This window comes from Carex rostrata, chromosome 32 (genome assembly GCF_964058835.1).
Source record: "Carex rostrata chromosome 32, lpCarRost1.2, whole genome shotgun sequence".
Lineage (NCBI taxonomy): Eukaryota > Viridiplantae > Streptophyta > Magnoliopsida > Poales > Cyperaceae > Carex > Carex rostrata.
Window position 1 is genome coordinate 777,491 of NC_135949.1, and position 72,089 is coordinate 849,579.

The 72,089-nt window shown below is 33.0% G+C and overlaps 4 protein-coding genes and 1 pseudogene across 7 annotated transcripts in view; 2 read left to right on the forward strand and 3 right to left on the reverse strand.

Moving 5' to 3' along the window:
* Nucleotides 1-903: 903 nt before the first annotated feature.
* LOC144547709 (uncharacterized) lies at nt 904-3,337 on the forward strand. Its single transcript, XM_078296410.1, has 2 exons — nt 904-1,038; nt 1,819-3,337. The coding sequence occupies exon 2, from the start codon at nt 1,858-1,860 to the stop codon at nt 3,160-3,162; it is 1,305 nt and encodes a 434-aa protein (XP_078152536.1). The 5' UTR covers nt 904-1,038; nt 1,819-1,857; the 3' UTR covers nt 3,163-3,337.
* Nucleotides 3,338-13,180: 9,843 nt separating this feature from the next.
* Nucleotides 13,181-16,690, reverse strand: LOC144548213 (peroxisomal membrane protein PMP22-like). The gene is made up of 7 exons (XM_078296919.1): nt 16,519-16,690; nt 16,283-16,381; nt 14,739-14,837; nt 14,496-14,571; nt 14,126-14,196; nt 13,651-13,736; nt 13,181-13,407 (listed from the first exon to the last, which is right to left on the reverse strand). The coding sequence occupies exons 1-7, from the start codon at nt 16,588-16,590 to the stop codon at nt 13,356-13,358; spliced, it is 555 nt and encodes a 184-aa protein (XP_078153045.1). The 5' UTR covers nt 16,591-16,690; the 3' UTR covers nt 13,181-13,355.
* A 13,099-nt stretch (nt 16,691-29,789) lies between these two features.
* On the reverse strand, nt 29,790-40,088 carry LUH (LEUNIG-like protein). The gene is made up of 17 exons (XM_078296929.1): nt 39,672-40,088; nt 39,442-39,539; nt 38,521-38,630; nt 37,768-38,051; nt 36,653-36,728; nt 36,440-36,554; nt 36,147-36,196; nt 35,063-35,359; nt 34,063-34,182; nt 33,183-33,389; nt 32,981-33,110; nt 32,775-32,881; nt 32,411-32,560; nt 31,648-31,803; nt 31,435-31,551; nt 30,990-31,187; nt 29,790-30,121 (listed from the first exon to the last, which is right to left on the reverse strand). The coding sequence occupies exons 1-17, from the start codon at nt 39,701-39,703 to the stop codon at nt 29,975-29,977; spliced, it is 2,394 nt and encodes a 797-aa protein (XP_078153055.1). The 5' UTR covers nt 39,704-40,088; the 3' UTR covers nt 29,790-29,974.
* A 19,147-nt stretch (nt 40,089-59,235) lies between these two features.
* On the reverse strand, nt 59,236-61,687 carry LOC144547911 (uncharacterized). 3 transcript variants are annotated; one of them, XM_078296593.1, is made up of 5 exons: nt 61,615-61,687; nt 60,836-60,884; nt 60,653-60,750; nt 59,875-60,191; nt 59,236-59,607 (listed from the first exon to the last, which is right to left on the reverse strand). In XM_078296593.1, the coding sequence occupies exons 2-5, from the start codon at nt 60,839-60,841 to the stop codon at nt 59,285-59,287; spliced, it is 744 nt and encodes a 247-aa protein (XP_078152719.1). In that variant the 5' UTR covers nt 60,842-60,884; nt 61,615-61,687; the 3' UTR covers nt 59,236-59,284. The 3 variants fall into 3 exon arrangements, with proteins under 3 accessions (XP_078152719.1, XP_078152720.1, XP_078152718.1); XM_078296594.1 differs by having other exon boundaries at nt 61,621-61,675; XM_078296592.1 differs by lacking the exon at nt 61,615-61,687 and having other exon boundaries at nt 60,653-60,753; nt 60,836-60,881.
* Nucleotides 61,688-70,697: 9,010 nt separating this feature from the next.
* Nucleotides 70,698-72,089, forward strand: part of LOC144548058 (heat shock cognate 70 kDa protein-like) — a 2,030-nt pseudogene continuing 638 nt past the window's right edge. Inside the window, exons 1-2 of the transcript XR_013509216.1 lie at nt 70,698-70,911; nt 71,022-72,089. The exon at nt 71,022-72,089 is cut by the window's right edge and continues 638 nt beyond it. The product of XR_013509216.1 is annotated as a heat shock cognate 70 kDa protein-like (transcript). The remainder of the gene's footprint in view (nt 70,912-71,021) is intronic.

A 72,089-nucleotide genomic window follows, 5' to 3' on the forward strand; every position in this document is an offset into this window, starting at 1 on the left:
CACAACATATATGTTCTCAATTTTTAGGTAATTTTAGTGATTAATGAAATGAAAAAGCGATTAGAAGTTTTACTCTTTGTTGTTGCTAAATTATTTTATTTTCTTAAATTGTCAAGTACGTAACTTAACAAAATAGAGTTAAAAACGCTATAGCGTGCTATTTAGAATACTGATATTAAGTATGTATAAATTTTGATACTGATCAGACGGTTCTTTCTTATGTATTGGCCTTAATGTGGTTTGACGCCCATCGATTTAGAAAAAAAAAAAAAATTCTAATGATAGATGTTCTTTGTCCTTCTCTTGTTCAAATTAAGTACCATGATTTCAATCCCATTTAAAATGAAGTTCTGTGATTTTTAATATATATAGGACAAATATGTCATTTGTTTATTATATATATTTTGTGCAATTTAGTACATATTTCTTCTGATTTGTTTTGGAACATCTAGTTACTGCTTTCTATATATATTTGTCGCAATTTACTGCGTTAAAAATCGAGTAAAAGCATAGCTTCCTCCATATATATCTGTAGTGTGGAGCATTTCCAAGCGTGTTATTTTGTTTGTTGATCTTGAGCAATGCAGGAGCAGTAGGGAATTAGGGATCATCACTGCCTATGAACTTAACAAGCCCTGGAGGGCAAAAAGGACTATTCTATTCGAATCCGGACCAATTCGGTCTGAGCCTCTGAGGTGCATGGAGCGCACATGATCCCTTTAATCTGAAATTTTGGTGGGGCTTTTGTTGCTTTTAATGCGCATTTATGGATACAAGTTGTGAGAACCAGCAAATCTTTTTCTTTTTCTTTACATTTGCATGTTCTCCTCTACTTATAGTATCCAGACCAATTTCTTATTATCTCGGCCCAGAAGAAAGTAGTAAAAGCACAGCCCACAATTCCTTCACATCTCCCCTTCCTTTCTAAACCGACAAAGTCTATTCCTCCATTTCTCCCTTCTTCCAGCACTCAGCACAGAATCGCCGCAGGAGAAGAATTAGGATTCTCTTCGTTCATTCTCTTTTCTTCTTATTCTAGTTTGGATCTCTCTCTCTCTCTCTCTCTCTCTCTCTCTCTCTTAATTTTGAGGCTAGGGTTTGCTAATTAGGTCATATTCTGTGCTTTTTTGTGTGTTTGTCAATAATTTGTTCTTTTCTGTGGTAAATTGTTCAATTTGGATGCTTTAGACTTGAGATATACCGCAAGGTAGCTAGGTTGTGTTGTGCACAGCTTTAGAATTAACCTCCACATATTTTGTTGCCAAAGAATTCATATGAAGCTATCTTATAGTACACGAATCTTACCGTACATTTAATTAGTGGCTGTATAAAGCTGCTGTTCCTAACTGCTTGTTAAATTCATATTTCGGGTATGTTTGGTTGGGTTGGAATAGGCTATTTTTGAGGTAGGCTATTCGGAATAGCCTATTCCATGTTTGGTTGGGGGTGAATAGCTAGAATAGGAAATCCAACTCGTTTATCTTATTAGAATAGCCATTTCTTGTGGTATGTTTGGTTGCAAAACAAGAATAGTTAGAATAACTCTTTTGATGTTTGTTTCTTATAATAGCCAAATCCCATTTTTTGTAAGAATAGACTAGGCTAATAAGACAAACAAGTTGGATTCCAAATTCTATTTATTCGAACTCACCCAAATGTAGAATAGGCTATTCCAAATAGCCTAACCTCAAGAATAGCCTATTCTCAACCCAACCAAACATACACATACAAAAAGTGGAATTTGGCTATTCTAATAAGACAAACACCAAAAGAGTGGCTGGATAATTTTGATAACCGAATTGCAATATTTTAATGCAGGGAGAAAGAGACTATCACATAAGAAGTAATAAAAATCAAATGGATTTAGCACGTTATGTGATTTCTAAAGATTGTGCTCCTAATGTTGTGACCTACAACACTCTTATAGATGGGTTTTGTAAAAAAGGTGAAATGGAGAAGGCAATGGATGTTCTTGTGGACATGGAGCATTTGAAAAGGCTTAAGCCTGATGTCGCAATCTACAACACTCTTATAGATGGGTTTTGTAAAAAAGGTGAAATGGAGAAGGCAATGGATGTTCTTGTGGACATGGAGCATTTGAAAAGGCTTAAGCCTAATGTCACAATCTACAACACTCTTATAGATGGGTTTTGTAAAAAAGGTGAAATGGAGAAGGCAATGGATGTTCTTGTGGACATGGAGCATTTGAAAAGGCTTAAGCCGGATGTCACAATCTACAACACTCTTATAGATGGGTTTTGTAAAAAAGGTGAAATGGAGAAGGCAATGGATGTTCTTGTGGACATGGAGCATTTGAAAAGGCTTAAGCCGGATGTCACAATCTACAACACTCTTATAGATGGGTTTTGTAAAAAAGGTGAAATGGAGAAGGCAATGGATGTTCTTGTGGACATGGAGCATTTGAAAAGGCTTAAGCCGGATGTCACAATCTACAACACTCTTATAGATGGGTTTTGTAAAAAAGGTGAAATGGAGAAGGCAATGGATGTTCTTGTGGACATGGAGTATTTGAAAAGGCTTAAGCCGGATGTCACAATCTACAACACTCTTATAGATGGGTTTTGTAAAAAAGGTGAAATGGAGAAGGCAATGGATGTTCTTGTGGACATGGAGTATTTGAAAAGGCTTAAGCCGGATGTCACAATCTACAACACTCTTATAGATGGGTTTTGTAAAAAAGGTGAAATGGAGAAGGCAATGGATGTTCTTGTGGACATGGAGTATTTGAAAAGGCTTAAGCCGGATGTCACAATCTACAACACTCTTATAGATGGGTTTTGTAAAAAAGGTGAAATGGAGAAGGCAATGGATGTTCTTGTGGACATGGAGTATTTGAAAAGGCTTAAGCCGGATGTCACAATCTACAACACTCTTATAGATGGGTTTTGTAAAAAAGGTGAAATGAAGAAGGCAATGGATGTTCTTGTGGACATGGAGTATTTGAAAAGGCTTAAGCCGGATGTCACAATCTACAACACTCTTATAGATGGGTTTGTTAAAATGGGTGAAATGGATAAGGCAATGGATTTTGTGCATGACATGATTTCTAAAGGGATTGAGCCGGATGAGGTGACATATAGCATTCTAAAGGCCTTTGTTGAGCCTGATGTCCTCTTAAAAATAGGTGGGCTGTGCAAGTAACATGAAACTAATTGAAAACGTGGTGGAACTGCCGTGTTGTGGCTGGTTTGTTTGTTTAATAGGAACATATATAGTTGTGCTATTTTCTTAATTGTTGTGTAGATTAATGTACTCATTATTATTATGGTTAACTTTTTCTTGCTATTTAAAAGCTTTTAAGCATCGTTTTAAATTCCTTGCCGCTTTTATTGATTTATTTTGGTCTTGTGTTTTTACATAATTCTGCTGCCTGAATAGAATGTTTTTTCAGATTTTTTTTTTTCAAAATTTTGTACTAATTTTGTTCTTGTGGTTTTACCTGTTCATTTATTATTTAAACAGGTAGACTAATAGGCTAACTGGTATCAGGTGCATGTAAACTAGATATGCATGAGAATGTAATTGGTTTGATGCAATACAGTAAAACTTAGCATGTGAAAAATGGTGGAACATATATGTGTACATTAGGGCAATGCTGAAATGCAAATATATATAAACAAATTTATTGAAAATAAAATAATTGTTGTTGTCTATGTTGCATCCTTGGGAGTGCATGCAAAGTATTTTATCAGGAGACTTAGAAGCTAATGAACAAATGGGTGTTAAGCATTGTGAAGAGTTCTTCTAATTAAATGGAGAACATAGAACCATTTCACTAATTGTTTCACTGTTATTACTAGATCTGAACTGGAGGTAGCTTGCTGGTATTTACTTCTATTTAAAATAGATATCAAGTCAGGAGATTAAATGAGAAGCTAAGAAACTTGAGAAGGTAAGAAAGAGAGAATAACTGGGCGTCAAGTATTAATTGTGAAGACTTTTTCTAGTTCTTTTTATTCTTGTTTCCACTTAAATTCTAAATCAGGAGTAGAACTTGGTGAACTCAAGTCTAAAATTCGTCAAATCGTCTTCAAATAACGAATCTGAACTGTTGAATCCCGTCTACCTTACAAGTAATACGTCTACATGTGAAAATTTTTAATTTTGAAATTAATTTTGCATAGAGTTAAGTGGTCAAAAAACGTTCAAAAAATGAATGTATTAAAATTAATTTATTAACCTTCTAATTTTGACCGCTTGACTTTATACTAAATTAATTTAAATGTTTAAAATTTTCACATGTAGACGCATCACTCGTAAGTTAGGTAGATTTCAACAGTTCAGATTCGTCATTTGAAGTCAATTTAACATTTTTTTTACTTGAGTTTACCAAGTCCTTAGTTGAACTTAAGAGCACCAAATCAGTATTTGTTTGTAAATTTTGCAAACCTCACCAGCTCGGTCCAATTGACCAAATTAAAACCCTTTGATCTAAAATTATTTCAAATTTCATTTAAATAAATTCTGGCCCAACATGCCTAACCAAAGCCTATCATTTTCCCCCCTTTTTTTTTTCAGGAAAGGGGGTGGGTTATGTGCACAATTCCTCTGTTTTGTATTCAAGCCCCTCCAGTAAGAGTTATTTCTGCATTTTACTTTAGAGCCCTAAGAAATCTACAATTTTAGAAAGAGCCCTTATCATTCAAACCGGACTAGTAATAACAGAATCACATCCACCACTATTTAGATTATCTTTCCATGAAACTCAAATTAAACTTTCATGCATGATCTATTCCCAAACCATAGATGAATCTTTCAATTCAAAACTTGGAGAAAAAACAGAAGGTAATTTTCTTGACAATCAAGCAGGCTCCCAAATACTTGGAGAAAAAACAGAAGAGAATTGTTGGCAACTTGTTTTAGCAGAAGCTGAAAAATGCTAAACATCCAAGCTTGATATTGTTCAAGGAATTTATCAGTTGCAGCAGCAGTTGAGATACGTGCCTCCGCTATACGAACAAAAACCACCTTGAAACCGGTTTTTTTGGATGCAGTACCTTTCGCAGTAATCTGTCGTGCAATTCGGTAGCTGCTCACAATCTGCACTCATTCATTGGTACCCGTTGTAAATATATGACAAGCAAAAGTTTAGTGCAAATTTGGACAGGTTTGCTGCCAATTTGGTGCAAACAAAGGGTTTAATGTTCATCCAACTATAATCACTTCACTTGGAAATAAAAATTACCTCCATGAACAGATGAGACGAAAATGGCAAAGAGAGTCAAAACGAGGAGAAGTTCATTGATCGATTTGAGCAAACCCATTTTGCACAATATTTTCTCCATGAATCTTCTTTTTTTCCTTGTATGTGTTTTTATAGATAACACAAAGTGAATTAGCAAATCCTGTTCGAGATTTGTTTTTAAGAACATTAGTTACTACATCAATTTCTTTCCTGTTTTTCTCAATGAGAGAATATTTTTTACTTGGCTTTCTTTCTTCAATAAATTTTCCTCCAAATCAACATATATTCTCTTTTTTAGGTAATTTTTGTGATTAATGAAATTAAAAAAAAAAGCAATTAGAAGTTTAACTCCTTATTTATTGTTGTTGCTAAATTCTTTTATTTTTTTTAAATAGTCAGGTATGCAACTTAACAAAATAAGATGAATACCTTTTTTTTAGAATTTGAAAGAAAATGAACTCCCTCAATTTAGGTAAATTGGATTTTGTTCAAAGTTTTTTGAAGAAATTTTTGTCACACATTGGAGGTGCAACAATTCTACCACGTCTATTTACTATTCAATATACGTAACACAAAATCTGGATCTTTTGTATTCATTGCCAATAACATCCATTATATATATATATATATAGAGAGAGAGAGAGAGAGTGTGACTAATATGCATTTGGTAGCATATGGGCCAATATGCATACGGTTCAAATTTGAAATTTCAAAATTCAAAAAGTCGATCTGAACCGTTCATCTTGCTCTCCATATTAATATGTGCTTTGAGACCAAATTTTACATTTTTCTGAATTTTTTTTACTATTTATTAAGCCACTTTGAAAATTGCTGATCCAACGGTGGCTTAACAAAACAGTAAAATTAGCAGCCACCATTGGATCAGCAATTTTCAAAGTGGCTTAATAAATAGTAAAAAATTCAGAAAAATGTAAAATTTGGTCTCCAAGCACATATTAATATGGAGAACAAGATGAACGGTTCAGATCAACTTTTTGGATTTTGAAATTTCAAATTTGGACCGTATGGATATCGGCCCATATGCTACCGAATACATATTAGTCACTCTCTCTCTCTCTCTCTCTCTCTCTCTCTATATATATATATATATATATATATATATATATATATATATATATATATATATATATATTGGCCACATCCCAAATAATTAACAAAAATTACCTGACATGTATAGTGGATGATGCTAGAGAAATATTATCTCTATCATGTCAGATAAAATAAATCCAAATTTCATATCTTTAGGTGGCCCTGCTGTAAATTATAACCCGGAAGCGTTTCTCTGACTTCACATAATAAATCTATAACCCACAAGGAAAAACAAGTGAGAAATAATAAACTATTTCTTAGTGTTGATTGCTACTCAGATTATTGAATTCGAAGGAAATCATATTCAGAATAAAATCACTACACGAGAAACATACAGTTCATTTTATAATGACGAATGCAAATGCTCAATAACAATATTCAATTGAACAACAAAAATTACATAAATAAATCAGAATTCTAATAAATGGTTTGGGTCAAAATCTTTAAACCATAAAGTTTGGTAACGTTTGGGACCTAATCTTTACAATCACTAAGTCTGATAACGTTTGGTTTCTTAACTTTACAATTTCTAGTTTGGTAACACTGACAGATATCATAACATGTATCTGTCGTGTCAAGGCTTATACCGTTCTAACTATCCAGACAATTTATTAACATAACCAATACGAAAACAATATTTTAATACTGTCATTATCGGAAAGAAAATCAATGATAAGATAGTTACCATAATTCATTAGTCTTATAGTCACAATTCACTTTTACTCAGTATCCCCTACCCAACTGGTACTGGGTTCAGTTGGGGTCATTCACCATATGAGCATAAGGGTCATAGAGTAAAGCCTAGTAGTTAGTTAGACTTTACGATATAATAATTATTTTTCTCTACTATATGGAGGTTTAAGGATTTCAGTATTCAATATTCATTCAATTCAATCACTATGGTCTCAATCCATTTGCAATAAGAATCAACCATACGAGAAATCATATCAATATGACACTCAACAGATTTACCTGTAATTCAATTTCAATTGTATTGGGCTGTGCATATGATGCAATAGTTCAATCGATGCAGTGAATCAAATATTCAAAATGCACATCGAGTTACGATTTAATTTCTAGTCATGAATCTCAGACTACTCTAATAACCTCGCACCTGATATCGTAGGGCAACAGGTGAGGTCGCTAGCAGTCTAATCCTTCTTGACAGTCTCATCAATCTTTGTCATAATTATGCCTATGTTAACAATAATATATACATTCTAATCAATACTTATAATTAATTTCAATGTCTTATAATGCCCTGTAATACCAATTAAAATTTTGTGCATATAATTAGATATTTTATAAACCACCTCAACCCATTTTAAATGCTCACTAATTATTTAAATTCAATTTCGGTCCAATAGTTCATATTGGGTCCAATTTCATTGATTATAAATCCAACAGTCCAATTATCCAAATAAATCAAGGTTCAAGCCTGAATCCAATTCCAATTTCACATTTCCTTCTTCTTTTATCCATAGTTTCATTTCTTCTTTAATATTTATATGTTTAAATATCTGTGCCAAGGCCCCTCTGACAGTTTAATTTACCAACTCCTAGTATTTTTGCAAATTCAACCTTTTACTTTGAATTTCTTTACAATCACGACACTGAAAATTATATAGGCATACAAGTAACTGAATTCATCTGGAACCGATAGGTACCAGTTTTCAGATTATACCGAACACCACGCAAACCACTTATTAACATATTAGAAAACAATTAAATAGTCGTACACAGTAAGTTGTTCGTACCAAAAAGGTACAACTAGAGATGAGTTCTAAACCAAAGATCCAAGAATCAAATCACCAATGTAACATTGGTACGGCCTAGGTATCTCAACCAAAACCAACATAAGTAAATTAAGCACCACCATAATTATATGGTTCATATTCGATTACATAACACATAAAAAAAAGAGAGGCCTTAGGCAATTCAAATTAAACAAGTTTTCTGTTAATTTGAACAAGATCTTAACTTTATATTATTTAACTTGATTAATCAATTCCCAACTTTCAAACAAGACTTTCTAATTCAATTTACAGCAAAATCAACCAAATCAGGTGAAGGAGAAATGATAATTGAGACAGAGGAATACCAAATAATTGCACTAGTTGCACTAAGAGAATAGAAGCACACCCATCCAGTGATTTAATCACAATCTCAACCAACCAACTCCTCTGTTTTCTTTTCTTTTCTTTTCCAATTTTATTTTATCTATGTTTTTCTTTTTCTTTTTGCCTGTTTCTTGTTATTTATTTTTCTTTCATTTACGGGAGAGAGAGAAGGAATCACTTTAATTAAAGGAGAATAAGTAGGTGGTGTCTCACTCAACACTGGCCGCGTGGCATAGTGCCATCTGTTCATCACTTTCATTTTTTTTTATATCTTAAGTTTGTATTGTTCTTTATATTCAATCTTAAGTTTGTATTGTTCTTATATTCAATCTTCAAAGAATGGTACACCGTGGTATTTTAGGAAAGAAAAGAAAGAGATAAATATGGAAACAAAAACGTGGGTCCCACATATCATTTAAAAACTTCACTTTGCAATTCAACCTTAAAATCTCTATGTTTCAAAAATTAGTCCATATGTAGCCAATTATTAATTCTTATTATATTCATGATTTCTTAATTTGCTAATAACTTCTATCTTATTTACACTATTCCGATTGATATCTTATATCTACAATCTATTAAATTTTCCATTTCGTACTTTAAACATTTCTTAATATTTTAGAATTATTATTAATAGCATATATTTATACCAATCAATTTCACAGAAATTCATGTCAAATTAACTTAGTCATCATTATTAATCAGTTCTGAAAAATGATATTTTCATTTTAAATGTTACTTACTGAGAAATATATTCAGACAATTCGTATATTATTTTCAGTTATTAATTTCATTATATATATTTTGCATAATGTTACAAGTTTTTACCTGTGTATTGGCCTTAATTTGGTTTGACGCCTATCGATTTAGAAAAAAAAAAAATCTAATAATAGATGTTCTTTCTCTTTCTCCTGTTCAAAGTACCATAATTTCAATCTCATTAAAAGTGAAGTTGTGATTTTTAATATGGGAGCACCTAGCTATCCCCCCGTAATAATTCCTTATTCATCTCCCAATCAGTAACTATTTGAATAACTACTAACTATCTAGAGGGACCACTTACTATTTGAGGACCACTTAATATTTGAAAGATTTTACAACTGACGTGCGCAAGTATTCATATATAATGCATCAAGTATTCACCTTTAACACATTAAGTATTCATCCCTAAGATATCAAGTATTTAAAAAAAAAAACTGGACACGTTTTTAGAGGTGGTTTTTTTTCTCCGTTCAATCTAATCAATATTTCTGACGATCGGTGAGAAATTTTGCAAATCTAAAACCACAAATATTTTCTACATAATTTTATCTTTCAAATGAGATCCATGATGACATACTTTCGAGTTGTTCGTTGCACAAGTATTCATCCCTCATCGAGAAAGTATTCATCCTTGTTGTGCAAGTGTAAATATAAAAAACTAGATACATCACTCATTCATCTTTTACACGTTTTTAGAGGTGGTTTTTTTTCACCGTTCAATCTAACCAATATTTCTGACGATCTGTGAGAAATTTTGCAAATCTAAAACCACGAATGTTTTCTACACAATTTTATCTTTCAAATGAAATTAATGATGACATACTTTCAAGTTGTCCGTTGCAAAGTATTCATATCTCGTCACGTAAGTATTCATACCTCATCGAGAAAGTATTCATCTTCGTCGTGCAAGTGTAAAAAAAAAAAAATGGACACATCACTTATCCATATACGTTTCACTGTCGAAACAAAAATAATCTATCAAAGTTTACAGATCATGTAATTGAAATGTTACAAAATAGAGAACAAAAATAATATTTAAAATAAACAAAACATACTTCATTGAAGTATTCATACATATACGTTGAAGTATTCATATATAAGATATCAAGTATTCATCCATATACGTTGAAGTATTCATACATAAGACATCAAGTATTCATTCATACATCTCTTTGAGCCCTTATTTCAGAAACGAGGCGACACATTCTAAGGCCTGGTTAATAAACCATTCACCACACAATTCGCTGAGGATTAAGATTTTAGAGAGTTAGGCCCAAACAAAAAGCCGGTTGCTCAGCCCCACCCCAAGCCAAGCTATTTTTTTTCAAGTTTAATAGAAAGTATTCGCACATATGAATTGATGTGTGAATATTTACATTGTAGAGCATTTTATTTCAACATATTGTTAAATAAATGTACTTTGTTACAAATCTCTTTTTGAAAATTGATGAAATTAACATGTAATATGGGAAGTATTCACACATATACTTCTGGGAAGTATTCATACATATACGTTGAAGTATTCATACCTAAGATATCTAACATTCGTACATATACTTTGAACTATTCATACCTAAAATATCAAGTATTCACACATACATATTGAATTATTCATATCTAAGATATCAAGTATTAATAACTAAAATATTAAGTAGTCATGCCTCTATTTTTTTCAAAATTTTATTTTTCTGTCATTTCTTAGTACTTAGTACGCATTGGCCTAATTCACTATTAATGAAGCTTTGTTCTTTGCAAATAACTCAGTACTTGAAACTTTAGTCTTTGCTAGACGAGTAATACAACCTTCGATCAAACAAGTATATCAAGTATTCATATCAAACAAATCAAGTATTTACATTGTACAAATTAAAAATGTACACCTCATACAACATAAAGTACATTTTGTCTTATGCCTATTATATCAGGTATTCATATTAAAACTATCAAGTATTCACACCTCAAAAATAAAATATGTACACCTTATAAACAGAAATACACTAATTTTTGAATTCTAAAGAACACATGAACAATACAGATGGCACCAAAACCACATGGAAAATGATGTCTCAAGTCAGTGGCATCATTTTGAACAAACGTTACAAGATATTTGGGTTCAGTTTCAGCTCATTTCCTCAAAGCAATCATCAGATCCTCATTCGGTTCCTCTGACAAGAGAGGAAATTGTCACATACAAATAATTGAAAATTGCACTTGATACATATAGTGCATCTCACTAAATTCCTTGATGGCCATACCAATCGTACCAAATTATTAACAAATAAGATAATAATAGATGAGGGGTGTAACCATAAGTATCTTTGTCTTCAGCACCTTGCGTAGTTTTTTTTTCCTTTCATCCTCTACAGATCAACACCTGCTTGGAAGTAGTATAAGAGATCACAATGTATAATAACTATCAAATCTAAAAAAAAAGCAAAATTAAATAGAGAAGCTACCACTTGATCTATAGCACAAACATGCAACATTCAGCAAGAAAAACGAGAAGCTTAAAAGTCCAATGTCTAAGGTAAGCCTTAATTAAACAATTAACCAAAAGAAATCATGTCAAAACTATGTTGAACTAGTTTATGTACACCAGTACTGTTCATTCCCCTATCTCTAGGGTTAAATGTCAATAATCACCAAAAATTCCCTCTGATATAGTGAATAACACTCCAATGAAACTATGTTGGCATATCATGCGTACAAATTGTAATAAAGTCTCTGATTAATCAACTTTTTTCTCTTATTTAGATTAGTTGCAAGCTTCTTACCAGATTGATCAAACGGATCAATCAACTCTTTTCTCTTATATCTTTCGTTATTGATTCAATGTCTGACAAGCATGAAGCAAAATTCAAAGGAAGTCTCTGATTAATTTCTAATCTGAAAAAACCTTTTCATTAATTCAGATTTACCTCTGATTTCAATAACCAGTACCAAATCTGTGCAAAATAGTGATTTGATACTAGAGAATTTGCAAAATCAACAAGATCGTCTTCTAATCACATAGAATCAGTACCTTGACCTCTACCTTCCTTTCCTCTGCACTTCTCGCTCAGGCTAGAAAGTTTGAAGCTGATCCAGACAGATCGGGTCCGTGTTTTCCACCTTCAGACCGAAGATAGTGATTCAAGAGGCAGATCGACTCATCAGCGCCCGAGCCGGAGACCGAGGTGAGAGGAGCGGAGGAGGCAGAGAGGAGTGAGACGCTGAGCCAGAGACGAAGGAGGGTGGAGAAGTCAGAGGGCTCCGATGGAGAAAGTGGGAGAAGATCGTCAGCGGGGGAGCTAGCGGTGGAGTAGAGACGGCAGAGCGTGATGTGATTTTGGAGAAAAAGAAGGAATTTGATTTTGCTACGACTTTGAGAGAGGGGATTGTACGAGCGAGATTGCTACGATTTTGCGTTTGACAGTTATGCGCGTTGCCTGGAGTTGACGGGGGACAGAACGGGGGATGAAAGCACGGGGAAGATATAATTACCCTTTTAATATAGGACAAATATACCATTTGTTTATTATTTTATTCCCAAGTTCCAATTTAAATAAAGTTGTTTTAACTAAAAGGGATATATCAATAAAAATTAGATTTGATGGAGAAATAATTAGGTTTATTATTTGAATGGAGAAATATCTAAATATATAAAAGTGTTTAACTCATGATTGTGCAGCTAATTTTTCCTTGACAAATGAAGAATAGCGTCAGAATAGTACTATTTAAATTTATTGGGTATTTTGTGCTATTCTGCACTATTCTAACTTGGTAATTTTGTATTCTATATTTACAAATTAGTTTTTATCATCAACAAAAGTTGCAACCTATCTAATTCCATCTTTTTATTGTGTAATTCATGAGTGCTTCCAAATAAAAAATATTTATTACCTTTCTAACAATAAAAATGGTTACACTTGCGAATTGCGTCGACACAAAAAAAAAAAGTTATTTTTTTTCTAAAAAAAAATATAAAAAAGGGATCACTTGCTTATTCAAAACAATACAATTCTTCTATTGATGAACTATGAAAAGCACAAGCAAAAAGAATATTAAACAAAAAGATGGATTTCTTTACTCTCTATTGCATAAGGATTACAATTAGAACACCATGAGAGATCAGTGAGCTGAGAATTCGCATCAAACGAATGTATCGATTTGTTGTTTTAAACTGTCTTAGGTGCGATTGAGCGTGCTTTCATGTTCAAAAATACTCCCCTGAATTATAAAAAAAAATTGAGTTTAATACGATATCTCCAACTTAGTTTGCTATATCTGTGTTTGGTACTGTATCAGTCAGGTCCATTACTGGCATGTACTGGTACTCACTATCAGTTGGGGCTTAGCTGAAACTTAACAGCGATAATTTGAGCAAATGAGAAATTTTTAGAATGATAAAACCCAACTTGTCAATTTGGAGGAAGATAAAAATGCAAAAGAAAATATGAGCAAATGAATTACCATCCAACACCAATGGTGTTCATGAAGAGAACACGGAGCTGCATCGGCACAAATTGGTAGTTGAACCATGCAACAAATGGCCAAAACTGAAAGAAAATTTTGGAGTCAGTAAAATGCTTATTTCTATACATGTATGAAATATATTTACTTCTTTTTTTCTAGATTGTGTTTAAGTTACCACTTCAAATTTTTGATTAGAAATGCACAACCAACCTTTTTTGAAAAGCTAAATTTTCAAACAATATCAAAATGTACTTTGGGTGAAAAGGTATTGAATAGTAAAATGCTATTTTGGTTATTGATTATGAACTATATTTTCCAATGGGTAAATTGCACAATAGTTAATAGAAGGTACAACAAGGTTATAAGTTTTTTAACTTAATTCTCAAAAACTCAAAATAATGAAGAGAATGTTATAAGGTTAAATCAATTTTGAATGATAGCTATATAAAATTGAGAAATTAATTGAGGATACCCTCCAAGATGCAAATTGAATGGATGGAAGATCCCTTTTGACCTTGTCTTTCACTGCACTCAAGGGCTTTCCTGCAATAATTAATGAACAGTCAATAGCAATTGTTACTGGTAAATGCTTTTTAACTGCAAAAACCAACATTTATCATGTTTTTTTCTGGTTTTTTTTTTTAACAATTTTATCTTGCTGAATATTCCGGTAACTTTTATTGTTCAAATATACACAAAAATAATAATTGAATTAATCTAGACATAACTTCTATGCAAGTTAATTTATTCGAAATTGTAAAAGTAGTGGATGATTTAGAGAGAAAACAAATTAGCACTAGTGGATGATCATGATTTGGAGAGAAATTGATTGGAGCACATACCTTCAACAACTTTGCCATAAAATGTCAAGAAGAGTGCAGTATTTATGGGTGATATAATGAACTCTTGCACAAACACCTTAAAAATTCAACAACAAAAGAAATGATACAAAAAAATGGTACTTACTGGAAATTAGAAATATAATTCTATTAGATTTTCGAAACCGAATTGAACTGTTATACTTTAAACAAAAGAATACAATTGGTACTTTATATTGAAAGAAAAGAAATGGATGTTGAAGGCACCTTCTTGGCAATAGTTTCCTTTTTGGTTCCATGGAACAGTTTATCAAGAAGCTTGTGCAAAAAATGGTCAAATGGCCCCATGTACAGAAGACCAGTGAGCTACAAATATCACAACAAAATCATTATGCATATATCATATCTGGTTTATCTAGCTTTTATAATATTAATTTGCATCCATCCATAATTATTTTTACATGTTTTCCTTGGAAAAGCTCATGAGTGATATGATACAAATGGAGAAAGGAAAACCATTAAACAGAAAAAAAGTTAACAAAATTTGTCAATTTTCCTTTGATTAATAGTTCTTTTATCATGATCAATATTTTTATAGATAATTGTATTTATAACAAACATGCATGATAAGATCTATTTTCCTTGTTATTGTTGTACTTATATATAAAAAATATTATAAAGATATTTTTATTATAATAGTAGTGCTAGTAATGACAACAATATATTATGGCTATCACAAAACAATATGAGAAGAAATTTTTGCACCCTAAATCAAATCTCAAAACTAATTAATTGTGTATCTGCCTGATTTATTTAGAGAGAAACAAAGAAAATAATTGAGGTTTGGTTCTTTTGAAGAAAAATAGAAAATGGGAAGATAACTGCCATTTGATTTTTGTGGTTTGTGGTTTGTGTAATATATATTGTTTATGTTTTGCAGTGGACTCATTGAAAAAGAAAAATAATAACTTAGACATTCATTCAGTTATTTGACCGCTGAATTTGATTCCTACATTTATTTTTAGCCCAGTACAGTGCACGTTCTACATTGGATGAACCTTAAATCTTTTATTATTTTTAACCAGTACAATGCATGTTCTGATTGCAAAATAAAAGAATGTCATCTATGAGGAGTGGAAAAAAATTATTGTCAGAGAAACAATGAGAGGAATCCTTTCAACATGTCAATAGGAAATTACGGGTAAAACTGTATAAGAACAATTTCCTTTCAATTTAATCACAGTTAATTTAACATGAAAGCAAATTGGCATTGGAAGATACTGGTAAATCAAAGGACTATGGAGTTACAATTTGAAAGAAATTCAGAAATTTCCTAATTTTTAGGGGATAATGCTGCATTTTTTTTTCCTAATTTGTTCATGCTTCCAAGTCTAATTGAGTTACTTATATCTTACTAACAAGACAACAAGACATTATTTCTGAATCTTGCAATTGTATTTGTATAGATCATATCAGGAGAAAAAAAAAAAAATGAAATGTAGTAGCTCAGTACAAAGCATTGGTTTGCTATACAGACAAGATGCCATCATTAGGTAATTGAAGTTTGAAAAGAAAGCTAAATCAATACATCTAAAAAATAAAAAGAAATCTCAAAAGAATATAATAGCTTGAAACCCTGAGTTAGAATTTTAAAACAGAACACCCCCATGGAGAGATCTAAGCCAAATACAAAAAGTCAACCCCCAAATGTAACAAAATGACATGATGTGAACCAGAGATAAAGTCAACTGCATACTGTGAATAAATGGTGGGTGTCAAAAATGTTGCAAATTAAAAACTCAATTACTTACAAACATGGAGAGTAGCCTTTTGATTTGAATGTGCTTGTTTCCTGTTAACTTTTGTGCGATCGCATCGCTAAGACCGGTTAGCACTCCTGCTGTAACTGCCTATAAATCCCCATTAAAAATGAAATTGCAACTCAGAAACAGATACAGAGACAGACCCACAAGAGAAAAATTAATATGAGATAAAATTAACAAGAAAAATGACACAAAAAGATGGTAAAAAATGTAAAAATTGTAACCTTAGTAGGAAGAGGATGGCGATTAAGAGAGTTTACATACACAGTCCAAGCTTTACTTGCAATCTCTGACATGTCTACTATAAAGACTCTTTATAGGTACATAGACTGAATGATTGATTAATTTTGAGAAACAGAGATGGTGAGAAAGAGAGGTCCCTTTATGGGTTTATGAGGCACCTTTGATTGAAAGAGGTTGGAAGAAAGAATGAAAGGGAATGGAAGAGAAAGGTTATATATAATATAAATATATATTTCATCATCAGTTGTATCGAAGCATATATAAATTGTTTATATTATTAAGATATATTATTTTAATGAGAGAACAAGAAAAAAGTAACACTATCATTGAACAAAGAGAAAGAAGAGAGATACTAACACGTCTGAAGCATTACCAGCAGAGATCAGCGGCGTGTCATATGGTACATGGTTTTACGAGGCTTTTGGTTTTTCACTTTTTTGGCAATGAATGGCACGGAACATTTATATATTTTTATTTTGATAAACCATGCATTCACTAGATATTTACATATCTGATCACAAAGTTATTGAAATTTTCAGCTGCAAGGGAAATCAATTTTTGTTCTTATGACAAAGACAAGAACTTCCCTGTAATAAATCACAGGTTCGAAATTTGAATCAGAAATTTTTTGTAAATACTTAAAGAATTTATAACTTGATCTCTAATTTTTACTAAGAAAAAAATTCAGCAGTAAAGTCTCTATTAAAAAAAAAATCCAGTCAAAATGTGTTATAAAATAATTCCTAGGTTTCTGATATAGATATTATTTACAGCAATAGTGACAAGTTTCGGTATTTATGAATGATTCGGTGAGCTCCAAAATTTGTGATTTGTATATAATACGGTATAATACAGAGATAATATGTTTTCATATGAGTCAAAAAATATATATCAAAATATTGATACCTTTAGGATATTTTGAAAAAAAAATCATCAGCCAATAGAATATTGACACTTTGCATCTCTGCGTGTTTTAATTAGTTGGTCTTCTAAAAACTAAAATGATTTTAAGTAAATATATTCATCTATTGAGATATCATGTGATGGTCGACTGGTCGTTTGATGAGATATCAAATATTTATATAAGATTTAACTACATATCAAAACTTCTTAGTGTTAAAAAAACAAAGCTATCAATCAAGGCTAAAGTTTTACTTTAAAAAAAAAAAAAAAAAAGAGAGAGAGCAAGGCTACCGTTAAAAAATAGAGGAAAGGAAGGCGTAAGTGCTACATTTCCAAGTAAAAATTCAAAATTTCTTTGTTGTGCCAAATTAATAATGAGAGGAAAAAATAATTCATAAAATAATCTGAATTTTTCGAACCTGCAAACTCTGTAAGAGAATATTATTTTTTGTGACTAATTATTTACTTCCTAAATTTATTTAGTATCAAGTTTTCTCAAGTTTGTTGTGGTTCAACAAACATTCAAACTTTCTTGAGTATAAAAAAAATAAAATATTAATTTTTGATGCAGTTAATTTGTTAGTAGGAAATTAACAAAATTCAGATAATTTCAATTTATGTCCGTTAGAATTGAATTGGGTCAATTTGACTTTGTATTAATGGTCCTTTGTAGTAGTGATGATGGAATTGTGACATGGATCAGATTGGGCAATACTTATTCTATACACAAATTATAATATATATTTATTATATTTGTTTATTAAATAATCGAGGAATATTCGGTGATATAAAAAATAACATAATAAGCAATATTTAAATAAAAGCTCTTCAATGAACTTCATTTTATTGGTCATTTTTTTATAGTCGTTAATAATTAATACTAAATTCCTAGGTAATTAATTAGTACCTTCAAATTATCTGCAGAGTCAATAAAAAGAAATAAAATAAAAACAACAGCTCTTTATTGACAGCAAATGCAAATAAAAAATACCAATAAAATAATTATAATAAAAAAAAGGTGACGGTTCGCAAAAACTTTTGTGGATTATACAAACTGATAAATGATATGAAAATGATTTGTGCATATATAAATTAAGTTGATAGTAACTGTAAATTAATTAATATATGCAAAAGTATATATTTTATGCCACGATAGCTAGCGTGTATGTAATATATGTATGATATAAGATAATGACATTGTCAAAAAAAAAAAAATATTATTTTTTTCCTGTAAAATTGACAGCCACTGTCAATATTTCAAAGATTTAAATATAAATCTTAGTTCTATGTACTTGGTTATTTTGGGTTGCCTATAATTGGACGATGGATTTTCAAACCCTATTATATTGATAAAAATAAATAAAAATGTCTAATGATTGTGATCTAAACATTTTTTTGTGGCCTTCTATGAAAAGGGCAGGTATTCATTCTCAAACACACACATATATATATATATATATATATATAGAGGAGGGTTCAAATGCCTCCATGTTTTTGTGCCTCCATCTCTCTCCATCATTTTCAAAGTTCAAACAGTCGATCCGAACCGCTCAACCTAACCTCCATACTAAAATATGTTTGGAGACCAAATTTTATATTTTTAGGAATTTTTTTACTATTTTTTTAGATAGGTACAAAATCAGTAAATCTGAACCATCTAAAAACAGTATTTTTGTACCTATCTAAAAAAATAGTAAAAAAATTCCTAAAAATATAAAATTTGGTCTCCAAACATATTTTAGTATGGAGGTTAGGTTGAGCGGTTCGGATCGACTGTTTGAACTTTGAAAATAATGGAGAGAGATGGAGACATGATGAAGGCACAAAAACATGGAGGCATTTGAACCCTCCTCATATATATATTAATATAAAGTTTTAAACATTTGTCCCTACAAATTTGATTGGGCAGCCACATGACGATTTCATTTTCTACGAGGATCTGTTTTGGGCCATCGTTTTGTTGAAGATATTAAAAATATTATTTATTTTAATTTCATACAGTGTATAAATAATAAAATTTAAATTAATAATAATATATGATTTGTATGCCGTACGAATTCAAAATAGCACTGTCATGCAAAAATATTAATCTTTGTTTTCACTCTTCTAAATCGAAAACTTAAAATGTCTATATATTATGTATTTCTAAATTGAAAATATACGCACCAACAAAATACAAAATACAAAAATGAAAAATTGAACGATTAGCGGAATGGTAATGATTATTTAATAATCATTTCAAATCACTAAACTCGTTCTGCATAATGATTTCCCTATATTTATATATATAGAGGAGGGTTCAAATGCACTCAAATTTTTGTGCACCCAAATGCACTCTATCTTTCAAATCCTTTTTCTCCATTTTCAAAGTCCGAATAGTCAATCCGAACCGTTAGATGCGATCTATATATTAACATGTGCTTGGAGACCAAATTTTACATTTTTTGGAATTTGCTTACTATTTATTAAGACACTTTGAAAATTGCTGATTTTACATTTTCTGGACCATTGGATCAGCGATTTTTCAAAGTGTCTTAATAAATAGTAAGCAAATTCCAAAAAATGTAAAATTTGGTCTCCAAGCACATGTTAATATATAGATCGCATCTAACGGTTCGGATTGACTATTCGGACTTTGAAAATGGAGAAATATGATAGGGTGTATTTGGGTGCACAAAATTTTGGGTGCATTTAAACCCTCCTCATATATATATGACTTGATTACAATGAGAATGAATTAATTTGATCAAGTAACTGAGGAGATGGCGACACGTCAGCTGCCAGATCATTGATCCTCTGCTGCTGCTGCTGCTGCTGCTGCTGAGGATTAACGACCCCATCCATCAGTCCCTTGGCTTTTCCTTTGCTAATTAATGCCTTCTGTACTGAATGGGTCAGGTCCCACTTGTCATTCTCTGTTGATCCTCCATCTGTTTTCTTAGGTCAGTCACGGGCTAGGGCCCGGTCTGTAGTGTCTCAATTTATTTAAATGCCTGACCGTTCGTGCTGCCCGCTCTGCCCTGACCTCCTCTTTCCCTCAAAAGTCAAAACGTTTGACTTGGTATATTCTTCCCAAATTAAAATCCGCTCTTGACAAATCACACTCAGAGACAGAGGAATGAGATTCATATTATATATATATTCCTTGGAAGATACCAAATGATTTTAATGGATCTCCTCAGTTAAATTATCAAACAGGAGATCCATATTGTATCAATATAATTGAAAATATATAATTAATGCATGCTCAATACTTATAATTGAAAATTATATTATGCTCATTAGAGGACTCGCTTTCTTTCTTCTTTAAACTCGACGACAAATACCAATTACAGTGAACTGATAATCAGTAATTTCTCAGAGAAAATCATGTTTCACAAACTCTCCCTATAAAAGCAGTAAATATGATACAACGTACTCGTAATAATAACTAAAATGTATAACTATAATATGAGACAAATTCAGACGAACATGGCAAAAAGAAAAGAATACTGGCATTATCTGGTTCGGTGACTGAGCCAGTGCCGCTATCAGACATTGTCATTGTCTGGTTCTTTACCATGTTCCATAGTTCTTTAATAAAATTTGGCCGGATTAGTTTTCACCAGTCCACTAATATAACTAATTATTCAACATAATTCAATTAGACAGGGACCGGGTCCGGTTTTTTTTTATCAATAATTATTTTTAATAACAATTATTAAATAATTTAAAGTTTTTTGTTTGTTTTTCAAAAATAGATAAAAAAATTTAGAAATTAAATGTACTAGAAGGATTACAATATTTTATGTATTACCTAGAAGTGACTTTTAAACCGCGATCAATAACTCAAGTTTAAAGCATTTTTTTTTCCAATAACAGTACATAAAGAAATATATTAATTTTTCTTACAGTCACGAAAAATTCGACCTAAAAAATGTTGATCCGGATTATTTGTCGCAGTTTTTCTAACAAACCAAATTATATTGTATTTCATATATTTTCAAAGAAATATATTAAATATTTGTAATATTTCAATAAAAAAAAATTATAAATTTTATGTTTTGTAAAAAAAAAAAATCCGGTGAGAATCTCACTGGTTTGTTTTATTGAAACTGGGAAGAATCTCACCCTAAAAACCGGTGAGATTTTAACCGATTTGGACAATTTTCGAAATCATGCCCAAAAGTACGTGGATAGAATTTATTTTTATTTTTTTTATATTAACAAAAATTTCGGTCTTAATTAATTCACAATCAAATATCACCATATATAAAATAGTTGAATGACTTAACATCTAACTTTTATTAAAAAAATAATTAAATAACATAACAATTCCATGACATAATAATACATTAAAAAAGACGAACTATATATTGATATGACATATACAACTCCCCGGAATCACGAGCCGAGCTCCGACCCAAAAGTGTGACTCACTAGGCTCAAAATCCAACCTGTGATCGAGTACCCGAGTAGATCTCTTGGCAGGAAGCATCACATGCAACCGCTAAATTAATACTTCCACAAGGTTAGGAGCCCAATCTCCATCCATGTCCCCTAGCTCTAAATTCATATATATATATGTTGTGTGCAGTTGACATGTAAAGAAACATGGCGACAACGAAATTAGCAAGAAGAAGTGTTGGCATATGGATGGCTTTTGTCCTTGTAGTTCTAGTTAGTATCTTCATTACTGCCTGCTCCGCCTCCCCTTCTATTAATCCGGGGGCTTCCCAACCAATATGTCTACGAAACAACAACTGTGCAGCACGCGGCCAGCCCTACACCCGCCCTTGCATATATAAAAATCAATGTGGCTAAGGATAGTGAGTTACGAATGTAATATTTGTTCTTGGAATTAATAAATGTAATCGCTACTCCACTACTGTAATTTAAATTGGAAGTTGATCCAGTTTCTTTTGTTCAATAAGTTTCCACATCTTTATCTCCATTTTCAAATATACTTCAATGCCAAATTTTTATATTTTTTTGAATTTTTACTATTTTTTTTCAGTGTTCTAAATTGCTAGCTATAGCTAAAAAGCTAAGTTACGAGTAAAACTGCGCTAATCGAGCTACGTCCGCTATAACTATAATAGCGGTCCTCTATAACGCATAGCGGCAATAGCGGCCCACTGTGCTACATGGGGTTGTTTATTATTATTATTTTGCAATACATAAATTAAATTACATCGACTTTTTTTTTTAATTTAAGAAGCTATTAAATAAATTTGAACATTGTGCATTAGACTATATCAATTAAATTTATTTGTATCATGCATTGTGCATTGGGCTCTCTAGAAATTAAAACAAAATCTAGTCCCTGAGATAATATTAGAACTTCTTAATCGATTTGGTTTTTTTTTTCTTATATGGGACTTTAGTAATGTTTATTATTAGTAGAAATATAAAATATAATTTTTGAAAAGAAAAAAAAACCCTATATATGATAGCTTTCACTGTAGTTTTTTTTTTTTTTCCCTCTCCGCTATACTGCTATAAACGCTATTTAGAACCGCAATTTTTTAAGATATGTACAAATTAAATTACAGTTTTTGGATGGTTCAAATATTCTGATTTTGTATCTATTTAGAAAATAGAAAAAGCTGTAAAATATTAAAAAAAAAAATTGATCTTTAGCACATTTAATTTAAATGTACTGAAAACCAAATCTTTTTTATATTTAAATGATTCAAATATAGAATATAAAGATAAGGATGTGAGATATTATTATTAGAATAAATAAAAAATGAGATACGTTGAAGTACGAAGAGCTCGTGACGACTTCGATCGAGCGAACTCCACGATGGAGTGTGCCGTAAAAGAAAAGAAAAAGTTTAATAAATGGCTCGCTACATCCTTTCGCGGTTTGCCCGCTTGGCTCGCTCTTTCCTAAATTAAGCTGGGTTCAGTAAATCGCAATTCTTTATTGGATCTAATATCTTAACCTTACTTATTAAGTTATTATATAAAACAAAGTTAACCGCTTATATACGTCTTCAATATTCAATACTGAGCAAATGTCTACAATCTTCTTTGATAATACGGATTATATAATGAGGAGGGATCCAATTGCATCATTTTTTTGGTGACACCGAAGTATACTCTTTATTTATAAAGTTTTCAAAGTTTAAATAGTTGATTCAAACCGTTTAACATAATAAATATATTAAAATCGTTCAACATAATTAATATATTAAAATATGCTTGCAGATCAAATTTTACATTTTTAATAAATGGCTCGCTAGTTGCTACATCCTTTCGCCCGCTTGGCTCGCTCTTTCCTAAATTAAGCTGGGTTCAGTAAATCGCAATTCTTTGTTGGATCTAATATCTTAACCTTACTTATTATTATATACAACAAAGTTAACCGCTTATATACGTCTTCAATATTCAACACTAAGCAAATGTCTAGAATCTTCTCTGATAATAATAGGGGCGGATCTAGAATTTTTTTGTTAGAGAAGCAAGAAAATAGTCAATTGTGTTCAAATTCATTAGTTAATTAAGTATAAATTCAAAAAAATTATCTTAATTTTAACTTTAAATTTAATCTGAATTATAAATCATAATTTCATAGGAAAACAAAAAAGTTCTATAGAAAATAAAATTGGTCTGGACATATAAATTTTTATGAAAAATCAAAATTCAAAAGGGACAAAAATTCAAGGCAATTGACGTCAAAAAGACACCTCTTTAATAGACAACAAATGCAATTATAATTACCAATAAAATAAATACAAATAGAAAGGTGACGGTTCGCAAAAACTTTAGTGGATTATACAAAATATATATCTTATTTGTGCTTATAAAGTTGATAGTAAATGCTGAAATAAATTAATATATGCAAAATATATGTTTTATGCCACGATAGCTAGCGTGGATATAATATATGTATTGATATAGGGATAATGACATTGTCTACAAAAAAAATAAAAAATTAAGTACATGATTTTAACCGAAATTTTTTTAGTTAGCACTCTAATAAATCAGAATTAAACAACTACCACTCAAAACTCCAAATTTGAGTTTTACCACGAACACATACTCAGTCCGCGCACTAATTTTTTTCGTGCACGAACTGGGTATGCGTACCGAAATTGATTTTTTTTTTTTATTTTTTTTTTGGTGCGCACCCTCAGTATGCGTACTGATTTTGATTTTTTTTTAGTTCTGTTCTGAATTGTTTGAAAATTTTGGTCTATTTTTTTTCTGCTCTATTATATTTTGTTCTATGGTATTTAGAATTATATGTACATGTTCGCTTACAAAAGTATGCTATAAAGTTTCAGGTACAGCTAGCTGTACCAGTTTAAACCTTGAATCTACTCTCGTCTAAGATTGCAAGTGCACAATCCTATCCATATAGTATAATAAGGTATCGATCCTCAGGGACGGTATAATTCGACTCTAAATTCTTACTAATCTGAGTTAGGTACTAGAAGTGTGAAAAGTTGGGTTTGGTTTGTTTATATTTCTAATTTCGAGTGACAATTCAATTAACAGTAAATGAAAGCAATTAAAGGTTTTGGTTTTGAACAATGATAAAAGGTGCTCCCAGGGTTTCAGGTTTCATCCCAAACTTTGCCCTCTCTGGACCTATCATCCGACTCGCATCATCTCTGATGCAACCCGTTTGATGCGTCTCGCATCATTTCTGATGAGGGTCGCATGGTCCTCGAGCAAAGCTGACATGTGTTCGTATCTAAGTTGATTTCTTGTGCGAGGCTTCAACCTGTAACTCTCACCTACTGGTATCTGACCTAAATTGATTGTCTGGTTTGCTAGAAGTATCCACAACCTTTCGATAATGGAAAGTTCACCTCTCGGCTACTATTGATCTTAGATCTACTTCAAATACTCAATCACAATTGCAAGAAATATCAAGGTCAAATTACTAGAAGAGATGCTATAGACATCTAACAGTAGACAATCAAGAATCAATCAAGCAATCAAAATCAAGCAATCAATGAATACTCAAACAAAGAATCACACAAGTTCAAACTTAGATCAAAACAACATGCAACTCAAAGACAAAGTTTAGAGACTACATCCTAACCCTAGGAACTAAAGATCTACTCAAGCATGGTGAAAGAAAGCATAAAAGAGAGGAGAAGAGAAGAGATCATGATGAAGCTCGAAGATCCAAGGTGGATTGGAGAGGATCTTGCAATCTTCTCTTCTTCTCCAAGCGATCTCCAATCTCTCTCTTCTTTCTTGATCAACACTCCAATTCTTGAGGTTTTGAATCTTCAAATTCGGAACTCACTCCCTGGTAGCAGGGGTGGTCTATTTATAGACATTTCAAAACAAGTGCTTCAATTCTGGGCCTTAATTGGGCCTTTGCTGTCTGCTCTGGAAGCTCGCGATGCGACCAGCGTCAGGTCTAATGCTACCCGCATCGACTCTGATGAGGGTTGATATCTCCATATTTGATCTATTGTTCCGACCAATTCTTGTACCAAAATCTGCGTTTTAAACCACCAAATCGCGTATTTTACATTGAATATCCATAGAATGTGGTACTGCTGCGATTTCATTCTTATTTTGCAGAAAACGGGCGAAATCAGGGAAGTTACTGAATTCTGAGACTCTGCACGCGACCCTCATCAGAGTCGATGCGACCCTCATCAGAGTCGATGCGACCCTCATCAGAGTCGATGCGGGTAGCATCAGAGACGATGCCACCCTCATCGGACCTGACGCTGGTCGCATCGCGAGCTTCCAGAGCAGACAGCAAAGGCCCAATAAAGACCCAGAATTGAAGCACTCGTTTTGAAATGTCTATAAATAGGTCACCCCTGCTACCAGGGAGGGAGTTCCGAATTTGAAGATTCAATACCTCAAGAATTGGAGTGTTGATCAAGAAAGAAGGGAAGATCCTTGCTAGATTGCTACATTGGGTTCTATCATGATCTCTTCTCTTCTCTCTTCTTTTATGATGTTGTTTGAGTAGACTTTTTCTTGTTTCTAGGGTTGATGTAGTCTAAGGCTTTGATTGTATGTATTGCATTTGAATTTGAGTTGTTCTTGTGATCAATTGATTGAGTATTATTCTTTCATTACTTGATTTTGATTGTTTGAATCTTGATTGTCTATTGTTGAATGTTTCTTGCATCTCTTCTAATTTCTTGACTTGATCCTTCTTGCAATTTAATCAAGCACATGAGGTAGGTTAGAAATCTGAAAAGATAGATCAATTGAACCGAAAGGTGAGATTTCCATTTATTGAGAGATAGTGGATACCTTTAGCAAACCGATCAATTGACTTAGATTGAACACGAATAAACGAGAGTTGAAAGTTGTAGATCTAAGAAAGTGAAATTGCAATTCCTTACTAGATTTCTGGTGCTAATAAACGAGAGTTGAGGCTCAGGAATCGTGGGTAGGGTCAGTAGAACCTTGCACAATCGAATAACTCAGAAACAGGTGCAATGCTGCATTCACTCGAGGGCCATGCGAGTCGCATGGGAGACCATGCGGGTCGCATCACTAGGGTCGCATCAGAGATGATGCGAGTCGAGTGAAGGTCCAGAGAGGCAAAGCTGAGGATGAAATCTGAAACCCTGGAAACATCATTTTAAACTTGACTGAAACAAACATTTATTTTCTTTTGCAATCTTTTGTTATTGAATTGAGAAATTGAAACGAATTCAAACCAAACTTTTCACACTTCTAGTACCTAACTCAGATTAGTAAGAATTTAGAGTCGAATTGTACCGTCCCTGAGGATCGATACCTTATTATACTATACGGATAGGGTTGTGCACTTGCAACCTTAGACGAGAGTAGATTCAAGGTTTAAACTGGTACAGCTAGCTGTACCTGAGACTTTGTAGCATACCTTTGTAAGCGAACAAAGGTCGCGTCAGATGTGATGAGGGTCGCGTGCAGAGTCTCAGAATTCAGTAACTTCCCTGATTTCGCCCGTTTTCTGCAAAATAAGAATGAAATCGCAGCAGTACCACATTCTATGGATATTCAATGTAAAATACGCGATTTGGTGGTTTAAAACGCAGATTTTGGTACAAGAATTGGTCGGAACAATAGATCAAATATGGAGATATCAGTACACATAAAATTTGACGGTAAAATTATAGACAATAAAACGCACTTATTTAACAAATAAATTTTTGGACTAAATTTGAACTAAAAATTACTACAACAAATTATACACACAATATGAGCAGCATTTTGTACTAAGTTTGATCTTCAGCACATTTTAATATAAAATATAAAGATAAGAATGTGAGACATTATTAGAATACAAAAAATGAGATATCTTAACCTTACTTATATACAACAGAGTTAACCGCTTATACGTCTTCAATATTCAACACTGAGCAAATGTCTAGAATCTTCTCTGATAATACGGATTGTATAATGAGGAGGGATCCAATTGCATCTTTTTTGGTGACACCGAATTATACTCTCTATTTATAAAGTTTTCAAAATTTAAATAGTCGATTCAAACCGTTCAACATAATGAATATATTAAAATGTGCTTGCATATCAAATTTTATATTTTTTTTGAATTTTTTTACTATTTATTAAGTATTTTAAAAAATCGCTATATTCAGACCACTGAATTTTTGTACCCATCTTAATAAATAGTAAAGAAATTAAAAAAATGTAAAATTTGATCTGCAAGCACATTTTAATATATCCATTATGTTGAACGATTTGGATCGACTGTTTGGACTTTAAAAATGTAGAGTGTAATCCGGTGTCACCAAAAAACGGTGTAATTGGATCCCTCCTCTTGTATATTAGCTACTTGAAATTTAAAAAAGAAAGAAAGAAATAGGGATGGATTTAGAATTTTTGTCGGAGAAGCAAGAAAATTGTCAATTGGACTTAAATAGTTAATTGTGTTCAAACTCATTAGCTAATTGAGTATAAATTTAAAAAAATATCTTAATTTTAACTCTAAATTTAACCCAAATTACAAATCAAAATTTCATAAAGAGACAAAAAATACCAGAAAAAAAAATTGATCCGGACCTATAAATTTTCATAAATATTTAAAATTCAAAAAGAACAACTGAGTCTTAGTGGATCCATCTCTGGGCAAAGGCAGCATCAATGATCAATGCCTAAAATTCAAGTGCAATTGACGTCAAAACGACAACTATTTATAATTGACAATAAATACAATTATAATTACTAATAAAATAATAATAATTGGGGGATGTGGATTAGAAACAACTAATTCACATCCCCCATTTGTTATTATTTTATTGGTAATTGTAATTGTATTCGAGGAAGTCTTAGAAAGTTGGAAGCTGTTACAAGAAAATTTCTCTTTCTCATATAATTATATTCAAAGAAGTCAGAACGATATGGCTGATAAGTTAGCAAAGATTGAGAGGCTTAACAGATGGGAATATGGAATCACTCAGGATAGAAAGAGCTAGTGTGATGATTTCATTTTCTATGATGTAATAACGGTTTCTGATAACAAAAAAATAAAAATAATAACAAAAAAAAGGTGACTAGATGTTATACAGTAATGAAAAGAGATAACTCGAAAAGTATTTCATTAATACAATGATTTCTTTATAATATATAACGACTTGATTAAGAAGAATGAAATTTGTATTTATTTGATTTTTATTGAAAGCCCATAGGCAAGAATGAACTTATTTGATCATGTAACTAGAAAGAACTGAGGAGATGGCAACACGTCAGCTGCCAGATCATTGGTCTGTTGCTTCTTCTGATTATAACAACAATCTTAATTAATTGTTGTTGCCCATCGTCTCCAGTTAATTTTGCTAGTTGCTGTCCATTTCTAATACTTGCGGCCCGTTTGTCAGTCCCTTCCCTTGGCTTTTTCTTTGCTAATGCCTTCTGTAATGATTAATGAATGGGTCAGGTGAGGTCGCAGTTGACCAGTTGGCATTATCTGTTGAGTGCTGATTAATTCCGACAAGCTGGGGCCCGGTCTGCAGTGTCTCTATTTGCTTAAATGCCTGACACCTTTTATTTTATGCTAGCCATTCCCCAAATTGAAATCAGCTCTTGACAATCACACACAAAGGAAGGAGATTCATATTTTTCTACAACTAATCTGAATTGATTTTTATATAATGCTCAATACTATAAGATACCGATTTTAATTGGTCTTCTCTTCTCAGTTCTCAGTAAAATTATTAAACAGGAAATCCATATTGTACCAATAAAATTGAAAATCTGTAATTACATAATGCTCATTACAGGACTCGCTTCCTTTCTTCTTTAATTTCTCAGAGAAAATCACGTTTCATATATAAAGCAGTGAATATGTTACAACTCATAATAATAACTAAAATATATAACTATATATGAGACAGATTCAATATAGCAAAAAGAAAAGAAAATAAAATAAAATAAAATAAAATGCCAGTCTTTAGGGCATCATATAAACTCTAAAAGTATCCTATTACAGATAACAATCAAATAGGTTCTCTTTTTATTAGCAAGTTCCTGACTCCATAAAAGCTAGACTGTCATCTTTTTTTCTAATTAAACAACTAAGTTACCCTACCCTTTTCCTGACAAGAGAACTTGTTACTTCCATAATTTCACTGAGTTGTCATGGCTCGCTGATGCGACCATGCCTGTGTTGGGTGACTGCGCTAGTGCTGCGATCAAACCTTCATGAGCCGCATGCACTGTCATTGTCTGGTTCTTTACCATGTTCCATAGTTCAAATGTCTGCAAAAATTTTAAATAATTTTACGTCATGTGATTTCCATTTTATCCTTTGATAAACATCCAAGATAGCTTTACTACATGAAGGTTTTGTTAACAATGAAGCTAGACAATGTTAAGGTCAAGGTTCGTTCAACAGAACTAAGTTCTATTAATTTATTATTCCATTAAATATTTTTGAGATGAATTATTCTCAACAAAAGGCCCTTTTGCTATATTTATTTAATGGATATTATTTGTTTCTAATGTTGGTTTGTTCTTAGTCTTGAACTCTTTCTTCACTAGCTTGAAATTTTTTTTTGATCCATTTCTTATCTTTTTCTTCTTCTATTTCATGAATCTACTTTCTCGCATTCTTGTCATTTGTACATTTCAATACTCTTTTTCAGAAATTTCATGAAAGATTTTAGCTTGGTGACCCATTTGAAAATAGGTGGAATTGAGATGAAATTGACTCCAAGATAGTTAAATAACTTGTTGCCTATTACTCTTAACCCAAACATTTTAATATGGAGAACATGTTAAACCGTAATTTTCAATAGTAAAAAATTCTGAAAAACAGTGATATTCAAAATTTCTAAAAAAATAGTAAAAAAATTTCAAAAAATGTAAAATTTGGTCTCCAAGCACATTTTAATATGGAGAACATGTTGAGCGCTTCAAATCGACTGTTGAACTTTGAAATCGCAAAATATGACTTGTTTGAACTTAGGTCGAAGAGAGAGAGGGGTGTATGTAAGCATTTTTTTATCTTTCATGAGAGCTGGGGGCACTAGATGTTGATGGTTGATGTTATGATGTAACTCTTAATTTTTATTTAATAAAATACCTTGGCAGCATCTGCCAAGATTTTCAAAGAGAGAGAGATGACCTGATAGCCTCCAATGACCAAGAGGTTAGCATAGGTGGGATGAAACACGCAAGAGTGAAACTTGTTTCCGTTGGAGCTCAGCTCATGAACGCACTCTCCACTCTTTATTGACCAAACCTTCACACAGTCCTGGCTGACCGAAGCCAGGAATTCTCCACTGTTATCCCAACAAACTGAGTGCACTTCTGTAGTATGGCCCTGCAATTATAAAAATAAAAAATAAAATAACTGCATGATATTTTTATATTGTCTAAATTCTGGGCTACTAGGGATACTGTGTGATGAAATGTGATTAAATTTGAATGTCACATGAAAAGAAAATGTCATGATTAAATAGGGAACAAGTAGATACGATGAATTTATGTAAATTTTTTTGTCTGGTATCACCTTAAGCCAAACTGGTTGGTTAATAAAATGATTATTTAAAATAAAACATACAAATTACCTGTAAAGTGTGCAAATTCCTGTCTGACTCAACATCAAATACCGATACAATATTTTCTGCTGCAGCTGCCAGAAGTTGCCCTATGCTAGGTTGGAACCTGACCTGGGCCGTACCACCCTGGCATTTTATTAAGAAAACCAAATGATATATTAAATAATCATTCCTTGACAGTTTGACATCCTAGGTAGAAAAGAAAATTATTGTTCTACTAACCTTGGAGACACGAGTACATGAGAGCTGACTAACGCTCCAATAACGAATCTCACCATTGCCGTCACATGAGCACAAGAGATCAGTTTTCTTTGGATGGAAGTCCAGTGATGTCACATGAGATGTATGCCCAGTGTACGTGTGCAAACAGAATCCAGGCTACAAATGGAAATCAGTTAGTTCCCAAATTAGAAATCAAATACAACATAATACTTTCTAAAAATTTATACCGTAGGGATAACTTGTAGAGAGATCAGCCTTTTCCATCATCTAGGAGAAGTGCTTAGAGATTGTATAAGATCTGAGAACTGTTCTTACAGATTGGCCTATTCGGCAAGTGTGGAAAAGGGGAATAGAGTGAAATAGAGGTTCTATTCCTGCCGAACAAGAAAAGAATTGAGTGGAGTTGTGAAAATGGGAAAGTGGAATTGGGTTTGAACTTTTGCGGTCAAAGCCCTGCTTTTTACACTTTGGTCCCTCTATGAGCCAATTCTCTATTCAAGGATGGCGGAATAGAGGAATTGGCATTTTCCAAGATATGTAATTGGCTCATTTACCAATACTCTTCCATTATTTCACTCTTCCACCACCAACCAAACAGGGCCGGAATAGTATGAAATAGAAGTCTATTCCAAATTCCACCTTTCCTCTATTCTTTCACTATTCACATGTTGCCGAACGGGCTCAATGAGAATAGTATGGTATCAAATCTCCAACATTGTACCCAAAGTTCTAAATTAAGAGAAAAAAATGTCACTAGGAATACCTCAGCAGCATTCCAGAGCTTGACGGTACGATCAAAGGAAGAGGTGGCTAACTGAGTGGAGTTGGGCCTGAAACGCACATCTGTGATTATAACACCATGGTCTTCTGGTGTGCTCTGTGTTTGCAATGTGTCCATGTTCCAAATTATTGCCTACATAACCATTAACAACAGATTAGCTTAATATTTGCTCAATTATTCTACTAACAAAAGTACAATAACCATTATAGGTTTAAATATGTATGGAAGCTGTCTATAACAATGTTGATTACTATCATGTAGCCTTAAACTTATATCTCATAGAGAAGACAGATACCATGCATAATCTAGGTACAAGAATCTTAAAGCTAAGAGAAATGTGTCATACCTTTTTCTCATGGCCAGCACTGGCCAAGTACTTCCCATCAGAGGAGAAGTGACAGCACACAAGCTTATTGCTTGTAGGAAAGGCTCGTACTTCATTAAATGTAAAACCTGAGAGAAAAGAAGAAGAAGAAAAAAAAATTTACTGGCAACTGTTGAATGCCCCACAAAAGATGTGTTGTATAAAGAAACAAAGGGTCAAGTATGTACCCTTAGTAGTTGGATTATGATCAGTTTTTAGAGCCGCAAAGATGTCCCTCGGGTCCCCATCATCATTCGATAAAAAAGACTCTACATTATCATCCAACGATCCCACGTCGCCAAAGTGCTCCAAATCATCCTGCCATTTGCATATATTAGAACTGAGTGAGAGAGAGAGAGAGAGAGGAGTTGATTTGTTTTGTTTTCTTACAATCTGGTTTGAAGAGGAAGCAAGTCCAGTGCCGTCAGCGCCACCATACATCACAAGACTCTTCGACATGCTATTCACATGGTGCAAGTTTCCAGTAGTATGTGTAGATGGGGTTGACGGTGGTGAGTTGGTTGGGGGACCCACTGTGTTTCCTGTCCCCGTACTATTTGCAGGTCCAGAGGATGTGTGCTTTCTCTTTCTGTTATTCTACCAGATTGTAATAAAGAAAAAAAATCATGAAATACAAAATAAACTGGTCTCTACCAAACATTTCAATATATTAATATTAGAGTAAGGTTATGGTACTATGCATAGCACGGATTGGTCCATACTATGGATGAATATCTTCACTTTCGAAATTCAAATAGTCGATCTGAACAGTTCAACGTGATCATCATATGAAAATAGAGTTGCAGACTAAATTTTACATTTTTTTTAGAATGCGTTTACTATTTTTTAGATAGGTAGAAAATCACTACTTTTTTTTAGATCAAGTGATTTTCTACCTTTCTAAAACAATTGTAAAAAAAATTGTTAAAAATGTAACATTTGATCTACAAGTACATTTTTATATGGAGATCATGTTGAACGGTTCAGATCGACTACTTCAACTTTGAAAACGAAGATATTGATCCATAGTACGGACCAATCCACGCTATGCGTAGTACCATAGCCTCACTCATTTATTAATATTAACATGTTTTATGAATAACGAGCTAGTCAAGCCTCAGCAGTAAGCATATCCATAGTTAACTACAATATCTTTTCCTTTGATTTTTTTGGTTCGGTTTCTGAACTGGAGCTTTGTTGAGGGCTCTACTTAGTCAATGCAAGTATGCAACCAGAGTTGTGCATGGAAATTAGGGATGCAAAAGAATACCTGCTGCAATTGCTGCTGTTGTTGCTGTTGTTGCTGCTGCTGCTGCTGTTGTTGTTGCTGCTGGAGCTGCTCCTGGTTTTGTTGGGATGAAGACTGTTGTTGCATCTGTGCAACCTTCAACTGTATTTAGATTAAAAAACACCAAGGAAGACAACAGGTTATATGCTTAGCAAAGGATACTGTTACTTCACAAGTTTTCTGAGAGCTTTCCGTTGTTCAGTCTTTCAAGATGTTTTTTCCTATTTTCTTGCAGGAGATGCACAAAATCACTATTTTATACACGTATAGAAAAACTATTATCACTATGTTAAGCAAGCCTGAACAAAAATGATATCTAGACAGCCTCAATCATGACGGATGATTAAAAAAATTCAAGGGACCAACTCTCAAGTTGCATAAAAGTAAAGCGGTCTGATTTCATTTTTGTTCATTATTCTTTCATTTTCTTGGCCACATCATGCTTGGATATCTTTGAAAAAAGAAAACCAAAAACCCTTTCTGGTAGTTCGACCAAGGCACCTCTAAGCATGAACTGGCTCTAGCTTCAATTAAATAATATAACACCAAAAGAGCAAAACAAATTAAAATTAGAGGTTTCAAATGCCTCCATTTTTTGTGCCTCCATCATGCCTCCATTTTTAAAACTTGAATAACTCAAAATTTAAAATTTAAATATCAAAATAGAACCATTAGATATGACCTACATCATTTTCTCTATGCACATGTAAAAGATTATGACATTTCAACTTTGTTTTTATTGTTATCAATGGCTTGCAAAAAAGACACTGATGTGGATAATATCTAGACGTTGATTTTTCAACTTATTGATTCACATTAAAACAAAACCAAAAAGTGATAGTTTTGTAAGTGCATATTGAAAAAATAACATAGATCACATCTAACGGTTTTATGTTGGCTAAATTTTTTTAAAATTAAAAAATGGAGGCATTTGAACCCTCTTAAAATTAATAAAAACAAATTACAAAAGGAAAAGACTGACCTTCATGAGATACTCATTCTGGTCCTGGCGCACTGTGTTGGGCGAACCAATACGCGCCTCAGATCCAGCGGGTTGACCATCCTTCCCATTCAACCCGCCTCGGGCTAACCCGGCAAACCTCCTCGGATCCATGTCTCCAAAACTGGAGGAGTTGCTCATGCCTCCTCCCTGAGCTGCCTGAGCCTGAGCTATTAGCTGCTGCTGTTGCTGTGGCGACATCAGCTGGAACTGAGAGTGAGTTGATAGAAAAGGCTTTTGCATCTGCGGGTTTAGATTTGGGCGAAGGTTGTCTATTCCCTGTTGAATGATATAAAATGATTGATCAGTGGAGTGAGGCTATGGTACTATGCATAACGCAGATTGGTCCCTACTATGGATCAATATCTCAGTTTTCAAAGTCCAAACAGTCGATCTAAACCGTTCAACATGATCTCCATATGAAAATGTACATGTAGATCAAATTTTACATATTTTTTACTATTTTTTTAGTTAGGTATAAAATCACTTGATCTAAAAAATTCTACGCCATTCAAAAGTGGTGATTTTCTACCTATCTTAAGAAATAGTAAAATAAATTCTAAAAAAATGTAAAATTTCGTCTACAAGTACATTTTAATATGAAGATCATGTTGAACAGATCATATCGACTATTTAAGCTTTGAAAACGAAGATATTGATTCATAGTACAAACAAATACGGCACTCATCCTTTGCCACTGACCATCAAAACAATACGGCACTCATGTTGAACTGGGACTATTTAAGCTTTGAAAATGAAGATATTTATCAGTGTACTACTTGGGTAACAATTTAGGTAAAATTTAGCTGCTATTTTGGTATTATGTAAAGATTGAGTCTCAATTGGTATGTGAAAGCCCAGTTAGTAAATGAATAACATTAAATAGGGAAAATATTGAATCAATCAAAATGAACTGAATGGAGGTGTAAGATGATACCCTGGGGTATTCCAAAACAGAGTGGTTCATGCCAGTAGTTGTTTTATACAAATTTGACAACAAAAAATACACTGGTATATTGTTCAGCCATCCCTTTCATTTATTAAGAGAATATAATACGACACTCACAGTAAGCGGCCATCCCTTCAATGGAAGCCCACTGACACCTTGGTTGAGCCCTGTTGAGATCAAAACAATGTTAAAATTAATTGAAAGATGAATAATGGAAAGAAACAGCTCAGTGTGACCCTTTGGTTATGGGAACAACACCAGGAAATGTTATAAATGAAATGAGAAAAATGCAGAATCAATTCTAAAAAGCACAAAAATTATTTCATCTACCATGAAAGCCAAACTCAAGAAAAACAGAAACCACATTAATGCAGCAAGGAGAAATACTGAGATATCAGATTTTTACATACCAGCACCGGCTAATCCAGTTTTTGACTGAATAATGCTCTGACCATAAATGGATGTGGGGTCCATAGGCAATGACCTTTGTGCCACACCCAAGTTGTTGGCTTCATTCTTCATATCCTGGTCAAGTCATTTCCATGTCATGCAATTATCAAACAAGAAAAAACAGTATATGAGCAAAACAAGAAAAACACAAAAGAAAGAAAGAAAGAAGGTACCATGTTTTGTTGATTCCTTTGTTGGAGTTGTTGTAAGGTAGTTGACATGTTATTTGGGTTGCCTTGGACCAGCTGCCTGTTGCACAAAATTTTAATAGTTATAAACATAGAATTATCCAAAAAAAAGGAACTACAAACAAAATTTCCCAGCTTTAGGAGGAACTCAATTGATCATTTCTGCCAATTAAAATTCCACTGGATTGCCTTTTTGTAAGACATGTTAACTCATTTTTTTAAATCTTATCTTGGGAATGGTAACAATATTATTACCCCCAGAAAAAAACACATTTACCCCTACCAAACAAGATAATGCCAACATATGCATAGCTAGATTAGTTTCATCAAAATAACCATATTTTTTATCTTCCCTTGAACTACTATTTCCTTCATTATTCGGATTATAAACGGGAGTTTGGAAACCTTTTGAAGGAAATTACAGTTACTGTTCCCTAGTTGGGTGCTTGGTATGTTCATATTTTGCTAGCTACATGTAATCGCACCTCAGATTTGTTAAAACTTCCAAAACCCATGTTTAAACCACCTATTTATTTATTTATTTTTCTGATAACATGTTTAAACCACCTAGTTCACACTATAGGCTCCTCTTGTGGCTCAATATTCCCCACGTAAAAGACTAATATGCCACCTCACTAAAAGAAAAATGGAAAAAAAAAAAAAAGGAATTCGGCTAACAAAATCAAAAACAAAAAAAAGACAAATTTCAATCAAGACCTTTTGCCATAAACAAAAACACCCTCTATTTTTGGTCTATCTGCAAACAACACAAACTAAAACTAAGGTAAAGTCAAGAAATTACCAAGTCACCCTCACAATTATTCTTGTCAATCCAAAGACTAGTTCACGTATACTACCAATCCACTTTATTCCTAATGTTGTATAAGAAAAGATGGAGAAACCACTGGAGTTTCGGGGTCAAATCTTTTAATATTTTATGGAACAGCTTACCATTTACTAAACAAATTTATTAACATTTAATGTCAGGTTTTATTTGCAATAACCATTTTAATCATTTCCAAATCATATTAACAAGACATGATGATGAAAATTATTATTATGGGTCAATTAACAACCCATTAAATCCCTGTTTCTCTTACCCAGCCTGGCTACTAGCAGCCGATTTAAAAAGAGCCATGCGACTATCAAGTGACCCGTCAGAATCCATCGGGTTGGGGTGCTTCATCCTTTCCTCGTACATTTTGGCAGCTAAAACACTGGCTGTTGAGGGGCCCAAGATGCTGTCAGAATTTATGCCACTTATAGGCCCATTAAGGGAATGGTGGCCCGAATTGCTTCTCTGCAACTGGGCTCTCTGCTGTATCAGCTGCAGCTGCTGCATCTGTAGCTGTTGCTGGTGCTCTCTTGCCTTCATTTGTTGTGCCTGTAAAGTAATAGTGGAACAAAAATTAGTTAGAGGGCCTTTAGTTTTATTTTATTTACTGGTACTAACTAATGACTCAAGTTCTACTCCTTTATATCCTCCCTGTAAATAAAACTAAAGGAGCAAGAATTTCTCACATTTTCAACCCTACATGTTCTGAGATCACTACGGATAAAACCAAACAGTAGAGTAAGTAACTAGGTACTTTCAAAACTATTTAAACAGCACCAAACAATACCCACTCTACTATTATATTCAGTCGATATTTATTTTGGAATAGCATACCTTCCTTGATCATATTGCCTCTTATACCTTATCAAAGTCTGAAGTTGTAGCCTTCTTGTCATATTTTCTGACAGTATTTTGACAATTTTCTTACTTTGAGATTGGTTTTTCTCATAAAAAGGTCACTAGACCGGTATAAGCTAGTTATACAGCAGAGTAGTGAAAGCTTGGAAGTATAAAATACCTCTAAATAAGCCGCGGCAACCTCAGAATGCTTGTCATTGGTACGAGCAATAAATATGTCCCAAAAAACTGACCACCACTCAAAAAGAAACCCTCCCGGGGCATCAATTGCTGCATTAACCGCAATTTTTCATTAGCATCATATTCCAAAATGTACTATACTATTTAAATATCTTGCTAAAATCTAATTCTCTCAGTGGCACCATGTAATATTCTAGATATTCATGTAAAATTAGTAAATTGCCAGAAAATGTAACCTGGGAATTTTGCACAAATATAAGAGATGAGATGTATAAAAAATAACAAAGTCTCATAAACAGTTACAAGTTTAAAGATTAGATAAAAAAAAATGGAATACACACGATGCCCTATTCTGTCTGTGTTAAATGTGTTACCTCTACTAATTTAGCTGCTAAATACTTCCCTAAAAGAACCGAATACCATGAAAGGTAGGAAGATATCAGAAAAGATGTACCAACAAGGCCAAAACAGTATATACAATGTAAAAAAGGGTACCCAGTTTGGTATTCTCTAGTGGCAGAAACATCTTTAGCCATGCATTTTTTTTTTCGTTCTCCTTGTACAAAATCATTACCTCTAAGATAAATTTTTAATATATGGCAGAGTGGCAGTGTCCATTGTCATGTTAAATATAGAAAATGCAAAAAAAGTTGGAGATAGTACTGGTCCATTTTTTCAAACCAATTTTGTGATGAATTTTTCATCACGCAATCAATAATACTGTCACCTAAAAATAAGAACAAAACCCAACACCTTTAGACAAAATTAAGAAAAAGAATATTAAGGACCACTTTACTTGTATATATTGTTAATACAACAAATTTGGGAAACTTCCTACTTTTAGAAAAACTAAAAGAAATTAGAAACATAATAAAATTATGAAAATAAAATATGCATTTACCTACTGGATCAGCCGCAACCTTGCCTTCAGCCATGAAAGCCTTAGCTGTTGTTTGCAAATTTCTCTTCAACAAATAGTCGTAGATATAAACATCCAACCTACAATCCCACAAAAAAAAAAAAAACAATAAAACCAATTATACAATGAACTAAAAAGACATAATTGTTCAGTACAAAATCAGAAGGCATTGAATAAACAATAGAGAAATAGTAAAATTGAGTATGACTAACATTTTATCCGCTTCCCAATTGTTCTGCGCCATGCTTTCCTCAAATTGAAAGCTTGTCAAGATATTGTTTTGGTAGCACTATTCAAACAGCTTGGTTGGTGAAGAACTAAACAAGGGAAAGAAAGAGACTTTGAATTTAGCGCATAGGAGGAAGAAACAGATCCCACATTGTAGATCTTATACTTGTCTAAAATTCATAAGCGACATTGGGAAATTCAGAACAAATTGAGTTGAGACATTGGATTCACATGCCCAAATTAGTAAAAGAGGTGACTTTGAGAAAATAGATTGCTTGTCTACCAAGGAAGTTTATCGGTTGCAAGTCGAGAATAGAAAGAGCGAGAGAGGAGAGCTTAATGGTGAAACAGAGAAGAGAAGAGGAAAGAGCGAGTGATGAGGTGCTTAGTCTCACCGCCTTGGAGCTGAGAGATAATAGAAAGAGAAAGAAGAAACGGAAAAGGACACAGTTTTCTCTCTTCTAGCTGCACCTGGACCATAAACTTTAGCGTACGCCGCCATTGAAGATGTAATCCTTTGACCAAACTATATTAATAAATAATTCAAGTATTAACGGCAAACATATATATATATATATACATAGGCTGTGGCTAATTTGCTGCCGGTGGTGCTGTCACTGTTTTTTCTATTTTTTAATGTTCAAATGACAAATCTAAACCGTTAGATGTTTAATCTATATTATAATCTACTTGGAGACCAAATTTTACATTTTTTGGAATTTTTTTACTATTTATTAAGCTGGTTTGAAAACCGCTGATTTCAATGCTGCAGAAATTTACTAAAATCAGCGGTTTTCAAACCAGCTTAATAAATAGTAAAAAAATTCCAAAAAATGTAAAATTTGGTCTCCAAGTAGATTATAATATAGATTAAACATCTAACGGTTTAGATTTGTCATTTGAATATAAAAAAATAGAAAAAACTATGGCAGCACCTCCGGCTAAATATAACTTGCTTTTTTTTATCATAGAAGAGTTATTTTTAAGTACCTCCACTCTTTTTTATTTTTCTCTTTTTAAACATATCTATAAGAGTTCTATACTACTATGAAGTGCTTTAGTTGGAGCAGTGTTACAAGTTAATTGACGTTAATGATTGACCAATAAAGTACATATTAATTATTGACAGTAAATATAGTATTTCAAAATTGACCACATGAAATTAGAATGACAAAAATATCACCTACAACTTTGAAAAAATAATTACTAATTATAATAAATAACTTTTTTTTAACATTTTCAAGATGATAAATGTCTTAGATGCAATTTTTTAAAATTATTATTGTGGTATTATGTACAATCCGGATTAGATACTACTCTATATCTTATTGTTTATTTTCAATTTTAATAATTTATATACTTAAAAATTAACTTTATATAATATTACTGAGTATCATATTGGAAACAAGAAAATAATTATAACCAATCATTTGTGTTTGACAATTGAAGTAAAGCCACGACGAAGTAAATCACTTTAAATATTGAGTGTTTAGTAGTAGTAAACTAAAGTAGATGAAATAATTTGAATAAATAATTAAAATGTACTCGTTTATTATAGTAGTAAATAAATTACTGACAATAAAAATGTCAAAGTTAAAAAAAAATATAATTTAATTTACTCTGCCTATATAAGCGCTTTAACTGTATTCCATCTTGTATATATATGCTATAAATACTTTCCTACACTAAAATATCTTGAAACGCTTATTCAATTACCGTTACTTCACTGGTCAAACACACGCAAAAAAAGCTCGTGGCTCGATCGTGACTCGTGATTGACTCGTTCGCTAACGGTTTGTTCGTTACTGAACCGAGCTATTAACGAATTCAAACTAGGACCTAGCTTGCTCGCCAGCTCGCTACCTAGCTCGGTTATTCATCAATTTATTAATTTGTATGAATTTATGTACATTTTATACTGTCTAGCTCCATCCAACTCGGTCCAGCTCGGTTTAGCTCGATCCAAAAAAATTGTAGAATTTTTTTTTCTTCTTAAAACAAGATCCAACTAGACCCAGCGAGTCAGCTCGCGACCTAACTTGAACTGGCTTATCACAATTTCAAGCTAAAATTTTAGCTTGAATACCCTAAGTCCAGCTCACTCGATTATAGCTCGGTTCAGAATTAACAAGCTGAGCTAAAAACTAGTCGTAGCCACCTCTTTGACACCCCTAGTCAAACACGCAAAAATGTTCACAAATCACAATTAATGCATAGAACGGGTGTAAGAAACAGTTGTGAACAGATAAAGACCAGGCTGGATATAGTTAACCGGAAAGAATTAAAAAAATAAATAAAGTGATCGAATTGATAGCGATGGCTCGGATACAAAGCAAGAACCGCAAGCAGCTAATATATTTTATATAGCTCGTAGACCCCTAGGTAGCTTGGAGATAGGTTTTCTATGTACTTCAAGGTGTATACATTTGTGTGTCGGGTCAATCACAACGTAAATTCATGTACTTGTGTTATTAATTGTTTACCACTTTTATTCGGGAGCGAAAAGTATTTGGTGGATATCCAATAAATTCAGTTTAATTCATATTAATAATTGAATGTGAAATTTAAATTATAAATTGTCCTGTGAATTTAAACGAGCATGCAAATTTTAACACTATTAAACGGTTGATTGCGGATAAATGCAAGCACTTGTGTCATGCTGCAGTAACTACGCTATATGTTGATTGTTTAGTATTTTTGTCCGAAAGCAGAGTATCCAATAGATATCAGACCAAATTCAGTTTGATGTCTGATATGAACTTATTCACATTGATTGTGTACATAATTAAAATTATAAACTGCCTAGCAAAATAAATGAGTGTGCGAATTTCGACACCTATTGAACAGTACAGACCGGATAAGAGCTGACCCGTTTGATTTAACGCTGCAATCCTAAATTGGCCGTCGGATTCTGTAATGTGGACCCCTCTGAATAAAGCATAAAAATCTGGGAATGTGGGACCCATTCATAAAATAGACGTAAGCTGATTTTTTTTTTCAAATATATATATACACATTACTGTTTTGTTAAAGAGTAAATAATATATATATATAGAGTTAGGCTGGGTGCTATGGATAGCATAGTGGCCTCTATGCTACGGTTCAATATTCGAGTTTTCAAAATCCAAACGGTCGATCCGAACCGTTCATCTTATTCTTCATATTAATATCTGCTTGGAGACCAAATTTTACATTTTTCTGAATTTTTTTACTATTTATTAAGTATTTTACAAAATTGTTGATCCAACGGTGGCTGCACAAAACAGTAAAACCGTTGGATTAGCGATTTTCAAAGTGGCTTAATAAATAGTAAAAAAATTCAGAAAATTATAAAATTTGGTCTCCAAGCAGATATTAATATGGAGAATAAGATGAACGGTTCGGATCGACCGTTTGGATTTTAAAAAGTAAAATATTGAGCCGTAGCATAGAGGCCACTATGCTATCCATAGCACCCAGCCTAACTCTATATATATATATATATATATATATTGAAGTTATAATACATGAATGTTGCAATGCATTAGCAATCTGTCACGTGTGCATACGCTGTTTTTTTCTCCATTTGGTGGCTAAACTTGTTATTGAACAAAAGATTATTAATTTTTGTGAAACTGTACTTTTTACCAAATGCTTTGTCCTTTGTTGCATTAGAAAATGTAATAGATAATAGATTCAATTGTGTATTTCTCTTCCTCTTTTATATTGTTTCTTTATGGGTCCATGGACCATGGTATCCTCATATATATTTATTTTATATATATAATATATAATAAAGTGTTTGATAGGTTTGCAAGGAGTCAACTTGGTTGACCAATTATCAATGGCACCTGTGGCTGTGAGGACCGTTTCAGAAAAATATAAAAATAAATAAATGGGTCAGATAAATTTGCCTACAAGTCCCTAAGTTATCTACAAAATAGTAAGCAAAATCTCTACTTTGTTATTATGTATACCAATAGGGTTGGTAACATGATTATTAATCATTGAGAGTTGAGAGAAACTTTTATTTTTATACTTAATTTATTATTTAGTTTTTTATGCTCATACCTTGTGCAATAAAAGCAACACAAGAAGAAAATAATGATTTAGTTACAATGAGATAAAAAATAATCCTCAAAACAAAACAATTAATGCGCCTCAAAAGAAAATATTTACAATGCAAAAAAAAAAATACATAACCAGAATTTAACAATATGTTCTTTTTTAGAAAATTGTTGGAGAGAATTGTGATGTTAATTATCACTAAACTTTAAAATTTTCAACGTATTATATTTAATTGAGAGCAATTATTATATTACAAATATATTTTCATTTATCTCATTGCAATATATTATTTGTATATTTCTTTCTTAATTAGATGTGATGTGCATTCATTGTGAAATATAAGAAAGGGAATCTAAAGACAAATTGGATATAAAGAGATAAAAGTTTCTCTCAAACTCTCTATAATCAAAATCCGGCCATTTTTATTAATGCCTCCAAAAAAAAAAGAAATTTTAAAATTATTTTCGTGTTTGGTTTTTTTTTTCAAAACTGCCCCGACCGCTGGGCCCACAGGCAGCCCAAAACGCCAAGCAGCCCCCTACAGAGGCGGGCCACACCCCTACCAGACCGCCCCTTGCAGGGGCAGGCCACACCTCTAGCAGACTGCCTGGGCCAGGGGCAGTCCACTAGGGACCAGACCGCCTGTGGTCCAGGCGGTCTTTTATTTTTCTTTTTTTTAGAGAGATCTTAATATTTTGACTTAAATAATTTTATGAAGAAATTTTTTTATTGTTTAGAGTGTATGCCAAAAAATAAGACATTTGGTATATTTATGCAGTGATGTCATAACTCTTTATAACTTTGATTTGGTTTGTCAGTTGGCTATCACAAGTTTAAAGATAATACTAATTAAGGATTTGGCCTTAATTCAAAAAATTTCAAGCTCTAACAGCCTTTTGATCTTCTTCTCTTTATTTCTGGTACTAAAATAGTAGTTTAGAGCTACTAAAATATGAACAAACCTCAAATTAGATCTCTGTCCATGCACAATGCACCCTAGACTAACATCTGGTATGGTACCAAGTCCAAACTTAGCAGCCAAGCACTAAACAAAAGCCACTGGTATAGTGCAATGCACTAAAAACATCAAATTTGACCTCTTTTGATAAATCAGCAAGTCTAGACTGATACAGGAATCAAACTGCAAAAGTGATTAAACCAGCATGTAGAGCATTCAAAAATATACAGAATTGATACAATTTCAATTTATTTTGATTTTTCTACAATTAGTTATGAATTTCCAAAGTTTGGCTTTTGAAAAAACATTAAACAACCATAACTTTGACTAGGAAAGTCGAATTTGCGCATATGACCACTTTTCGGAAAGGGGGAGATGAGATAGATCCAAATATCACCCTGGGCATTCAAAGAATCAGAATTTCAAAAAAAATTCATCTAGTGCCTCAAAAATTCAGTTTAAGTTTTCGTTTGACGGTAGCCGTACAACGATCGGTATTTTGTTTAGTCAAAGCCTAAGATTATTCAAGAATTATTCATATAATTATTTTAAAATGCATTTACTATTTATTGTGTTCGTTTGCTTATCTCCGAGCAAATGGTATATGTTGACAATAATCAAATAATCCAATTATTCTCTAAAAAAAAAAAAAGAAGTTGACATCATTGAGGCAATCTAACTATATTTCCTTGTGTATATTTGAATAAAATAAATTATTAATAATCAATTCCTTAATTAATGTTATATTTAGATTTGTGATATCCAACTGACAAACCAAAATCAAAGTTATAAAGAGTTACGACATCACTACATAAATATACCAAATATCTTATTTTTTGGCATACACTCTAAACAAGGAAATTTTACTTCATAAAATTATTTAAGTCAAAATATTAAGATCTCTCTTAAGAAAATAAAAAATAAAAAGAGGACTGCCTGGACCACAGGTGGTGGGGGCGGACTACTTAGTGTTTTGGGCTGCCCGTGGGCCCAGCGGTCGGGACAGTTTTGAAAAAAAATTAACCACAGAAGCAATTTTAAAATTTTATTTTTTTGGAGGATATTAATAAAAATGGCCGATCAAAATCTTGCTCTCAAAATATCACCATCCTTGCCAAAGGATCTACTGTGTTAATATTTTGTTAGATTTGAAGAGCATCAAAAAATATTCTTGCATTATTATTTGAATTTTTCTACGGAACTTTTAAAGATATATCCAAGTTTGTATGTTAGGGGGTATTTTTTTTTTCATTAAAAAGTTCCGGTATATCTCATCATTTTTCAAATATTATTTTTGAAAGTTGAATATGTCTCTATAAAGAGAAGAGAATCACGTCTCTGCGGTAAGCTATGGGGATATAATATGAGCTATTCGATGTTTGGATGATTCAAAAATAGCACTAATTCATTATTATTTATTTGTCTTATATGGATTAGCTACTAGTCTCAAATTTGAGATTAGCTCTATTCTTGCTTTATTCCTTGTTTCATCCAAACGTACCCTATAGTAATTTGTGGATAAACTTGTTATACTTATTGCACCACTAATTGCTCTAAAAACTGAAAATAATCGCAATTAAAAGTAAATATATGAGTTTAGAAAAATTTGACACACGGGATGTTAACGGAGTTCGGCAAAACAAAGGCCTACGTCTCCGAGGCTTTGCAACCTCTTGTGGGTGCACCTTTCTATTACCCAATACAAAAGAATTACAACTTGTGAACCGTTGAGCCCTTACAATCCAAGCGGGAAGTCAACCAGCCAACTCAAAGAGATGAGAACAAGGTCTCAAAGTTTAAGCTACTCAAGAGAAACACTCAATAGATCACTCTAACCTAATTTAACTCAAGATTAGTGAAGTGGATTTAAGGTTGTTTGAGAAACTTTGAAGTTTTAAGCTCTCACAACAATGGAGTAAGCTAAGCTATCAGAAAATCACTTTTTAGAAGTTTAGGGTCAGCTAAGATTACTTTGGGAAGAAAGCCCAAAGCCCTATTTATAAAGACATCTCAAAAACGAGCTGTTTGACTTAAAACGTTACCAACGTTTTAGTTCAAAATGCGATTTAGGATTTCAATTTTCTGACAGCTCAATAAAACGTTACAACGATTGTATAACGTTTGTGTAACGTTTTGCACTGTAAAATCTTGATCAAAAACAAGAATTTCTGAAACTCAGATTTATTTAAAACGTTACATCTTTTGTCAAACGTTACAATGTTGATTTAATTAAATCGTTATAACGATTGATAGACGTTACAACGTTTGTAACTTGAATTTGAATTTGATACAACTGTACTTAACGTTCTGACATTCCTAAAACGTTACAATGTTTGTAAAACGTTATAACGTTTGTAAAATGTTATAACGTTTTAAGTTGTTTCTGAGTTTGATCAATCTGTTACTTCAGCGTTTTTGGCAGGCCTAAAACGTTACAACATTTTACAAATGTTACCAACGTTTGAACCCTGTTTAAATAGCCTCAAACTTACTTTACCAAGCTTCTGATTTTACAATTTGTATTCTTGATAAATGTCTTCATGATTTCATCAGTCCAAGTATTCCATAATGCAATTCTATTTGACTTGAACCTATATATCTTTCAAAAATAGAAAAAAAAATCGTAAAATTCAATAATTATATATTTTTGCAAATTAGTCAAATAGACGAAAAAAATTATTACTCGAACAACAAAACTTACACTGTATACTCAGATGGATCTATATGTGTTGAAAAGGTATATCAAGAATGAGAAACAATCTTTGATTTAATGACAAAATTAATATTTTCTAGACCAAAAGTTATATATTTAAAATTCGAATAAAAACCATTTTTAATTTTTAAAAAATAAAATGTTAGATCTCCATCTCTTTAGAATAAAAAATAGTAGTCAAGAGTCTATTACCGGAACAATCTTATATACAGGGTATACAGGTTCAATCTTCAGGACGTATTTATTTATTAGAAACTTTCTCATCACATCCAAATTAGGCACATAGATATATCCTTTAATTAAATAGATTTATCAATGCTGCAGTATAAATCATAGTGACAAGTGAATTAATTATTCGGGTTCGGTTCGGCGATGTCAAAAGTTCATGATTCAGAAATAATTCGGGTATAATTCGAAAATGATTCGAACCAGAGATCTCAGCCTTGCAAGAGAGAAAAATAAAAAAACCTAAAAAAATGTTATGGAAACAATTCGGAAAAAATTCACGAATTTTTCAGGTTTATTTCGGTTAAAGTTTGGTCAACCGAATAATTCAACGTTCAATTCAGCATTACTAAAAGAACGAATTATTCGAGTTTAATTTAAATTTAATTCGCAAATACTATGGTATAAATTCGCCCATGGCTATTACAAAGCAACATGCACAGCGACATACATATTTTTCTTTTCTTTTCTTTTGTAACAAACAAAGAAAGAAAGAAAGCAATGGTGAACAACGTGGTCGGTTATCACATCTTTGACGCAAACTGATGCAAAAGTCTTATCAACCAACCCAAAATTTCCACAAGATTTTGGATCAAAGTTGGTAACAATAAATAATGATAACACTTGTGGGAAAAAAGCTATCATATTTGAGCATCAATTAAATATTAAAAAAACTATCATATTTTTCATTTTTTTTTTACATATCAAAACTCAAAACAAAAAGACAAAGTTAGTTTAAACTGTAAATTTTCATAAAATTTTAAAATTTAGAAAAACCAGTTGCCCTGACTCCACTTGACTCTACCCTGCATGCATTCATACATACGATTAAGACGATTTAAAATATATTAATAATTCACATGTGTTGATTTAAATACAAATAAAAAAAAAATTAACACGTTTCACACTAATGACCATGACACTGAATCTCTTTATCATTATAAAATATAATTTTGTGAGGTCCGTAATCCACACCTCGTTGGTTCGGTTCACCGTTTATGGTTCAGCCTCGGCGTGGGGGGCCCACAGAAAAGGAGATACACTCCATGGAGGGTGCTTTGGTTATTGAGAATTTTTAACTTTTAGAAATTAATAAATTATTAGATAATAATAATATAGATAAATAAATAGAGTGTCAATGGCACTATTTTATCCGTTATCCGATTCATATTGTATTCGATAAGACGGATACGTATAAGATTTGATTTTTGTGAACTTATTGAGTATGAGTATGGATAAATATTTTTCTTCATTATTCAAAGGGTACGGATAAATTCTATTATGTACTCATTACCCGATTAGATAATTATATAAAAAAGATAAATTATATATATTAGTGAACAATGAATATTCATTCTCTAACTACTTTTGGTCTTTTCGGAAAATGTATTTTATTAAATTTATGAACTTGGATAATTGACTACCCTATGTAGTTGTGTTACACTTAATTAATCATTAAAATAATTAAATAAATTTCAACAAATTCCAATAAAATTTAGACCTTTTAAAACATATATGTGTGAAATGAATGTGTTTAAATGTTTTATTTACCATATAATAAAAATAATTATTATAAGCATCACTCATTATTTATCCGCTACCTATCCGATAACCATAACGAGTTTATGATACGTGTAAGGCAATTCACAACATGTAAGAATAGAGTACAGATAAGAACAATTTGTAACAGATACATGTACGAAAATGCTTTCACCCGACCATTATGATACCTGTTGAATAATACAAAGAAAAATATTGTGTTATTTTTACAATTTGTTAAACTTGAAATAGTTTAGATGTTAAAAATTTTATCTGTCTGGTTCTAGCAAGTTTGCAAAAGTTGATGCATCTTTTTTTTCATTCTTGCAAAAAATGAGGAAATTAAGGTGTTTCGTGTGTCCACTAGCTTACAAATTGTTCCACCAACCTCTATATAAAATGAAATCTATTATTATATTTTTATTTTGTTAATTTCTTTTCTTAAAATTTGTATGCTCTATTAACGCTTAAGTAATCACATTATAATGAGATTTTAAGTAAACTGAAATTGAATCAATTATTCAGGTTATCTCTTATTGTTATTTTTATTTTAAAGTAATAATAATTCCCTTTATTCATCCAAAATCACTCTTTATAATATATCAAAATATTTATTTTTTCAGAGCTATCATTAACCTCTTTATCTATCCAAAATCACTCTAATTTTTTTTAACGTTTCCAAACCTAAGGCTGCTAATGAGTCGAGCCGACTCGCGAATCAATGAGTTGAGCGGCTCAATATTTCATAATTAATCGGACTCGAAACTAAAAAATGTTCTAACTCGACTCGGCTCACTTTTGAAAGAAAAAAAGCTCGGCTCGGCTCGACTCGACTCATGTAAATACTTGGCTCGACTTGCGAGCTCGCGAGTCGGCTCATATTACATGTTAAAAAAATGATCATTTAATTATTTTAAAGAAATGATTGAAGTGGGATAGAGATATTCTTGTGACTTTAAATTACATGTTGAAAAACTTTGATTATTTTTTAAAAAATTATCTAAAGAAATTTGAAAAAAATATCATTTTTTTAAAATAATTTCAAAATGCCGGATCATATTACATGTTGAAAACTTTGAAATTTGAAAAAGAAAAAATTTGAAATTTGAAATCTGAAAAAAATTTGAAATATGAAAATCTTTGAAAAATTTGAAATCTGAAAAATTTTGAAATCTGAAAAATTTGAAATCTGAAAAAAATTTGAAATCTGAAAAATTTGAAATCTGAAAAAATTTGAAATCTGAAAAAATTTGAAATCTGAAAAAATTTGAAATCTGAAAATTTTGAAATCTGAAAATATTTGAAATCTGAAAAATTTGAAATCTGAAAAAAATTTGAAATCTGAAAAAAATTTGAAATCTGAAAAAATTTTGAAATCTGAAAAATTTTGAAATCTGAAAATTTTGAAATCTGAAAAAAATTTGAAATCTGAAAAATTTGAAATCTGAAAAAATTTGAAATTTGAAAAAATTTGAAATCTGAAAAAAATTTGAAATCTGAAAAAATTTGAAATCTGAAAATATTTGAAATCTGAAAAGATTTGAAATCTGAAAAAAATTTGAAATCTGAAAAATTTAAAATCTGAAAAATTTGAAATCTGAAAAAAATTTGAAATCTGAAAAATTTTGAAATCTGAAAATTTTGAAATGTGAAAAAAATTTGAAGGTAGGCCTCATGACAAATGAAGATATACATGTATTACAAATTTGAAAAAATTTGTCTCTACATGTAAATTAATTAAACATGAGCATGAAGGTAGACCTCATAACAAATGAAGATATACATGTATTAAAAATATGAGTCGGCTCGTGAGCCGAGTCGAGCTGAGCTTTTCATATTTCAAAAATGAGCCGAGTTAAGAGCCGAATCATTGGACTACAATTGACAACTCCACCTTCATTCAATATCAATTTTACATTGAAATGTGCTTACAGACTTTTTCCAAAAAAAAAAAAAAAAATTACATTGAAATTTGGCTGAATGCTTTTACGAGTAAAAGGATGTCATAAACAAGGAACCACAATAATTCGTTATAAACTACAGAAGGATCCTACTTTACAATCCCACACGAAGAACCACAAAGGTTAACCACAGAAGATCAAATGGAAGAGGACGCTGCCAACCTTTGTCCTTCTCCGTCAACGTGGTTGGGTTTTTAATTAGAAACAGTGTTTTAAATAGCGCGCAACAACGTAATAGCGACGCTATAATTTTTTCGAATTTTGAACGCTACGCTATAAGATAAAAGTGCGTTATTTCACCTATGACCGCTATAGCAGTAATAGTGCTCCGCTATCTGCGCTACACGTTACGCGCATGCTATGTTATTACATAGGTTTTTATAGAAAGACTCAAACTGAAGATTAATTTTTTGAATGTCTATATTGATTTTGCTTTTAAATAGAAAAAAATAAATAGTTTATTCTATGATGCATGTGCTTTATTTAATAGAAAAAATATAGTTTATACCATGATGTTTAAGTTATTTTGAATGAAAAAGATAGATAGTTTATGATATTATTAAGGATATTTTGAATAGTAATTCAGACTTTGTGCTGGTTCAATATGAATATTCTAATTTCTTAATCAATTTAATTTGTATTACTTATTTCTCTATGAGACTTTAGATAATGTTGATAATTAGTAGAAATATAAAATATAATTTTTTTAATTAAAAACGCTATGTACGTAGGATAGCTTTCGCTATAGCTACGCTATTCGCAATAGCCTTTTTTTTTTAACCTTTCCGCTATGAGGCGATAATGGCTATTTAAAACCTTAATTAGAAGTTTAATTAGATTTGCTCCTAGCTAGTGTTAATTTTAAATTGTATACGACGTGGTTGGGTTTTAGAGAAAAATTAATATGTAGTAACTTTCTTTCCTCTTAAAACAAGAATTTAATGTCACACCCCAAATCCACCGGGGGTCTGACAGCCTGCCGCGTGTATAAATCAATCGTCACATATACACGCAAGGCAGTGGATCTTTTATATGCATTACCAATATCCTCATTCGCTGCGTCCGAGTAACAAACCTGAAAATAATCGGGGAGAGGGGGTGAGAATAAATTCCCAGTGCGAAATTTGCCACAGTTTAGATTATTGGACTTGCAATCAAACTCTATATTCAAAAAATGAAACCCAAACAATAACAGTTCAAACAGATATATATTCATAATCATAAATAACAGAATGCCAATGCACGACAACAGTTCAATCAACCTGCAACACAGTTTACGGAATTTCCAAGATGAATTTCAAACACAACATATATTTTGGCTTAACTCGATTCATAACTCAGTTCATTAGGGCTTGTAGCAATTACAGATGTTCTTTCGAGCTGAACCTTTATCAAACCCACATCTGTAGGGTTACTGACACCTACAGATGGCCAACCGCTGGACCCTTTATCTGACACCCATCTGCAATCGCTTGGCTTAACAGTTCATTAAGGTCTGGTTCGAATCATATAAAGAAAATCCACTTTGGAATCATTCCAATAGTCGTAATATTCAATTGACCGTTCAAATGCATTAACACGTAGGAGAATGCCACAGAGCCATAGACGTTACACATGTCACCCACGATTTCCAATCACATCTCATAACATAATCACCCTCCCTCGTCCCAACCGGTACTGGGCATATCGAGGGCCGTTCACCTAAGGCCATTTAGGATCCTGGGAATCCAAGTCAGCATACAGCCCGACTTGGCAAATTCATTGGATCCAAGTGCTTAACTTCGTAAATCCATTCACATACATATCAAATCAAATCAAATCAATCGTGGTGACTTTCAATCAAATCAGATCATAATAGATCGACACAACCTACAACCATACCAGCATGCAAATCACTCAAGTCACATCAATTCGAGTTTAATTTGATTGGGCTATGCAAATGCTCTACACAATTCAATAATGCAATCAATGATATTCAACATGACAAATGAATAACAGTTTAATTCCTGAAAATAAAGTATCAAACAAGTCCAAGAATCCCGCACCTTATTATGACGAGCGTACCGCTTAATTTAAAGATCAGGCGTCTCGAATTGCCTCGCGAAATCTGGCTCGACTGAGCCTACACCTATATTATACGATTACTTGGTTTAGTTCGGTTACATTCTCAAAACTTAATTTCCAAAAGCCGTCTTTCAATTCGTCAATTCTTTTATACCTTTCGGCTCATTTATAATCATTTTAATTCAAGTCCAATTCAAATTTTACATATACACATCATGTCATATCCATTTCAATATTACAAGGCTTATGAAATTACAAGTCCAATTTATTAAGGCCCAAAACAATCAATCATTTCAATTCGATTCAAGTATATCCCAAGGCTTGTATTTTGCACAAAACAACCCTCCATTTAATTTATTTACATTTTAGAGCCATATAGGACTTCATAATATCAAGCCATGCATATAATATGTCACATCTATAATCACCCTCAATCTGGATTTAATTTAATAACAATACATCATTTATAAATAAGAACATGGTTTATCAATTATTATATTATTTGTTTCCTTTATATTTATTTTAATCTAATAGTCTAAAATCACGTCCAATAAATCCACTCCAATTCATATTCACTCTGACAATCCATATATGTACAGTCCAAATCATTTTAAATTAAAACCGTCCAAATCTAATCTAAATTTTGAGATTCATAATTCATTTTTGAACTATGTTATATTTCAATTTCAACAATTCAGTCCATGTAACTTCAAATAATTAATAAACTAATAACACAATTAAACTGATACCAACACTTAGAATATTTAAGGTGTTCAATACCAATTCAATATAATTTCACATATGGCCGGCCACCATTTCAAACAAATCATTTCTTACATTTTAGTCCCTTTAATTCATACAAATCACCATGGTTCTATATTTTACAATTCCGACCATTAATAAAATAATTTTGCAATATAACCCCTTATACTTAATTTATTCGAGCAATTCGATCGAGTCGGGAAAATCAACAACCTGTACTCGAAACTTAACAAATTCACATCCTACGACATTAATCAATTCATCAAAACACAAATCAAGAATTTTAGAAATTAACCGAAAGAGAAAACATCGAATATTGTCCCGTCTCACGGCCGTCGGAGCAGATCAACACTACCAATTTCATGCGTCTTCAAGCACCAATTTCGCACAGGGACAGCTCCAATCAAACACCGAGGCAGCACCAAGCCTAAACCCTAGTTTCTAGGGTTTCAAGGGAGGGGAGGGGAGGGCAGAAACCGAGAGAGAGAAGGGGCGGCTGTGGCTTTTCCGAACCGAGAAAGAGAGAGAGAAGAGCAGTGGGGCGGCGGCGGCTCTGCTGGCCGTGGCAGCGGCGGAAGGGGAGGGGGCGGAGGCCCCTGTTTTTGGCGCTGCAGAGAAGAAGGGGGCGGGAGGGGCTGGGGCTCACGGACAGGGAAGGAGAGGAGAGAACGGGGGCGGTTCCGGTGGGGATCGCCGGCGACGGGAGAGGGGAGGGCGGGGCCCTCTTGGCTTTGGCGTAGAAGAGAAGAGAGGGGACGGGATGGGGAGGGGGTGGGTCTGTCACGGGTTGGGAGGGAGAGGAGAGAAATAGAGATGGAGGGATTAAATTGGGTGGCTTTAAGATTCGTGCTGGATCAAGATGAGAGGTTGATATACTCCCAGCATTTAAATTACAGTATTTAAGATCCGTGTTAGATTAAATCCAAAGGTGCAAACAAACCCAGAATTTCAATAATGTCATTTAATTGGTTTAAGAAATCTGTTTCTACTCTAATTCGAATCGAAGTTTCGTAAAATTTTGCAATTAATTTCATATGAATATTTTGTACTTTTATTTGGAATTCAATTACTTATTTATTCACACGAATCCAATTAAATCAATTTCTTCTTTTCTAAAAATTCAAAGGAATTTAACGGATTTTCTAAGTTTCCAACTTACCGATTAATTATAATTTTATTCATATTGCTATATTTTATTTTATTTCTAAATCTCTAAATTTTGTTATACATAATTTCATACCTTATTTATTTTTACGAAATTTCAGTTTCGTTTTAGTCGGTCAGAAAATTTCTGAACGATCGTTTAAATTAATTAAACTTTTTATTTAAGTCAAATGATCGATTTATCCATTTAATCATGTTTTAAAATTTCAGAATGTAACATTTAATGTCACCGTCTCTCTATAGTATTTGATACATACAACTAACTAAAAGTAATAAAAGATGTGAGTTAAATAACCAATCTGAATTATTGAAGTTTTTGTTAAATCATTTTTGCAATATTAATTCTACTTAAAATTAAATGACCAAGTTTGAAGTATTTAATATTTAGATTAGACTTATATTTAATTACATGACCAAATTTGCAATATTAATATAGAGTCTATGAAACCAAGATGCGCTGGCTGAGACAGAGAAAATGTTGGAGCTAAATTATAGCTCTGGATGTCATAAAAATAACGTGTGAGAGGTTGCATGTTTGAAATTCGAAAGGAATATATTTTTTTTAACATTAAATAGTTACTAATATTTGAACTGTGTTTTTTAATTGATTAGATAAAAAAATAGGGATATTCATAAAATAAATAAGTAATTTTAGATGGACAAATAATTAACTTTTAAGTTTTGAACCGAAAAATATCTAAATCACAAAGTTATGATGAACAAATATATAAATTTCTCTAAACTTAAATGTATAATAACTCTTTCCTAAACTCTCAAATAACAACACTGATTACGTATTTTGTGCGTATTATGTTGTATGCGTACACAGATTAAATCATTTTAATTTTCTTTTGATATGCATCAAGAGCTAACAAAATTAAAAATTCAAATTTTAACGATGCCTATTAAAATAACTAGGGTGTTCAAACGATGTTAAAACCGAATTAAAATAGTCAAATCAAAATTTTATTGGATTTAACCGAACCAGCCGGATTAAACTTGTCAACCGAATGACAACCAAATTAAATTTTGAGTTTGTTTGATTGAACGGAAAGAAGGGAGATAAAATTTCAAAAGGTCAAAACTCAATACATGCACATATACATTTAATAAAATAGAAATAAGTATCAAAATATAAATTAGCCAAATCGAAATAAGAAAATTAAAAGCATACATGGATATTGGATACTCTCCCCCAACGAGACGTCCCTAAAAATAAGATTGAAATTCATATATACTTTTTTATACATGTAATTAATACATGGATGATTTAAAATATATTAAAAATTTACATCTTAAAATAAACTAAAAAGAAGTAATGGTCATCAAAATGAATACCTCCTCCTTTGTGAGGTCCGTAATATAATCCACACCTCCTGACCTCCTGACCTCCTGACCTCCTTGGTTCGGTTCACTATGTGAATTGTGAATTGTGAATTGTGAAGTGTCAACATTTACCAATTCCAACCATCATTAATTAGTTATAAAATAAACCATAACAACGTTTGCATTTATGCATTAAGAAAGACAACACAGTCGCGTCCTTCCAAAAAATTTCAATAGTTTGTAAACTTTAAAAGTAAAATATGCATGCGCAACAGCACGAAAATTAAAACTATATAACTTAATTCTGTGTTATTTAATGGTCAACAGAAGCGGCGACCAATAAGTTCTTTTTTCCTTCCTCAACTTTTCATGGGAGGTGAAAATGCCTGAGCGACTAATTACAGGCATTAATTTTTGTAGACGTGGTGGCATGGAGGAAAAACAATGGCGTTCTTCTATTAATGGCCACTACTGGCTCACACTTAGGTGATAATCATTAATATAATCAACACGTCGTACTGTCTTCTCCCTTTCTATGCATGTTGTGCCTTTACTGTTATTTTACTGTGTTTGCATTGCTCCTCTCCGGCTATGCTAATATCTTCATCTATATAGCAGTTTCATTTTCATAAGAAAAAAAACATCACAGCAGGTGACAGATCGAGGAAATACAAAATTTGTTTCAAAACTGACAAACAACACTGCAGTTCAGTATGGAGGAATAAACATACTTTCATCTGTAACCGGTAACCGGGTCGGATCCCATTTTCTGCAGTATACATGGTACTGGTACCAGTTAATTCTATTACTGTATTTTATAAGCTACTGGTACCAGTTTATGGGGTTATCAGGTTCCTGGTACAGGAAAGTATAGTTTGTTCTCATTAGTTTTTTTTTTTTTTCCTTTTACTTTTCAACTGTTGTTGTTTTATTTTATTTCTCAACTCCTGTTACCTGTAAATATAATCAAGCCGACACAACTTGTTGCAAGACAAATGAAATTTGAGGACTTGATTCTCACCTTTCTTCTAAAAAAAAAATATGATTTTGTTTTGTGCGAAAATTGATATCCAGGTCATAATAATCTATAAAAACTAGTTCTTTAAATTATGTTAACACAGAAGATTTCATTCGCGTAAGCACTAATTTAATACCATGCAATCATAGAAAATAAAAGAAAATAGTCGAAGTGTAAATATTTTTCAAACAAAAAAAATATATATATACTTGATAATGGATCTTATTTTGACCTAAGAATACATAAGGTAGAATTGGGGCTTGACACCTATTATTTATCTGGCTGGGATATTGTTGAATTGATATGGAGTTGGCAGTCTCTGCCAAGTTCTCCCCAAAAAAAAAGAAAAAAAAAAAAGAAAAAAAAGAAGAAGAAGAAGAAGATATGGAACTTGACTCAACCATTAGTACGGATTGTGTTGTAAATTTGGGAGTAAATCGATCTAATTTATGAGTGATGCGCATGTTATGTATATGTAAAATTTTAAAATTTATTTAATATAAAATGAAATACTAAAATAATGAATTCTTTTAAGTCATTTTAATTTACTTCTACCAGCTTATTACTCAAATTATTTTTATAGAAGTTATTTTGAAACTCAAATCAATTTTATAGAATATAAATTTACTTGCATTCTTGCCAGCCTATTACTCAATTAGGTGGTGTTTGCTTGTGGACTAGAGCTAATGAGGTATAACTTGGTTATTCTAACTTAGGTCAGTCTAAATCGTTCATGTTTGATTAATGTCTAAAGTTAAATCTTAGTTATTCCTTGTTTGCTAAGAATTTGGTAGATTAAGGCATGATTTAATATTACAAATTATTTTTTCATAAAAAAAATATAATATCAATAATAAACTATTCTTAATTTGTATTTTTTTTTTTCATTTTGATTGAAAGAAATTGTACAAGATGAGTTATGTATAAATTAGTTTTATATCTTAGAGATGCACATTGTATTTAGTGAATCTTGTTTAATTAAACTTATATGTATACCGATTTATTTTGTCATAAATATGTTGAATTGAACAAAAAAAATTATTTATTTGTCATACAATTTAAAAAAAAATCATTTAATTATTTTATAGATTACATATTTGGTTAATTTAGAAAGTTATGTCATTTAACAAAATTGATAATTCTATTTATAGTTATAAGTTCCTTTATATTTAAATGAAAATAAAATTTGTTTATTTCATATTTGTTAAGAAGTGATTGATAATAATAGAAACAATAAAAAAGATAGATCTCATACTCTAATAGAATTAAACCACTTGAGGAAATGGGTTAGTTTAGTTCAATTTAGATTTTAGACCAATTTAAAAGTCAACTTATTCTATCTTAGTCCAACTCCAACTCAGTAAAATCATATTTGATGAAATAAGTGAGATACTAATATTTATTTAGTCCACAAACTAAACATGACCTTAATTTAGTTCATAATGACAAAATGAACTTATTAATTCATCATGCTTGCAGCTTACAAAGTCTAACAAAAAAGAAACAGGAAAAATATATACCGATATATATAGATATCTGTGTTTTATGTACCTTGAAAGTCGGTACTCCCGTTTAAGTAGGAATATGCAAATTCAATTCGTCCATTAAATCATTGTATCAAATGCTACAATCAATGACATTTGATATTGCAAAAATAACGCAATACAAGTACACAACATTTCAATTGTAAAGATTTTGAGTATTAAAAATACAAAGAATTAATACGCATATATATAAGAGACTAGGCACAATTAAAACAGCCTTTCCATAGTTTGCGAAATACTATTCGATCTCAATGCTTTAACACCACCCTTTTCATGTCAAGTGTGCGCATCTAAATTGCCATGCCTCTGCATAACCCGTCTCGCAGCCAATGCAGCCGCCTCGCTAGCATGAATTGTACCAGAAGCCATGAGTGCAGTGAACTCTTTCATTATCTCCTGTTGAACCTTGTTTCTCGCATCACCAAGCGGGTCCACACCCTTTGGTTTTGTTTGCACCTCTTCCCTTTGCGCCGCCTTTTCTGTGCTATTAGTATTGGTGTTTTGGCTAGGGGCTTTTCCTGCTATGTCGGGCTTGAATTGGGGCGCTTGAGGTACCCCGCCTGATTTAAGAGTGGCCTCTAGCTGTTGTATCATAGGCACTGCAAACGAATTTAAGGGAAAATTAATGAACAAATTAATAATGGCAAAATGTCAGATGACAATCCTACTTTAATTTGATTAAAAAAAAAATGGCAAAATTGACATGTTCGATATATTTCTTTTAAATGAAACAACATTACAGGCAACACTTCCTCTCTTTAATAACCCAACCAAATACTGAGACATCCCAATCGGTCAGATCTAATTTAGGAGATTATGGGTAAAACCAATATAAATTTGAATAAAAATCTTAAAATTGAACTTACATATTAAAGAAGCCATGGGACTGCTCATGACCTCATTGGGTAAATTTAGTATATACTCCGGGATAGTAACTCCAACCAAGAATTGTGCCACATCGTTGCTAAAATTGTTACAATTATGTCTAAGAATGCTGTATGTTTCTGACGTGTATCTTGGCGCAATCTCATTCAAATATTCTTCAAAAATATCCTTTGGAATATGAGTTACACCGAGGTTCACCACCTGAAGTGGAGTTCCAAACGGAGTTGCACCAGCTGGAGATTGTTGGATGCCTCCACTGAAGTAGTACTCAATACCGTAAACTTCTATGCCAGTGTGCCTGATGAAGTATTTAAAAAACTAATTACTTCTCTTCTTTAATATATCTTTTTAATTACCAGAAATTTTACTTTTAAATCTATCTTGTCTATATAACCTTATGAAAATTCAAAAATTTAGCAGCACTGGATACAACTATTACTTTCTGGGAGAGTATTTCAAGTTTGCTATATCAAACATTATTTCAAACCAACATTATTTTTTCAAACCAGCATTATTTTTTCAAGGGCAATAAATTCAAGTCCTTTATTTTTATTTGCAGGAACCCTATGCATATCTACATTATTCGTTTGGTACAAGATGGAAATATAGAAGAAACTCACAGAGACCCGTAATTCCCATTCCACAATTTATTACAATAAACCGTTCTACTACATTTTCTTCATGACTTTATTTAAAAAAAAAAAAAAAATTCAAAAGTAAGCATTGTCTAAAATCATAAAAGAGCATAGGGATTATTACCATACGGCTTCAATTGGCTTCCCTAAAAAAGCAGTTGAGAACTGTTTCGCGAGCCCATTGCTAAGATCGTACACATTTAAAACAACCTTGTATCCCTCCTGCTAGTAGAAGTAACATATATTAATCAAATGCAATCTCAAAATGGAGGCTAAGAACAGAACACAGTTTTTACAAGTACATTACCTCCATGTCGTGGTTTCCTGAATTTGATGCTGTACTTGGTTCCTTTTGCCTGAAATCCAAAAAATTAACAATGTTAATTAGTTTGTTAATGTGTTAATGTGTCGAAAATGATCATTTCAACATCAAAACCTGTCCACATTTGCACTTGAACACTCGACTTTTGAACATTTTCCAGATAACCATTCACTCTAGCACCGACCACCAATTTTTCTTTTGAGCATACCTATTTTACTAACTTATTTTCTATATTCCGTTATGCGTAGCTAATCTAATAAACAGAGAATGAGATATATATATGATTGGCATAAATGAGGGAAAGTTACACTGTTCATCTTGAAATTTCAGAAAACTAAAAACGATAGCCTTCAATGTAAATAAGAAAAATTGGCAACAAAGAAAACTATTATCAACAGTGCTGAAGTCTTGAAGACATGGCCACAGAAGATCCATTCTTTTCTACTTTCTTTGACTGAGTTCATGCACCTTTGACTTTCTTTGACTTGGTCAAATACACACTACAATATTACTTGAGAGGTTAATAAACGCCTAAATTTCTGACTTTAAAATATATAATCTATCAAATTACTAGTAAAATGTATAATCTATCAAATTCTTTCCTACTTTCTCAGTTTCTAACCCAGATTTCATACTTCCAAGACTTGACGATGATTCAATACAATCGGATCATTATAGAAAAGGCTTAAATCACACAATGTGGGGGGGGGGGGGGGGGGGAATAGAAAAGGAAAAATCAAAACTGGAGGATTTAAAGGAGAAACCTGTACCTGAATTGAATCGAGAGGTCTTGCTAGAGTCGAAAAGACGGAGAGAGAAGAGCGAAAAGAAAAGAACAAGAACCGAAGGCGAGCTGAGCTCTCCAGCAGTATTTAAAAAGAAGAGCGAATCAAACGGACGGCCAGATGGATCTGTTGTTGCGCCACGCGTCGAGCATCGTACGAGGTCAGAGAGGCTTTTTTCCGCGTTTCTCTCGTGTGTTCCAGGAAGTGCCTGATTGATTTCTAGAAGGTTCGCTCCTGTTCCAGTGAAACTCAGATTTTCTGTGACAAGAACAGAGAGCTATAACGTGCAGCCGGTCACGTGCGTTGAATGGCCCTTTCACTTTGGTTTCATAGCCCGACTCATTCATTTCTGGTTGGATTCTTGAACTCTGAACCTTTTTTGTTTCAATTTTATCTTCTTCTTTTGTTTCTCTCAAATAATTAAACTACTTATGCTATTTGCATTTCATTTGTCTGCTCTCTTGCTGTTCAATTCGAATGGACGCTAACCGGGGGTTTGGTAACATTTATCATGTTTTATGTACCTGCAACAAAATTCACTGATGAGATCTATTCATTCATACATTCCATTCTTACTTCAATCTGAATCTGAATGGTTATAATTAAAAATTAAAAAAAGTATTTAAATTTTGAATAAACAATTAATATTTTAAATATGACCATTTAAATTGAAACATGCATGAAATAAATAGATAAATAGATCCGTGTGTAGAAATTTCGTGTTCACAACAGGCAGGAGATTTGATTCCTCGGTACTTGAATTCAGATACAGTGAACTAGGGCTCGAATATGGTGGTATGGTCAATAATGAATTTACTTCAATCTGGTCCTCCAAAATCTCCCTCAAGATTAAAATTTTCCTTTACCTTCTTAAAAGAAACAAAATTTTGACTAAGGAAAATCTCATATCTAGAGGGTGGACTGGTGATACTTCTTGCTCTTTTTGTGGTGCTTTTGAATCCACTGACCATCTTTTTGTTCATTGTCCATTACTATTCAAATTTGGAAATGGATTGCAGCTCACAATAATTTTATTTTTGATGGCTACTCAATGGACGATGTTTGGTTTCTTAATGCTGCTATCCCTCTCAAAAACAAGCCAGTCGTAGAACTAGTTAGGGGTGCTGTACTTTGGTGTATTTGGCTTGAACGTAATAAAATTTGCTTTCAAAATCATTCTTTGCCAACATTGCAGGTGGTTGGTTCAAAGATAATCTCTTTAGCATCTTTTTGGTCTAAGACTCTTAATGATGGTTCTATGTTGCATTTATCTTTAATATTACCTCTTCATACTAATGACATGCCATCCGGTTTTTTTATTAATAGAAATAAAATAAATTAAATATTTAAAAACAACACTACTTTTGAGTTTTTAAGAAAACTAAGTAGATCGGGCCCTGTAAACCCGTCCCGGTTAATCTGATTAACCTTTAACCATAATCACGAAAAAAAAAAAAATTTCCTGGACGGGTTTAAGCATCCCGTCCCGGGCCTGAAAAAAAAAATTTTCCAAGCCGGGTTTAAGCAGCCCGTCCCGTCCCGTAAAAAAAAAAAAATTCTGGACGGGTCCTCTTAACCCGTCCCGGGTTTAAAAAAAAATTTTAATACCCCGGACGGTTTTGTTAAACTTGTCCCGTCCACTTATTAACCTTCTCCGGGCAGAGAGCTCCCATTTTCAGTCCGTTTCAGTCAGATAGCAATTGTCGCTCATTTTCATTGTCCTCCACGCAAAAAGCTATAACAGAAGACATTCAGACAGAGACAGAAAGAAGTTGTTAATTGCAAAATCAAATTTCAAACAGGTAACTCAATTATATTTTATGCTATATCATTCAGTAATTTTTATAAAATAATTTAATTAATATTAGTTTTTATTAACATAATAATAATATGTAATTTATTCATTATTGTGTAGGTTATGTAATTTTTATTTAATTAATATTAGTTACGAATATATTTCAATAGGTAAATTTTGTAATGGTATCACTAAAATGTTATCAAACTTAATTTGTTTTTACGTAACTATTGAACTTTATATTTGTTCAATTAAATGATTTTGTTATTTTCTGCTATGTCATTCAGTAATTTTTGTAAAATAATTTAATTAATATTAGTTTTTATTAATGTAATAATAACATGTAATTTATTCATTATTGTGTAGGTTAATTTATAAAAAAAATTAATCATGTTGATGCTGAGAATTTATTTTGGTGGTGAAATACGACACGGTCGTAAAGGAGTAGAGTATAGTATTAGTCCTCGATTCTCATTGAGTGTGACTGATGAATACGGTTGGTATGATGTGAAATGTGAAATTTATCGCCAACTTGGATATTCTGAGAATGAGTATAACCTAAAAGCACATGCACGGGTTAATGTTGGTACAACAGCCCGACGTTATTATGAGAAAATTGAAATCGTGTGCGATCAGAGTTGGAGAGGTATTTATATCCAAAGTATGCGTGCCCAAACCCAGTATACTTTTCTCGATTTATACATTGAGTTGGTTCCAATCATCGGTGAAATACAACCGCAGTTATTCGTTAATAGTATGGTGCCGGAAACAAATCCAGAACCTCGACAGACCCATTATAGTGATAACTATGCGGGTCCCAGTTTATTCGAACCCTATCAGACACAACAAACACCGAGGCAAGACCTTCGACATACCCAATATAGTGGTAACTATGCGGATCCCAGTTTCTTTGAACCCTATCCGACACAACAAACACCGAGGCGAGACCTTTATCTGCATCCTTATCCCAATATGAACGAGTTGTCACCGTCTGTTCAGACAGAATACAATAATCAGAATAGCCCATGGATCGATCCACCGGAGGCAGCTGATCCTAATACTGATTTTGATGATGTGCCTGTTCGCTTACAAAAGTATGCTACAAAGCTTCAGGTACAGCTAGCTGTACCAGTTTAAACCTTGAATCAACTTTCGTCTAAGACTGCAAGTGCACAATCCTATCCGTATAGTATAATAAGGTATCGATCCTCAGGGACGGTATAATTCGACTCTAAATTCTTACTAATCTGAGTTAGGTACTAGAAGTGTAGAAAGTTGGGTTTGGTTTGTTTATATTCCCTAATTTCAAGTGACAATTCAATTAACAGTAAATGAAAGCAATTAAAGGTTTTGGTTTTGAACAATGATAACAGGTGTTCCCAGGGTTTCAGGTTTCATCTCAAACTTTGCCCTCTCTGGACCTGTCATGCGACTTGCATCATCTCTGATGCGACCCGTATGACGCGACTCGCATCATCTCTGATGAGGGTCGCTTGGTCCTCGAGCTGAGCTGACATGTGTTCGTATCTAAGTTGATTTCTTGTGCGAGGCTTCAACCTGTAGCTCTCACCTACTGGTATGTAACCTAAATTGATTGTCTGGTTTGCTAGAAGTATCCACAACCTTTCGATAATGGAAAGTTCACCTCTCGGCTACTATTGATCTTAGATCTACCTCAAATACTCAATCATAATTGCAAGAAACATCAAGGCCAAATTACTAGAAGAGATGCTATAGACATCTAACAGTAGACAATCAAGAATCAATCAAGCAATCAAAATCAAGCAATCAAATGAATACTCAAACAAAGAATCACACAAGTTCAAACTTAGATCAAAACAACATGCAATTCAAAAACAAAGTTTAGAGACTACATCATAACCCTAGGAACTAAAGATCTACTCAAGCATGGTAAAAGAAAGCATAAAAGAGGGAGAGAATAGGCAGATCATGATGAAGCTCGAAGATCCAAGGTGGATTGGAGAGGATCTTGCAATCTTCTCTTCTTCTCCAAGCGATCTCCAATCTCTCTCTTCTTTCTTGATCAACACTCCAATTCTTGAGGTTTTGAATCTTCAAATTCGGAACCCCCTCCCTGGTAGCAGGGGTGGTCTATTTATAGACATTTCAAAACGAGTGCTTCAATTCTGGGCCTTAATTGGGCCTTTGCTGTCTGCTCTGGAAGCTCGCAATGCGACCAGCGTCAGGTCTGATGAGGGTCGCGTCAGATGTGATGAGGGTCGCGTGCAAAGTCTCAGAATTTAGTAACTTCCCTGATTTCGCCCGTTTTCTGCAAAATAAGAATGAAATCGCAGCAGTACCACATTCTATGGATATTCAATGTAAAATACGCGATTTGGTGGTTTAAAACGCAGATTTTGGTACAAGAATTGGTCGGAACAATAGATCAAATATGGAGATATCAGTGCCGCAAAGTGATGATGAAGAAGACGCTGACTCATGTGAGGATGACGCTGACTGGGATAATGAAGATGATTCAGAAGGGGATGTCCGGGATGATACCTCAACACAATCACACCAAACACCACGCGTTCAGGTTGAACATTTTCCCATAAGTGACCGCGGTGTAAGTCACCCTGTGGCAAGCTTCAATGACACCTCAGCATTTCAACCCGCAGATGTCAACTTCTTCAGTAGGCCAAAACATGTTCATGATACACTTGCTGTAGGTAATGAGTTCTCTTCAAAAGAAGCTCTACAATTGAAAATAAATAGTTATCACATCAAAAAGAATATTGAAGTAAAAATTACGGGGAGCAATAGAACTAGCATGGTAGTCAATTGCAAGGACACCAGGTGTGCGTGGCGTTTGTATGCTAAGTCTGGATTATTTTCATCTAAGTGGAAAATTAGAACAGTTTCAGGACCACATACATGCCATGCCGATGCTTCTCGTACCGATCATGCACAATTAACTGCAAAAATAGTCGCCGATGTTATACGAGAAGATATTAGGAAAAATGTTGCCTTAACCATTAAAAGCGTTAAAGGTCTAGTCCGTAAAAAATACAAGAGAATCATTCCCAAATATAACAAGTTGTGGCGTGGCCGAGAGGTGGCAATCGCACAACTATTCGGTAGTTGGGAAAAATCTTACGACCTTCTCACTCCATTGTTGGAAGCAATTAAAAAAGACAATCCAGGAACAAAATTCGGAGTTGCGCACGAACCCACAAGAGATCCAACAGAAAGGTTGTTTAAGGCAGCTACGTGGGCTTACGGTCCGTGCATTGATGCAATGCCTCATCTCAGGCCTTGGCCCGAACATAAGCTTTGTTTTACGCTGAACCGCAACACAAAGGCTCCTGTAGAGATAAGCCAGAACAGCCCCACCCCAGTTATACTGTTCCTGGGAATCAAGATCTTGTAGAAATTGCAAATACATTGCCGGAACTGAATCTCCCGACGAATCAGCAAAAAACATAGACCCGAACAAATCGAGTACATATGCCCTTGTGTACTGGCGTATCTGCTCCTCTGTTGGCATTGCAGCAAATCGAATACGCAACTCCTTCAAACTTATAGCATACCCAGATTGTGCACGAACCTCTTGCGTGTCGTTTGGCCCCGATCTCTTTTTCTTTTTAAGCACCGCACTTGCGGTCCCATTTCCAAGAAGTTGATCCACTAAGATAGACCAAGTACGGTCTGAAGCACCTGTCACCGGTAACCCTACGATCGGCAGCGCCCAGAGACAAGAAACATCCTGCAGCGTAATTGTCATCTCTCCCACGGGAAGATGAAAACTGTGAGTCTCTGGTCTCCATCGCTCCACGAGACCAGCGAGGAGTGCTGGATCAATTTTTATGTGAGCCATTTGAGAAACCTGATACAAACCGAGTCTAAGCAAGAATGGTTTGCAAAGGTTGTTGTACTTAATCCCAGTCCAGATACCTCGAGGGTCCACTCCTACATCTCTGTAATCCTGTCAATGTAAAGTAAAATATTTTAATTAAAGTAAAATATTGTAATTCAAATAGTTATATCATTTTATAAAAAAAACAAAATTATATGATTCATGGAGTAACTTACATCATCATGGATTCGTGAGACCTTATGTTGGTCATGCGGCATCCATAATAAATTGCTAAAATTATTTGCTGACCATGCCGATTCAAAACCAAAATCATCATGTGCAGCTGCAGCATGTGAAGGGCCACCCGGATCACGACTACTTGACATTCTGCATGCATGATATTTTAAAAAAAATTAATAACAATCTAAATTTACTAACCACTAATATTATTAAATAAATTACTAAATTAAGCAATTACCTATGAACTCTAAAACTCACAAGAATAAATAAATTGATAAATAAATAAAATACGAGATGAATAAATTATCTAATTTATCACTTCTTGCAAAATACACTTACCAAACTAATAAAATGAAATCTAATTAATTCAATTCATTTTCAGAATAGATTAGGAAAATAAGTACCTACATTACCTAAATTACTTGTATTACCAAAAAATCTAAAATGAATGAACTATGAACTTTAGGCTAGAATATTGTCCAAATAATCCTATGAATTATTTATATCTAATAAATTGCAACTACTGATTGAGAGTATGTAGTTAATTTCAAGAATAACTAAAATAATGCTATCAATACTAGGGGTGTTCATCGGTTCGGTTCGGTTGAAACCGAACCGAACTTGGCAAACCAAAGTTATCATTCAGTTATAAAAATAGAACCGAACCGACCCGAATTAGCATAGCAACCAAACCGAACCAAAGTTTTATTTCGGTTTGTTCGATTCAAACCGAAATATATTAATTTTTTTAATTAAAACAATTGATTATAAACCAGACTATTAAGAAATAAACTAAGATATTTAGAAATAAATCAAGTATTTAAAGCAATTGATTAAGAAATAAACCGGAGTATTAACAAATAAAAGGGTGTGGTTCCGATCAAATTCATATTATATGAAAGTTCGGTCGGTTCAGTTATTTTGATTTTAAATTTTTTTATACCGAATCGAACTGAACCGAAGTTATAATTCGGTTTTGAAAAACCAACCAAATTGATCCAACAAACCGAAATAACCGAACTAATTCAGTTCGGTCCAAAATCGAACCGTTTGAATACTCCTAATCAATTCTTTTAAAATGCAATTAACAAATTAATTAAATTCACTATAATCAATAGTTTGATAACAAATCAAATTAAAAATTACTACAAATTAATATATTTTTACACTAATTTAATTTAATTATATTTAAAATAAACCTGAAATGAAATGATGGATGACAGAGGCGGCTTGTATGAGGCGAAAATTCACAGATTCGGACGGGTTGCGTTAGTCCGTCCCCTTCGTTAGCTTTCTTCCAGCCCTCCTGGAGTCGTTTTTTGCACTGCGGAGCAGAGACAACGAGAGAGCGTGGTTTTTTTGCTGCGGAGCGGAGACAACGAGAGAGAAAGAACAGCGTGAAGTAAACAAGTGGGGGACGGGCTGCTTAAACCCGGCCTGGAATTTTTTGTTTTTTACGGGACGGGACGGACTGCTTAAACCTGGCCTGGAAAATTTTTTTTTTCAGGCCCGGGACGGGATGCTTAAACCCGTCCGGGAATTTTTTTTTTTCCCGTGATTATGGTTAAAGGCTAATCAGATTAACCGGGACGGGTCAATTGGACCCGTCCGGTGGGACGGGTTTACAAGGCCCGATCTACTTAGTTTTCGCAAAAACTCAAAAGTAGTGTTGTTTTTTAATATTTAATTTATTTTATTTCTATTAATAAAAAATTCGGGACATGCCATGCCAGGTCATGATACCATTAGGGGCAGAGGTGGATTCTCAGGTCCGAGATTTGGCACTAATTTCAGAAATACAGGATCCAGAAGATACAATCCCTATGCGTGGGATAGAGTTCCTCAGTAGCTGATGCCTTTCTTCTTGATTTTTTTAGCTTAGTACCGGTATTGGTTCTGTGCTATCTTTAGTTTTAGTGTTGACTTGTATTTTCTTTTCTCGTTAGTTTTTGGAGTATGGTTGACTTGCCTTTGTGGGGGCAGTTTATTTTACTACTGTTTGTTTTTGTTACTGGAATGATTCCAGTTTGTGTAAACTGTGCTAGTTCTAGATTTTTGGAGCTGGTTACAGTAAGACCATATGATTTCTAATGAAATCGGTGGGAAAACCCACTTTTTCAAAAAAAAAAAAAAAAAATACAGTGAACTAGTGAAGTAATTCAATTTTTGAATTTTCGATCTGAATCCTTCGATTTGAATCCGTGATAATTTATCTGAAGTGTGGTGCACACATCTCAAATAACTAATCTGAATACTGAGACGATCTCAAACAATGGATTCAAATCGGACGGTCCCGATTCAAAATTCAAAAGTTAGATTACTTTAGGGTATCCGGACCCGAGGGATAATTAATATGACAGAGACGAGAGAGAGAGAGACAGAAAAGAAGGTTGACCGTCTCAGACCATAAAAGAAAAGAAAAATAAACACGCCAATTCGTCCGCTTAGTTTCCAAAATTTTAAATTAATTTACCATTATCCATAGTAATTCTTTCAAGCACATACAAACAAGTACGCTTAAACTTCTGAATTTACGGACAATCTTAGCTAACTCATGCATTGAATATTTTTGTTCATCATAAGTTCATATATAACATATGTGACTATAAATTAATATTTATAACAAGATCTTCATCTCATTCTTCATATGCTACTTCCTCACACTATTCATATTTGTTTTTTTTTTTTTATATCACAAAATATTATAAGTACAAACATACGTAAAATTTTAAATTTTAAATTTATGATTTTAGATGTTAAATTTTAACTCATTGAATATTTACGTTCATATATACATCTCCACAAAATCATAGTTGAATTGCATTCCACATTTGAATTTCAAATTTTAAAATATAAATAACAACATGAGTTTGTATAGCATTTTATAACACAGAAGGTTTGTGCATGGTATTGAAAACCTAAATCTGTAAACCGATTTGATCAGAAAGAAAAAAAGTTGGATAAGCCAAGCAACATTAATTATTATGGATGGTGTCTTTCAGTCTTTCTCCGTATCACTAAAAGACATTGGAAATCGAAGAAATTCCATAAATGAAACAATTAATTATAAACAAATAGATAAATGAAAATAAAAGAAATAATTAATTGGTAAGACTGGTCCCTTAATCTTCTTTCATTTAAGATTTCAGGAAAAGTTTTGACAGACGAAACCAATCGGCTTGAATTAAGCATCTAATAATTAATTAAGCTATGGCATCAAGGAAGCAGGCACAGGCAATTGGGATCGATCTCGGCACGACATACTCATGCGTTGGAGTCTGGCATCATGGACGCGTCGAGGTCATTACAAACGACCAAGGCAACCGTACAACCCCATCATGTGTTGCATTCACACCTGAAGAGCGATTGATAGGTGAAGCTGCCATGAACCAGGTCGACATGAATCCCGTTAACACCATATTCGGTAAGTACTTTTCCCTTACTGTTTGATCTCATCATCAGCATATTATTTATACAAACTTGTTCTTCCTATTTCAGTAATTATTGAAACAGCATTAATTTTCTAATACGCAGACGTGAAGCGTTTGATTGGTAGGTGCTTCTCTGACCCAATTGTCCAGAGTGACAAGAAACTATGGCCGTTTAATGTCATTCAAGGCGCTGGTGACAAACCAAAGATTGTAGTCAAGTACAAAGGGGAGGAGAAACAATTCCTGCCAGAGCAATTATCGGCTATGATCCTAGAAAAAATGAAGGAGATTGCAGAGAACTTCCTCGAATGCAGTGTTCAGAATGCGGTGGTCACTGTCCCTGCCTACTTCAATGACTCTCAAAGACGTGCCACGAAGGATGCCGGTGAGATCGCAGGGCTAAAGGTGATGCGCATTATGGATGAACCCACAGCTGCTGCAGTGGCTTACGGCTTTGAGAAATTGACTTATGTACTTGAAGAGAAGAATGTCCTTGTTTTTGACCTCGGCGGCGGCACCTTCGATGTCTCAGTGCTCAACATCAAGCAAGGTGTGTTTAAGGTTAAGGCAACCGCAGGAGACACTCACCTAGGTGGTGAGGACTTTGACAACCGTTTGTTGAACCACTTCCTTCAGGAGATCAAGAGGAAGCACGAGAAGGACATCAGCGACAACCCGAGGAGCGTTAGGAGGATGCGATCTGCCTGTGAACGAGCAAAAAGGACTCTCTCCTTTGCCACCTCGACAACTGTGGAGGTTGCTGGCCTCTACGATGGCATTGATTTCAGTTAAAAAATCACCCAGGCTCGGTTTGAGGATCTCAATATGGATCTCTTTGAAAGGTGCATGGGACACGTGACCAAGTGCCTGGAGGATGCTCGCATGGACAAGACTGCCATTGACATAGTGGTTCTTGTCGGGGGTTCTACACGAATACCAATGGTTCAGCAAATGTTGCAAGAGCTCTTTAATGGAAAGGAACTTTGCAAAAGCATTAACCCCGATGAGGCTGTTGCGTATGGTGCCACCGTCCAAGCTGCCAAGTTGAGCGGTCAGGGAAGCAAAGAGGTTGAAGACATGGTGCTTCTAGACGTGACTCCGCTTTCACTCGGCACAGATATTGTAGGAGGAGTCATGTCTGTGGTGGTTCCAAGGAACACCACAATACCAA

Bases quoted from the DNA above. Each gene is read 5' to 3' on its own strand.
- LOC144547709 (XM_078296410.1), top strand. From the start codon at position 1,858: ATGGATTTAGCACGTTATGTGATTTCTAAAGATTGTGCTCCTAATGTT.
- LOC144548213 (XM_078296919.1), bottom strand. From the start codon at position 16,590: ATGTCAGAGATTGCAAGTAAAGCTTGGACTGTGTATGTAAACTCTCTT. The intron at 16,382-16,518 runs GTTACAATTTTT...GGGGATTTATAG, and splicing joins GCCATCCTCTTCCTACTAAG to GCAGTTACAGCAGGAGTGCT. The intron at 14,572-14,738 runs GTGCCTTCAACA...TGAATTTTTAAG, and splicing joins AGGAAACTATTGCCAAGAAG to GTGTTTGTGCAAGAGTTCAT.
- LUH (XM_078296929.1), bottom strand. From the start codon at position 39,703: ATGGCGCAGAACAATTGGGAAGCGGATAAAAT. The intron at 39,540-39,671 runs GTTAGTCATACT...GTGGGATTGTAG, and splicing joins AATTGGGAAGCGGATAAAAT to GTTGGATGTTTATATCTACG. The intron at 35,360-36,146 runs GTGAGTGTCGTA...ATCATTCAACAG, and splicing joins TGAAGGGATGGCCGCTTACT to GGAATAGACAACCTTCGCCC.
- LOC144547911 (XM_078296592.1), bottom strand. The intron at 60,192-60,652 runs GTAATAATCCCT...ATACTTCATCAG, and splicing joins AAGCCAATTGAAGCCGTATG to GCACACTGGCATAGAAGTTT. The intron at 59,608-59,874 runs GTAAGTTCAATT...ATTCGTTTGCAG, and splicing joins TCCCATGGCTTCTTTAATAT to TGCCTATGATACAACAGCTA.